At 43.9% G+C, this 68,752-nt stretch overlaps 3 protein-coding genes across 3 annotated transcripts in view; all 3 read left to right on the top strand.

The window, feature by feature from the left end:
• Nucleotides 1-18,107: 18,107 nt before the first annotated feature.
• Nucleotides 18,108-36,125, top strand: RYBP (RING1 and YY1 binding protein). Its single transcript, XM_053469321.1, has 6 exons — nucleotides 18,108-18,301; nucleotides 19,553-19,678; nucleotides 31,364-31,948; nucleotides 34,480-34,578; nucleotides 35,110-35,238; nucleotides 35,830-36,125. Exons 1-6 carry the CDS (start codon nucleotides 18,270-18,272, stop codon nucleotides 36,080-36,082), a joined length of 1,224 nt encoding a protein of 407 aa, XP_053325296.1. The 5' UTR covers nucleotides 18,108-18,269; the 3' UTR covers nucleotides 36,083-36,125.
• Nucleotides 36,126-58,034: 21,909 nt separating this feature from the next.
• PROK2 (prokineticin 2) lies at nucleotides 58,035-63,601 on the top strand. The gene is made up of 3 exons (XM_053470232.1): nucleotides 58,035-58,115; nucleotides 61,439-61,564; nucleotides 63,476-63,601. The coding sequence occupies exons 1-3, from the start codon at nucleotides 58,035-58,037 to the stop codon at nucleotides 63,599-63,601; spliced, it is 333 nt and encodes a 110-aa protein (XP_053326207.1).
• Nucleotides 63,602-66,343: 2,742 nt separating this feature from the next.
• EIF4E3 (eukaryotic translation initiation factor 4E family member 3) overlaps nucleotides 66,344-68,752 on the top strand; it is a 4,054-nt gene continuing 1,645 nt past the window's right edge. The window contains exons 1-2 of the mRNA XM_053469364.1: nucleotides 66,344-66,527; nucleotides 68,674-68,746. Of these exons, the coding sequence (XP_053325339.1) occupies nucleotides 66,373-66,527; nucleotides 68,674-68,746 (228 nt within the window). The 5' untranslated portion in view covers nucleotides 66,344-66,372. The remainder of the gene's footprint in view (nucleotides 66,528-68,673; nucleotides 68,747-68,752) is intronic.

Below are 68,752 nucleotides of genomic sequence, written 5' to 3'. Positions count from 1 at the left end.
CTGCCATACAGGATTTACAGGATTAACCCATCTGCTTCATCTTCTGAGATTAAGTCCCGAAGAACGTCCAACCTGTCGCTCTTTGCCCGGCGTTGTCCAAGGTCGGTGGCCATTAAACCGGAAGCCGCTCTGATGGAATTTGGTTCTTAGCTGTAAGATGAATGAGATGTATAGGGTTTGACAGTCATACAAAAGCCCGAGGACTGACTGGCAGTTTAAGACAATGATTACTCGGATCAGCTGCCGCCGCCGCCACCATCGTGTCGCGTCTCTTTTAACCTCCACGTCGGGTGACAACCTCCCCGGCTCGTACCGAGCTCCCTGCACACACTGGTGGGCAGCTGGGCTGAATAATTGAGTTGAGGGCCGCGTGGTAACCCACCGGGGAGGGGGGCTTTTGGCGGGGTTGTAAGATACTCGAGGAGGAAGAGAAACCTCGAAATGATTGGCAGGTCAAGGCCACTTAAGATGTTCAACTTTGCCCCAGATTTGATGTCGAAATAACCCTCCGCAGCTCGGTGTGTCGGAAAAGCATCTGGCGGCCGCCGCCACGCCTGGGGCATGTTTATTGGAGAAAGGGAAGACCCATTAATCCCCGTCAGCGCTGGAGGGGTCCCTGACACATGAGATGCGCCGGGGAGACGGCGAGGCTCTCTCTCTCTGCGGTGGTTTTCTGCAGGTAGCTGCACGCCGCTCGCCTCTGATCCGTCGCACAATCCAGCCCTTTATTTAGAGAGGTCGTTCCAGGACACACACAGCGCCGGGGATCAGCGTTACTCACTCGTTCGGGATTTTTTTCCGTATCCCGCCGGAGAATATCTCAGCGTTATGGAGGTAAACGTCCGGGAGGCTCCGATCTTCTGCTCCTGATGTCGGCCGCCGCTTCGTTTTGTTTGCTTTTCACCTCATTTTTTAAAAAAGTGACTCAGTCAAGAATCAGCCGGATAACGGGGTTTATAAAGGACCGGATGAACCTCATCCTCAGCCGCCGGCCCGGACTGGGGAGGACTTAGCGCCCCCCGCATTACATTTTCATACTTACGCTGCAAAGATCCACTCGGACCAAGTCTCATATGATACGTAGATAGCGGCAGCAGAAAAGAACGAATGGCTCCATCTATTCTGCCCTTTCTTAATCACCTTTTACTGTGTCTGTTTGTAGTGCTTCCGCTGGAAGGCTACTCCTGGTATCTACTTCCCTTCTGTAGTTACACATTTTCTGCCACGGAGAGGAACCCTCTGTTTGGGACCTGGGTTTATGAGTGAAAGTGTCGTTGATGAAGTTTCCTCTATTTTTCCGCCCCGTGTACAGGTGTCGGCCCGGAGCCGGCTTTTCCTGTTTTGTCAGCCGTCCCGAGACGCATCCTGTCCAGAAAACCCTCTCTGTTGTCTCTAAAACAATTACGGAGACCCCCCTTGGTTACTAAGAGCTTCCACCTCCAAATAAGATGGGCCACCATTATTGCCGATTCTAGTGATGTCACAATGTAACACGACGCGTAATAAATGTGTCGGGGCTCCCAACTCTGTCCATCACCCACCGACAACCACGAGCCGAACAGATGGTGTCCAGATACTAAGGTAGCCGGGGTTTAATGTATAGACCTGGGACGCTGCTATATGAGCCGACCCTGAGAGTCTTAAAATATTAACCCATTAATAGCCCATCGGGAAGATTCTATGTAGTGACTCCTTAAATCTGTTAACTAAATGGCTCTAAAGCCGGTCCTCATACGAACCTTGACTTCTCATTATTTAAAGATATATTTAATTGAGTCACCTGCATTCAAGCAGGGATGTCAGGCATAACATACCGGTAGCGAAAGCCCCACCTGGGAGTCTTCTATATGATCACATGCTCTGTGTTAAACCCACAAGAATCCTGAACGCAGAGACTTTTCAGACAGGCGGAAAAAATAAAGTACGTCGATTGTCCTAATTCCCATGCAAATGGTCATCTGATCCCAATTATAGCCGAGGTCATGCAGGGCTGACGTTAACATCATTTCCAAATACCTGTACTAATGGGCCCCCTAAAACGCATGAAATGAAAACCTTTCTTTTGAATGTTTATTCAGAGATTGCAGGAAAGATTACTAATCTAACGTTTCTAATTACAATGACTTGAGAAGGAGTCCAATTGATTTAAAAGCTGGCGTGCCCTGCAGTGTGTATAAATCAAATTGATCCAACACGCTCCATTCGGCAAAAAGTAAAGATAACAAAATACTTTTGTTTGAAGCATAAAAGCCAGATTGAAATCTCTCAGAAGTTTTAGTGTTTTCTGTTCAGCGGTAACTCGACGTAAAAATATACTTTTTTAAAAATAATATTTAGTTTTCTAAATATAGTAATTGTTTCCATAACTTGCATTTTATTTTTATATTTTTTCTTAGATTACTGGGGGAAGAGATATGCCTTTGCAATTGCTCCAATGAGCACTTCCTGTTCATTCAGGCACAGCAGGGAATAAGGCGTGCAAAGGAAATCTGCTTCCCCCAGGGCACCCAAAAACAGCAGAACCTAAAAACTACAGGTCCTCTTTCATCTGTTTATTTGTTAGGTTGAGGTCGACCAACAATGACAATTAACCTGTTTGCTGCGGTGGAAACCATTCATTTTTGGGAACGGTCCCTTTAATTAAGAGTGTAAACACATCATGCTGGGCGTTAGAGATAACTAAGATAGAGCTCCTGGCAGGGTGCGTTCACCTGTGTATCAGAAGGGGGTGTGAGAGGGAGCGAGCGAGTGAAAAGGGAGAGAGTATGTATAAATGTATGTATGTTAGAATGAGAATGTATGTGTAAGTGTGTGTGTTAACATGAATATGTATGTGTAAGTGTGTGTGAGCATGAATGTGTTTGTGTGTTAGCATAAATTGTGTGTTAGCATGAATGTGTAAGTGGTGTGAGAGGGAGTGTGTGTTCGCATGAGTGTGTTAGTGAGTATGAATAAGTGTATGTTAGTGTAAGTATGTGTATATGTATAAGGATATGTATGTGTGTTAGCGTGAATGTATGTACATGTGTCCCATGATGGGGCTACTTGGCTTTACTTGCCCCCCCGTGCCAGAAGGTGCCATCCCTCCTCTGTATACATGCATGTTCTGTATGATGTCGTCCTATATGCTGATTTCATTCCGTGTAATCGTTTATCGCGGCACCGAATTGCGTTGCAGAAACGAACTTCATTAGCCTCATATTTTATCATAATTGCTCCCGGTGGAATCGAGAATCGCTTTCCAAATGCCCAGATCTGACCTTCCCATCACCAAACGATCGGGTACCTTCATTTTCACATTGCTAACAACTCCCTGGGGGGTATTTTCTGCTCCCTGTTTCCCCCCCTGGGGAATATGCCCCTTTTTTTCGGTTGAGTATAATAGACACGAGCAAACCTTTAACCGCCAGGTGCGGTAAATGAATAACGACTAAAAAAAAAAGCAATTACAAAAAAAAAGAATAGACGGGTCCCCCCCCAACCCCCCCCCGCTAACATGCCCGTTCAACATATTTCTTAATGAATAGCATTGATTTTAAAAAAAAAAAGACTTATCTATAGGGATTCTATCCCATTTTTGCATATAAATTGACAGCATTATAAATCAAAACAGTTTAAAGAACATTTTTTTGATAATATCTATTATTTTATTATCTTTTATTATATCTGTTTTTGTTTTCTAGGAGCTAAAAGGCAACTGCTTGATCTAACTTCATGGGCTTGTTCCGGCAGAGCCTTTACACGGAGGTCTGGGAATGTCTCTGTATCGATATACTGCTCGTCGGGCTTTTTATAAAGATCAGTATAACAGTTTCGAGATTTAAATACAACTTATTTTACATGTCTTTACAATTAGTTTTGTTGGGGGTGTCCCTCAAAATGACCAGGACCAAGTGGCCCTCGTGAACGTCGTGTTGATATACAGAACCTTCCTCTCGGGTGCCATAGGGGTAGCGGAAGCTCTGATCTTATAAAAAGGCTTTGCCCTCTTGGGTGCACCAGGAATCCTGGATGGTGGGGAGAAGAAAGAGGGGCAGAAGTGATTTTGGACCAGGAGAGGGACTGTTCTCCAGAGAAGAAGAGTCATAGCCATTCTTTGTGCATACAGAGGGTTAAGCCGTGGAGAAGACCCAAGCAGGTGTCCTCCAAGGTCAAACCCACGTTTTGAGCAGTCAATCAGTCTTTAAAGTGGGTCCTTAAAATTCCTATGGGCTGCTCTGCCCTCCTTTGTCACGGACTGAATCTCACCAACCAAAGAGGAGAGACGCCTCCTCCCAACAACCAGGCCATCTACTCCCAGATCAATGGAATGGTGGAAAAGACACAATTGCTCCTTAAGCTTTTTCAATACCTTCATGTTGCTGCAGTCTAATTTTTCCATGTGGCCCTTGAAGGACTTGTCTTGGGCGCGTTAGAAGTATCGGTCTGCTTGGCATTATATCTTTGGAATGGTTAGCGCACAAATAACCGTTTTTTGGTGTGATTAATGAAACGCTTGACTTGTAACGATCGTCGTAGAACCCTTTCCTTAGGCTTGATCTACGAGATACTTTCCACCTCGAGGTGCTCCACAAGTAAGGGGGCTTGGTGGGCTCGTGTTAGCGTGTGTTAGCGTGTCGCTTATGCTCGAGATGCTTCTTCCATGGAAGTTTTGGGACAAGCTGCTTAAGATAACATGGTGGTAGTTACTGAGGTCAATGAAGCTTGAGGAGCAACGCTCCAAGTTGGTGAAGTCAGCTTGAGCTCAGCTGTGTCGAAATTTGAACCAAACGTAGTATTTGCTGGTACCCGAGGTCTTCCTAACGCATCACAGAAATGTTCTGGTCGCCCCAACTCAACTCCAACTCAACGCAGCTCCTCGCAGTTCATGTTGAGTGTTTAGTAGATGCTGCCGAGTTGCATTGAGTTCTTTCAGTAGAACTCTCTTCCAAACCTCCAGTGGAAGCGTTTCCATGAATGGCTCCAGATGTGATCTCTTTTGTTCCTCTCTGTAGGAAACTCAATGCCTTGTTATGCAAATTGAGGCTAAAAATACAGAGGGTCACTCCTCGGTGTCTGACTCGGTCTTACTTGTCAACGTCTTGACATGTGATTAACGTTTGAGTCTTTACAGAAGGAAAAACAGGCAGACTAGAAGGGGGCCGAATGGGGCCGATCTGCCGGCAGGGTCTATTCTTCGTTTAAGTAAATTTTTACTACGTTTTGTTTAAAAAAAAAAAAAAAAAAACATGCATAGCAGGCTGGACGTAACCAAAAAGACTCGCTTCCTGTTCTATTTTTAGAGTCAAAGCTCCCGACGGGCAAAATAAAACGACGTTAATCACTAGAAGAACAAAAAAAAACTCTGCACGTGGTGTTACATTTTTTAAAGAAAATGTCTTAAGCCTGCGCTGCAGCATTTGGAACAGAATTCTCAATTCTTGTACGAGTCCTCCACCAGTTATAAAAGAGTTATAAACGCTAAAACAAACATATAAGATGAGGTAAGACGAGGATTTTTTGCTCTATTCGGCCCTTTCAAAAAGAGACGGCAAAGTGTTTGAGTTCCAACATGTTGAACTTTTTTAAAAAAATCGAAACGTAAAGATATTTTTTAAACCTTGTAATAACGTGAGGGTTATTTCAGGTGACGGCTGAAAGTATATTTTAAATAAGGGTTTTGAGTTTGTTCCAGGAAGTAATCTGTATCATTTTCACCCGGAAGTCAAATATTCCCTACGGTTCAAAAGTTTGGGGTCACTTAGCAATTTCCTTGTTTCTGAAAGAAAAGCTAATTTTGTCCATTAAAATAACATGAAATGGATCAGAAATCCAGCGCAGACGGGGTTAATGCCCAATTATCCCTCCCATCACTCCTGTGTTCCAATGGCCCTTTATCACTCCCATCACTCCTGTGTTCCAACGGCCCTTTATCACTCCCATCACTCCTGTGTTCCAATGGCCCTTTATCACTCCCATCACTCCTGTGTCCCAATGGCCCTTTATCACTCCCATCACTCCTGTGTCCCAATGGCCCTTTATCACTCCCATCACTCCTGTGTTCCAATGGCCCTTTATCACTCCCATGACTCCTGGGTTCCAATGGCCCTTCATCACTCCCATCACTCCTGGGTTCCAATGGTCCTTTATCACTCCCATCACTCCTGGGTTCCAATGGCCCTTTATCACTCCCATCACTCCTGGGTTCCAATGGCCCTTTATCACTCCCATCACTCCTGTGTCCCAATGGCCCTTTATCACTCCCATCACTCCTGTGTTCCAATGGCCCTTTATCACTCCCATCACTCCTGTGTTCCAATGGCCCTTTATCACTCCCATCACTCCTGGGTTCCAATGGCCCTTTATCACTCCCATCACTCCTGGGTTCCAATGGCCCTTTATCACTCCCATCACTCCTGGGTTCCAATGGCCCTTTATCACTCTCATCACTCCTGTGTTCCAATGGCCCTTTATCACTCCCATCACTCCTGTGTTCCAATGGCCCTTTATCACTCCCATCACTCCTGGGTTCCAATGGCCCTTTATCACTCCCATCACTCCTGGGTTCCAATGGCCCTTTATCACTCCCATCACTCCTGGGTTCCAATGGCCCTTTATCACTCCCATCACTCCTGTGTTCCAATGGCCCTTTATCACTCTCATCACTCCTGTGTTCCAATGGCCCTTTATCACTCCCATCACTCCTGTGTTCCAATGGCCCTTTATCACTCCCATCACTCCTGTCTTCCAATGGCACGTTGTGTTCACTGATCCAAGTTTAAGTTTAAAAGGATAATTGATGGTTAGAAAACCCTTTTTGTAATTATGTTACAGCCAGAAATTTCCTTGTTTTCCACCAAAACAGCTGCTTGACCCCAAACCTTTTCCGTGGGGTGTATATCCTGTATACGGAGGGTCTCGGGGATAATGGATCGTGTAACGAGGAAATGTTTCCTCTTCAGGGATGGCTGATCTCTCAGATCTGTAGAGAGCGCTTGGATAATTGGTCACAAAGTTACTTAATGTTTCCGTATTCCTGAAAGCGGAGACGGCTTCCTGTGCAGCCATTGGGGTATAAAGTATTTTGGGACAGATCGGGACGATAGATAAGACGGGGAGGAAAAAAAAAAAGGGACACTCTTGTGGCATTTTGCCGACGAGCACAAATTGACGAGACACTTGGGCGGGAGCGGTAATGGGTAAACGTCTCTTCGCGGTTCGATATATTGATAAAAGCATCAATTATTCTCGGGCGCAAATACAATTAACCCATTTATTGCGTAGGATTAGGATCCCTGAAAGAATGTAAGACTCTTTTAACCATATGTTAACCGCAATGCAACCGAGGTCATATTCCGTGGGGCCCCTGAGGATGCTACTGGAAGCAGTAAAATTCCGTGGGTACCTGGGAGCTTTTTTGCCCCTCTAATGGGGTGGGGGGGGGATTGGTCACAAAATATATTTGTGCAGAAAAATAAATCCAGAGCTTCTGGAATTTGTCCAATCTGTGATCAAAATGCTGACTCCGGACGTTCATTAAACCAAAAAAAAAAGAGAAATCAGCTTAGAAATGAGTCACGGTGGGGTGGGGGGGTTAGGAACTGCCACCGTGCAGAGCGGCTCCGATCGGGGGTTGGGGTCCACCAAGAGGTGACCTGCATCTGAACCATTTTAATGTTGGTTAACCAATCGGTGTATTGTTCAGCCCTTTTGGGATTCAAGGGGTTAATTCTTTTTTATTTATATATATATATATATATATATATATATATATATATATATATATATATAAAGGAATATAGCCAATGGCCCTCGCAGAGCGTCGCGGGAAATACGGCCGCTAATAGCCATGATCTGTCATGAGGTCTCATTTGCCTCGGTGAAAGGTTTATTTGTTGGCACCAAACTCCATGGAAAAAACAATATCAAGCGATAAACAATCTGAGAAGGGTCAGGGGTGACATGACAAGGGCTAACAAATATGCGGTGGTAAAGAGCCAGAGAATGTACCCTGGTTTTAGGAAAGAGGAAATAGTTGTCTTTCCATACAGAGTTGTAGATGCATGGCATAGCCTTCCAGCAGAGATGGTATAGAAACTTGCAGTGGAGGGTCTCAGGAATGTCTGGCATTGATATATAATTACATATGGAAGTTTGTCGGAGCTACAAGAACATGACATCCGGAAGAAGGTCGACTGAAAGCTTCATAATAAAAGAAACTGCAACTGGAATCTTCAGCTTCACTGCAAATTCCAGGCTGGGTGGAATACGGAGCTTCCCAGCCCTGCCCAGCAGAGATCCCCAATGGGGAAGACTACGGGGGTCCCGGAGAGAGAACCATTGAGAATGGAGGATTCCCAGCACAGCCCTTGCTGGGGGGAACTGGTTCACTATAATTACAGCTCATAGGAGTGAAGTCATTCGTTCGGAGACATGAAAGCCGCCCAGGAGTCTTCACTCTCCTCCACGGCTGGAGCTGCCGATCAGTAGAGACGGGAGTGATAATTGGCCGCTGAGCTCATGGGACAGATTGTGGAGTGAAATCAGAGGATCTCTATAATCTGCGTTACAAACAGAATACGTGCCGGCGGCTCACGGAACCCATTTACACACGACGGGGCAACAGCTGAGTCCTCCGCGCTCACCGCTAAGTGCTAGGAGGGTCATCGGTGGAAGCGGTTTGTACCGATGGTGCACCGTTTGGTGGGGGATGCTGATCTGAGAAATGGCCATCTGCCCCTAATATAGGTGTTAGATAAGTGGAACAGCCTGCCAGCAGAGGTGGTAGAGGCTAATACAGTGAGTGGATTTAAACTAGGCTTACGGCTCCTGAATCTAAGACGAGACCAACGACTGATTAAGGTTTGAGTCTTTACAGCAGGAGAAACGGGCGACTACACGGGGGCCGAATGGGGCCGATCTGCCGGCAGATTCTATGGGAGAGATTCACTAAGCAGTCCGAAGATTATTGAGTTTCCATAAAATAATATTGACTGTTCAGTGAAGATCTCGTCTCCTCGTCGTGAATCTCCAGCTGCAGCTTCCTCTGGAAGAACCGGTTTGTCCGGACGGCGATCGGTTGGAGAGATCCGAATATTCTTTGTATTTTTTATGTTTGTTTTTTTGTGGGTTTTTTTATGGCCCCATCGTTCAGCTGCATTGTATTTCTGAAGCAGAGGACGTATTCCCAGTAAAGTCCGCTGCCCACCTCGTAAGCGTCTTCGGGGGGCCGCGGCCCTTCATTCCTAAAGCTTTTAAATCCAATTCTACTTCGACTCAAAAAGCGAGGTGAGATTCCCTCCTGCTCCGTAAACGCGATTAGGATCAGTGCAGCCGGATCGTACGGAGCTTTAAATATTTTATATCAGCCGCTCTTAAACCCCCTGAACAAATTGGCTCCAGCTGCACGACCGCAACGCGTATTATCCTCAAATTGGGCATTTTCTTTGTCTTTTTGCTCAATCTGAAAGTTTTTTTCTCCCAGCATTCTCTCCTCTCTTTTTTGAAAGGAAGAGAGATGTAAGAACGTGAGGTCATAATCTAACACCAGAGGGTCGGAAGCTTAGATGGAATGTAAGGAAGTTTAACTTTACTGAGAGGGTGGTAGATAAATGGAACAGCCTCCCAGCGGAAGTGGTAGAGCGTAATACAGTGAGGGGGATTAAACATGCATGGGATAGACATACGGCTCCTGAATCTAAGACGAGACCAACGACTGATTAAGGTTCTCATCTGCCGCCAAGTTCCATATTTCTGTATGTAGAATAAAAGGCGGAAACAAAATCAACAAATTCACCGTTTTTTGGGTTTTTTTGTGAAAAACGCCCAAATGAATCATTTGATCTTTAAAGGGTTAATACACCGCGGAGGCCAGGAGCGATCTACAGAATATTTTTTTCTTTTTACTTTTCGATGAATTAACCCGAAAGATTTTCCAAACTTAAAGTTACGCTTCGGAAAATCCCCGCCGGGTTCCAAGGACAGAGTGTGCGGGCGGAACGTCCGCAAGCGAATTCTACTTCCATAAATTCCCTGACAGTAGCCGCGCAGGATCAGGGCCCAAGGTGCTTGCTTTTTATTCTCGTTTTAATTAAAGGCGCTCTTTATCATTTATGTGATAGCGACGTATTTCACGGCAGAGAGCGGCGCCGGAGACAAAGGACTGGAATTTACATCCCGGGAAGCACGGCAGCAAAATGACTGGCGCTCCATAAATCATCGCTCTAAAGACGGACGGCCACGGGCCCCAGGAATTATTGCATTACAACTCTCATTATTCTTAGCCAAAGAACGGGCTGAAGATTAGGAATGCTAGGCGGTGGCACGCATGCAGACTCCGAGAGGCCTCTGTATTTGTATCAGCGAGAGGATTTGAGTAATGTGTATTACATCATGCGCACGTGTCATCAGCTTTAGGGCTGGCCCGAGACATTGTGCACCACCAAAACCACGCCCTCTGAAACCACACCCACCAAAAACCACGCCCGTATCGACTATGTTTAATGATTAATAAATTCACTCATGCGCTCTCGCACTCTCATTCACACTCTCTCTCAAAGTCTCCCCACCTTATCCTCCGTGTCCCGTCTCCTTTCTCGCAGCTCTGCTTCTTCTCTTGCCTCTTCTTGTTCTTCTGTCTTCTTTCTTCACTCGCTTCTCCGTGAAATCTGGCCTCCTGGTGCACTTCCACAAAAGGGTGGAGCTTCCGGGCACACCCTCTCCCACGATTGGAGGAATGGCCTTAAGACCTTAATGGTGTGGAGAGGGTAGAAGATTTTGCTCCCCATTAAAATGCTCTCAGAAATGATACTAATAAAGTTTTCATGTTTCAGGTTGTTTGCATTGAGGGTGCTGTGGTGGTTCAGTCACATGACCGCTCTAAACATTGCGCAACGGGACGCAGTCAAGCCTACCTTAAGGTCTACTTAGAGCTGCCTAACCCAGGGGTAGCAGCATCATTCTATGTGAGGGGCATTTGCCCCAAAAGCAACAACTTCCACAAGCTGTGTCATGGACCCTGGTGTTTGGGTATGGAGTCTGGACTCCTTCACTACCCCTAAACCAACCCTTCTGATTCCACCAACCTGGACAATATTCGTCTACCATTGCCTCTTCCCTCTGCTATCTGTCCTGAGTACTCCCTGACCTTAAATCATTGTGAAGGTACGTTTTAGAGGAGCTGATGGCACCACCAGTGTTTCCGGCTGAGGACCCATGAGATGTAAGAACATCCCCCCAGTAACACGACGCTCTAGACTTGTAACATTCCGTTATGGGTTGAAACGTTCTTTTAGAACACTCATATTCTTCTGGATTTAATCCCAAACCCTGGAAGAAAAAGAGAAATGGACACAGTTTCTTTGAGGAGCGATGCTGAGTCGTCGGAGATACTGAGACACATTGCGAGGCGGTGGACGTTTATCTGGAGTCCAGGACAGAACGTGTTGCTGACAGATAGCAGATAAGGCTCAGCTACCACCTGATGGGACGACGGCCTCCGGAGAACCCTCATCCCTTTCATTGAAGCCTTGAAGACAATTAAGTGACCCTCTAGATTAATCGGCTTTGCCGAGCCTTCCGATCACACACCGGACCGTATCCTATAATTTATTTCCTTTCATCGAGTTGAAAGGTCAGGGAGGCATTAAATCCCCTTCTCCTTGACGGCTGTCCCTAATGTGTCTCGCATGTTGACATTTCCGACCATACTAACCAAACACTTTTATCTTCGGCATGTTTTACCACCCGGGACAGCCGTAAAATATCTAGACAAACCAGTTTACTCCTCTGCCCCAGCTCTAAAGCTGCAGCTTCTCCTAAAATCCTTTATTTCTCTTTCTTAATGTACTTAAACATGTATTAATAATTGGTGGGGCTGCGCTGGACACTAGACGGTCCATGAAAGGTATTTTTCTAGCTCAACCAGGAACGGGTCTCACCTCTCAGGAAATTGTTGGCTCCGTTCAAGCTGTCGGAGGACACATGTTCCCAAAGCGACCTTTTCAATGAACACGTCTCGGCACCTGTTCAGTATCACGTAGAATATCTCGGAGAAGGCAGAGACATCTGGCCATTCACCGGATTCGGTTACACGCGTTGCCGGCTTGACGAGTTCAGCCTGGCTCGAGAAAACCTCCCCTTGTGTCCGTCGGTGTTTTGATGGCTCTGCCGGCTCACGAAATAACAAACTAGTATCTAGAATCGCTAACGAGTCAGGAATAAGCCACGTCCTTGACTCACGACAGGTGTTCTAAGAGCTAAAAACTACTTTCCATTAATTACCCAACCCAATGGTCACGCCATGTGGCTTTCAAAAACATTTACAATCACAAAGTCTAGCTGCTGATCTCTTGAGTTCTTCCAGAAAAAATATCTTTCATTCAATTAACCTTCCCTCCTTTTTGGTTTGAGCTCCCTATTAAGGGTTAATTGAGCTAGGTATCTAAAGCTTATCTCCCTTCTATCACTTGGTCTGCAAGGAATTCTATTTCTGTCTCACCTCCCATAGGGTGCCTTGGCGCGGCTTTGGCCAACATCCATTACTCCTGGTTATGAAATGTATGTATTTTGGGTGGTCCGGGGGTCTAGGAACAGACACGTCAACCTTCGCATCCAAAGTCGAGGGCAAAAAAGACTTGTCGCTAGTAAACTTTACCCCCCGAAACATCTGGATTGCCAGTGGTTGACCTTCTTTAGAGGATCATGAGGGATCTTCTGGTACGGTAACCATGAAGTGTTGCCCGTGCCGGCCTCGTGGGATTATGCGTCAGGATCGAAAACTCTACAAAAAACACTTCAGTCAGAAAGAAAAAAAGAAACGCGACCATCACTCAGCGCCTGATATTTTAGAAGACGGCGGAATGTTGTGAACAATGAGATGGAAAGACGTCCTGCGGAGACCAGCTTTGGTTTTCACTGAGAGCGACAAAGGAGCAGAAAATACGCACTTAACGAGAGGCTACGCATTTAAACGAGGTGCTCGTCGCCACCGCGAAGGAGGAGAGACGTCCCTTTGGCTTATTTTCCCAGTTTTTTGGTAAAAAAACACCCTTGTTTTTGGTGAACGATCGTCGTAAAAACATGGCGCGTTTCTGTGACCAGGACGCTAAGAAGAACTTTGACCGACAATTCACGGGACAGTTTAATGTCCCAGGCGGCTTCACCAAAGAAGAATACATAGTAAAGTATTTTGGGGCTACACCATAAAAAAATAAACACAAAAAAATACTTACCGTAGAGAGAAGCTGCAGCTCCCCACCTTCTCCATTGTTCGACGATTCTCTTTACTGATTGGCTGCTTGAAACAACCAATTAGTGGCAGGAAGACGCTCCCATGGAAATCTCTCCATTCACACGCATATGAGGGTCTTGTTTGACCCCTCTCAACGTTCGCCAAGCCAGTGCTGGAGCTTACTGGCAGAAGGTACATCACAGGCCAGGTGAAGTGGCATCTCCTGCATGGCAAATAGCGGGGGAGGGGGAAGGGGTAAATGCCTATGCAGACACCTTTGATACATTGTAGCGGGTGCATGATGGGGGTTATAGTCGCTTTTCCACTTAAAACCAGGGTATGAAGAATAGGTGTAGAGATCCGTAATCCACCTTTATGTCTCCCTCTGCCACAAAGCCTCCATGTCACCTCCGAGATTCTACCTGCATTAATTAGCTCATTCACCTAATTATCTAATTAAATGAATTTGCTAACAGCAATCTTAGTAATTAGGCTTAGCCAGGAGTGGGCGACGTAACTTTTTTGTAAAGCTGGCATTTCAGGTAAGAAGTTCTCGAAGCTCCGTGACTGCGAGCGACGGTCGGCGACTGGTCGGGGTTTTACTGGTTAAAATCCCAACTAACATGGAAGCTGTCACATGGCCCGAGTGTTCAACAGTAATAATACGTTCTAGATTGTAAGCTCCTATGAGCAGGGCCCTCCTCAACTTTTGTTTCCTTGAATCCAAGTTGTAACGGGATGCCGGATCTGTCCTGTTTTCTTGTTGTACATCACTATGGTATATAACGGTGCTATAACCCAATAGATGTATCAATCAGACCAATGTGTTTGTGGGAACTCGGCCGTCTCAGGATATCTCCGGATCCGTATCCAATGGTGATTTACGTGATGACGGCATCACGATGGGATGGCAAGGGGGCCAAAATCCAGAAGAAGACCCTTTTACCCAAAGAATTGGAGAAAAGTGGGCATTCATGTCACCTGACATCACTTTTAATGAGTTGCTGTCTCATGACATCACAGACGGCCCTCGATTGTATCAAAATCATCATTGACGAGGTTCCAAGGTGTTCTGATGGTTGCATCACAGCATAGTCCTTTTCGGGGGGCTTCCCTCAGCCCCTCAGCGAGGCTTCCTTGGGAGTTGTCTACTTTGGCCCCACGGATGCGTCAACCCTGGTCTTCAGTACAGCGTAAACCCTTATTATTCCTTTATTCACTAAAAATATCTTTTAGTTTTTTTTTTGGCTCAGAATAATAACCATTTTGCTGATTCTGTATGGTTTATCAGCAAAGTTGGGATTCCTTCTCCACCTCGGCCCCCTTTGTTTCCTCCGCCGGCCGCCCAAGCATGCAAATTGAATTCAGAAACAAGCTGCTTCGGGCTTCACCTTTCACCTTTTCTGTTGTTCGAGAGGCTCGGCTTCTTCATTCCCAAAAATCCTTGACGGAGGAGCCGGGATAAACCTTCTTACAGACAACACGGGGTTAACTTATTTGCCCATCGCAAAAGCAATCTCGCAGCATAAAAACACACGGGGTTCCAGTTCTTTATTTGTTTTGTCAGGGATTTTTGGGGAGAAAGTGGGCAGGCGATAAATGGAAGAGCATCCCAGCAGAAGTGGTAGAGGGTAATACAGTGAGGGAATATAAACATATATGGGATAGACATACGGCTCCTGAATCTAAGACGAGACCAACGACTGATTAAGGTTTGAGTCTTTACAGCAGGAGAACGGGGGCCGAATGGGGCCGATCCTATGATGACTCCGGATGGTTCAGCCCCCTGGATTTTGCGCCAGGATAGGCAACCTCCGCTATTCTAACACCTAAAATCCAGGGTGGGGTTTCATTGCCCCAAATGTTGTATTTTGGGTCACAGTCATACATTTTGTAAAAATATATATATTTAATAGAGAAAAATAAATGAGAGCGCGGATGGCAGGGGGGCCACGAGGGGCTCACAGACCGGCGTGGTGCGGCTTCTATCGGAACGTAGAAAGGGTAACCTCGGCAGGTCCGACCATTCTATTGCCTCATCACGGAACAAAAAAAAGGCGCAGCGGATTAACCCGCTCAATAAAAGCTTTTTTTTCCTCCCCGTCTCCCTTTCAGCCCAGAGGATGGAGAACGCGTCTGACGGGGGCTATGGAAGTCTGTCTGGTTGCCACAGAGACAACGAAGGAGACTGAAATACCTGCTCTGATTCTTGAAGTGGCTCCTAGCTAAAGCAGATTCTTATCCTCTGTAAGTGGCGGTCCTTGACGTGGTCGGCGGCCGTTATACCCCCCCCCCCTTTCTGCTTCCCGAGAAGTGGCTCTGTAAGTAGCACTACTGGAAATCCAAGAACGCCACTTGGCCAGCTTACCAGACGCGTTTAACCAAGATTTTTCACCTTTTATTCAGGATCGTCGCATTGTAGTCGGCGGTTCTAGATCCTCAGCCATGCAGATTCTCTTCCGACGCGGATTCCTAGATCGCTCGGCGTAAGCGGGATGTTGGGAGAAATGTAAGCGATAACAGTTTATGCAAATTCACCAAACACGGTACGAGATTTATCTGTTAAAAGTCAGAGCAGCTACTATTATTATTATTTTTATGACTATTATTCTTTATTATTCTCATTTATATTATATTTTTTTCATTATTTTATTTTAAGTATTTTTTTTTTATTTTTATTACTAGTATTATTCTTTATTATTATCATTTATATTATCATTTTTTCATTATTTTAAGTATTTTGTTATTTTATTTTATTATTAGTATTATTCTTTATTAGCATTTATATTTTTTATTATTTATATTATTATTATTTTTATAAATATTTATAAATATATTTTATTGTTTTATTATTTATATTTTTATTGTGCATTATTCTTATTATAAGTATTATTTGTTTTATTATTTATTTTATTATTATTATTGTTATTTTTATATTTTATTTATATTGCTCCAACAATTTCACAGCATTCTTACACTCCATACATTAAGAGGGTGAGAATGGATGGAAAGTTGAATGGACAGACTAAGGCGACCCGATACATTAGGTAACGAGGGCTTGGCTCGCAAGCTTACAATCTAGAGGTTTATTAGATATAGAAGCCCTTTTAGTGATTTATCTGCTAAGTAATGTGTCAGCGGTTAGAGACGGTTAGACATCAGGAGACTTTTCTATTCTACCGATACTTTTAAAAATGACCAATTAACAGCTCTTCTGCCGTGATTTTGGATTGTACCCGGTCGATCCTCGCAGGGCGATCGCCAACGCTGCCCACTGGTTAAAGGTCAACGTTCTTCACGTTTCTAGGCTCTTCCGGTCTGCTCTGCCAAATGTTACTGTAATATACCCAAAGGGGTAGGCAGCTAAACTTAAATGCCCCAGCAGCTAAACTTAAATGCCCCAGCAGGGGTAAACCAGCAAACGGAGAACCAACAAAGCTTGATGGTTAGCGTTACGTTCTAGCTGGACTCGGTGAGGACCTGAAGCCACCGGCCGGTGATCTGCCTATTTTAATTACCACGTCGAGGGGACAAATACCTCAACTGGTGATTTTAGGTGGTCCAAAATTGTTGACCGATACCCTAGAAATGGTGGAATATTCCATTTTTGCAGGAAAAACACAACCTCTGCCCAAATATTCTTTTTAAAGGAATGGATATGTCCATAGCTGGGAGCCGACTGAATATTAACCCCTTAAAAGCGCATCATGAAAATTCTCTGTACAGACTCACCCAATGTGCTACCCAAATGGCTCTAATACTGGTCGTCATGGAAACCTTGACTTGTCGTTATTTAGAGATACACTTAAGTGAGTCACCTGCATTCAAGCAGGGATATCACCCATAACATACTGGGGCAAAAGCACCAACTGGAAGGAGTAGGAAGGAGTCAGATCCAGATGGTGTGACCCCCGAGAGTCTGTCCTCTGTCTCCCCTTCCGCATCCCTGTAACCCACCGCTGGACCTCATTATACTTCTGATCACCTGTTCCCCTTCGCTCTATTCTCTGTTCCCGAGACCACCTCCTGGTCTCTCGTCACCCTTTATCTCCTCTATTCAGACACAACATGGGCTGGTTGCCAGGGGGCTGATAAGGGCCGATCTCTTTCGTCGGCAAACAGAATGGCTGTCAAAGCCTTAGCCTGCTAATTTGGTAAAATCCGGGCCTTTATTAGCTAAATGAGCCTCGTTGCACTCGCACAGACGGCTACCAACGGCCGGCGTCTCAATCCGTACAATTCCTACAAAAACCTTTCCCGCAGCAGGGAAAGAGTTAATGATGTGACCACCATAAGAACATTGCACTGGCCAAAGATCTTAAGAAACCTCTTGAGTCCCCCGATAAATCATAACTACACCAAGAAGTGCTGCAGCAGCTGGAATCCCTCTGCTATGTAAGGGCATTAGTGGTAAAACCATTCCTGATGGGGCAAAGTGGGACTACCAGGTGGTCTTATATACTGCCCCATTGTGCCCTGCCTACCTCCAGCCTCTTACCCCACCCTGTCTACCCCATACCAGCCTCCGACCCCTAAATAAATTGTCACCTTCTCCTCTGCCTCTAATTACCCCCATGCCAGCCTGCCTCCTGCCCCCATAGCATGCCCCTGCCCCCGTGCCAGCCTGCCTCCTGCCCCCTAGTGGTAGTTGGCAGTCTACCCCTGACCCCCCGCATCTCACCTTCCTTATTTCCCCAAGTCCTGGACTTTTAAAGCCCCATCGGGCTGGGATTGGCTGCCCGGCGCGGTGACATCACAGCGGCCGTGCCCCGCCCCTCCTTCCGTCCCCGGGTGGCTGGTGTGTGCAGTCTGGCAGCGGCTCGGCGGCGGAGCGCACGGCAGGGGCAGCCTCTGCACCTCCACAGGCAGATCTACTGCCCCCCGAGCACCCCGGTGGCACCCCTCCCCCAACAGCACCCCGTTAACCCTCTCCTCCCCCCTCTTCTCTACCGACCTCTTCCAATCCCTATTTATTTATAGGTGTGGAGGAGGAGGAGGGGGGGTCCCTGCAGAAAATTAGGAGGGGGGGAGGGTGAAAGCAGGAGTGGATTTTACATTCATGATTATGGGCGACAAGAAGAGCCCGACCAGGTACAGTGCAGAAGGGGGGGGGTGGCTTGGGTGGGGGAGGGGACAAGGGACTTCGAGGGGGGGGGGTGGTAGGGTTATTTATATGCCCCTATTACATGTAGACAGAGACGTAATCCCCCTCCCTCCCCAGTCATCCTTCTGCCCCTGGCTGCAGTGCCACCCGCTCCCGGCTCCTCTCCCCCCCCCCCACCATGGCCACCCAAGCCCAGCAGCCAGTGCATGTCCAGTGCCCATGGGTGTATGTGCCGGGGAGGGAGCTGCTATGGCGGCTGATCCGCTGTCAGACTCACTCCCTCCACCGAGCCTCAGACAAAGAGAATATTTACCAGAAGAGAGAGAGAACCCGGGCAGGGTGGAGAACGAAACGCCCACTGCCCTTTAAATCGAAATAAATAATCGTATTGACATCACCCCCAATACCCTCAGCCTCCCCACCCCCTGCCCTGCTGGGCTCTATAGATTATTGATGGGTGGCTGGGCAGGCTTCCGGGTGGGCACTGGCTGGCTGTCTGTCTGTCTGGCTTCTTTGTCTTTATTTTTAAGCATGTGATTGTGAGATGTCTTTAAATGTCTGCTTGGATCACCCCCCCCCCCCAATCTCTTATTGGGTAGAGAGGGCCCTGCATCAGTGTGGAGGGGAGGAAAGGGTTAATGCTGCTGGGGGGGTAGTGTGCCTTGGTGGTGGTGGTATGGAGGGTGGCATGGGTATATGTCAGATGGAAGGGGGGGTAGATGAATTGACAAGTGGCACTGATGCCCAGCAGGGCACTGACACAGGAGAGGGTGACCCCAGACCAGGGCAGATGGCATGACCGGGTACTGCACGCTCTCGGAGTAGATACACTGGTTTTTGCTACCTCTTGTTTTGCAGGGGGGGGGGGTTGTTTTGTTGTAAGCATTCATGTTGATTAACCCCTTCCACTCCTGAGATGTCAGTCTCCCACCACGTAGGGTTAAACAGAAGGGCATCTGAATCATCTTACAGGGTATTTATCATTACCCCCCCCCCCAAGTACCTTGCAGACAGAAAAGTGCCGATCTGCACCTAGCGGCATCTTTCCGGGTAGAACCGCGATGGTTTCGAGTGGAATTCGGGATTTCTGCAGACCCTCTGGGTACCGAGGGGAATTAGTATGATTGGCACATCTGGGCTGCTCCAGACGTCCCCGACTTTAAAGGTGGCGGTCCGAACGTTTCATCCTCGAATGGCTCGCTAACGCTGCTTTTTTGTTGTTGTTTATTCCCCCCCAGGCCAAAAAGGCAAGCCAAACCTTCAGCGGACGAGGGTTATTGGGACTGCAGCGTGTGCACCTTCCGGAATACGGCAGAGGCGTTCAAATGCAGCATCTGCGATGTCCGAAAAGGAACCTCTACCAGGTACCGGCGCGTTTTCACCCAGATCCGGATCTCGGACTTGTTGCGCTCGGCGGTGGCGGCGGGGGCTCCGCTCCTTGCTGTGTTTTCTCGTGTTCCCTTTTTGGTTTTCGGTAAAGGTTTGAATGCAAAAAGTTAATATTGGTGTTTTTTTCTTAAAAATATGTTTTTTTGGTGTTGCTTTGTCCCGCCGCGGTGCTGTGACTTCGTTTCCGCTGCTGCGATGTGACCGATGTGTTTGGGTACCGGCTGCGATTGGGACCGGTCACGATTTAATGATAATTCAAGGAATATCGGTGGTTTCTTGAGTTTCTGTGTAATTGGATATCGTGTGTCGAATCTAAAGGGGAGGGAATGTTTTCAGCTAGAGAGCTTGAAAAGTCATTGCTACAGTGTGCGTGGATTTTTAACTGCTTAACAAGAGGGTAGTAGATAAATGGAACAGCCTCCCAGCAGAGGTGGCAGAGGCTAATACAATGAGGGGATTTAAACATGCATGGGATAGACATACGGCTCCTGAATCTAAGACGAGACCAACGACTGATTAAGGTTTGAGTCTTTACAGCAGGAGAAATGAGCGATGGGGGCCGAATGGGGCCGTTCTGCAGGCAGAGTCTATGTTTACGAGTTGGCATTGGAAGAGCTGATTGAGAAGCTCTGATTGGCTGTTAAAATGTGATGACATGACTTTATTTCCCATGGTGCATCTGGGTTTGGCAATGCAGATGTGGTGAGTGGGGTTATGGAATCTGGCAGAACCGGATATGGCCAATCGGAGATTAAAGATCCACATTGCTGGCTTCCCATTGGTTGATCGCTCTGTGAAGCAATGAATACGGAACCGAAGATCGTCGTTTTTTTTTCGGAGGGCTAACTACCCACTCCCATAGGAAAGTGAACTTATCACCATAGCAACGGATGCCACGGTCCTTCTGATGGTACCATTCCCTTTGTTGCTATGGCAATAATATCACTTTCCAAACTCGAACCATAACCTCTTATGGCTGATGCGCCATGGTATATGTATTCGTCATCTTAAGGTTTGATCGTCTTTCTTTAGGGATTGGGCTGTCCAGAGGGGCGAACGACGCGGGTTAAAACGCGTTGGCCATTTGTTGTTGTAAATTTAGCGTTTTTAGTATGGCTGCTCCATTACTGAACTGTCTACGTGAGACATGCAGAGGCCGCCCGGCAGCGTTGGCCCCACGACTTCTGAGTACAACCCCGAGTAAACTCCGTGTACAGAAATAAGTTTCGTTATGAAGAAAATAAAAGATGAGAAATGATGCCATTCGCACCACAAATTAGGACTTTACCTACAAGACCTCAAAACACATGATTCATCTTTTTTTATGTGAAACTTTGTGGAACGAGGCAGGCTTTCCTCGCTGCGATGCCTCTGAGCCGCAGAACGAGCCGCTGCGCGTATATTCTGTGTTATACGGTAATCTTTCATCGCTTAACCCGTTGCTACAATGTTGCAAACTAACAATGAAGTCTAAATATTTGTGCTGTAAACATTCCTTCCGTGTTTTGGGTTGGGGGTTAAACTGTTACAATGTATCGATGTTTCGGACCATGTCTACTTCATCCGATGTGCCCATAAATGAGAAAAATGGTGTTTTAAACACATTTTCAATGTCCGTGTTATCTGCGCCTTGGCTTATACGGGGTTGGGGGGGTTGCGCTGTTCTTGCCCCCAGTGAACCCCCGGGAAATATTTAAGGACTCTGTGGGAAAAGCCCAATTTTCATTGATTGTTTGTTATGTTGTTGGATATCGTGTCTGATGGACGGCTGGCAGAGGATATACCCCGGTGTGCGTCTTCATGGGATGCTGGGTGCTTGAGTCCCTTTAATAGAGCGTGGGGGACGGGGACGTGTGTCGTTGGCCCCCTGGCATCCTGATAACGAGCGCCGGGTATTGCTTGGCAGGATGTGGTATTTATTGTAAATAGAAATGAATGAAATAATGAACAGCCGGAGCGCTTTCTAGGTGTCTGTGAAAGTGTTTGAAACTGCGAGACGGGAAATCAAACCTTCGGATTTCAACAGAAAGAGTCGGGGGGGGGGGGTTGTGAGCTACGACTTCCACCGCTCCATATCGCTTTGAAGCTGGCTGAGATTTGTGAGGGTTGTTGGGCAATACATAGGGTGCCATTGGTTGGCTACCCCTGCCATAGAGACAATGAACTTGATGGACTTGGTAAGAGTCTTAGAAGACGAGTCTCAACATGTCAAAAGTCTCTCAATCAATACAAGAATGGGGGTTTTGACCCGAGTTTGATACTTTTTATTTAATTTCAGCTTCATTTAAAGCCGTAACAATCGTCGCCTTTTATATTATAAGATTTTAAGACCGTGATGTTGGTTGGATCCTAAATTTGACGTTTGAAAGCTAATTAAGTTTCCGGGAAGTCCATTAAAGTTGACCGAGTTCCGTCCCTGGCCGTGGCCGCCATCGACCTTTTTCCAGATATCGATCTTGCGGAGCTCCTGAGAATCGTTCTGTATTTCAGAATTCCTGCTGGGTCATGTGAGGCTGGAATTGCAGATTTACTGAAATCCTCCCCTTTATTATTAAAACTCTAGTCCGTGTATGAATGAATCGTAATTGAGCCGGCGTCACATATGGCTGCTCCCGGAGGGTCATGTTCTGTTTGCAAGCTTAAGATCGGAGACGGGCTCTATTGACTGAAGGTTCTAACACGGCAGACACATAGGGCCACATCAATCATCTTAGGGGTCCATGTCCGTTCCTGGGGAGGTTCTCAGAGTCACACATTCTGAAGCTTGATGGGATACCTGAGCATCCAAATTGGTGCTTTTGCTCCCAGCATGTCATGGTTGATATCCCTTCTTGAATGCAGGTGACTCCATTAAGTCATTTCTTTAAATAATGACAAGTCAAGGTCATTGTTATGAGGAGTTGCTACATAAAGTCTGCATGATGGGCCATTAAAGGGTTAATATCCAGAGAGGCTCGATGTCACCGCATTTAGAAGGTTCCCGGGTATGTCCAACCCCGTGACCTCCAGCTGGGCCGCGGCCAGCGATAATAAATGACTGATACGGCCCAACCTAAGGTGTTTCTTGGCAAGCGCCAGGTAGGTACGGCTGAGGGTTTTATGTGGAATTCCATGCGCCGTTCGCCGGTTCCTAGAACCCTAACCGTAGGCGGCCCACCAGCTTCCGCTCGGACACCGGGGGGTTTAGGAGGAGATGGTGACGCCGGCGCCTGTCATGGCTGACCTTTCGCTCTGTAACAGAAAGCACACGGAATGTTTTTCGACGTCTCTATCGATAGGGTGCTGCTGGGTTCACGCGCTTTTTGGGTGGTCCGGGCGCTTTAATGGGTCCCCCCCCAAAGTCTCCCTTTCTCCGCAGCTTGTCCCGGGGTATTTATTTCCCGCCCTGTAACCTTGTTACCCTTTAGTAAAACAGAATGGGGCAGTGTGCGTTGGAGCCGTGACCTGAGCGCTGACCGCTGGAACACCGGGGCTGACCAGGTGACTGAATTCCGTCTTGCAGGAGGTTCCGTGTAACTAAGACTCAATAAAGCTCTCTCTCCAAACAAAAGCTTGAGGCTGTCTCGCTCCCCTCCCCCCACACACACATACACACTCGTTCCTTCCTCCTTGGCTCTCACCATACAGCCTAAAGCCCCAACCGGCTGCCGGTGATGAGAGTTAGAGTACAGCAACAGGCCTTCATTTCTTATGCCTCCTCAACGGCGGGCATTAAGCCGAAGACTCTTCGTAGTTTAAAGAGACAGTCCCACCAACGTAGAATGTATATTAAAATGCCCTGGAAGTCTTACTGTAGGCGTTCGTTAAACCAATCCTTTCGGAGAAGCTGCAGCTCCAGGGCTTCAGAGCGCTACCCCCCCCTTTGATTTTTGCACCCGTCTTTAGCTGCTTAAAGCGGCCAGCCAATAGCAGGGATGCACATCCTGTTGCTTTCCATGCATGCGCAAAGGGGGTCTCGTTAGCACACTGGGGATTGGTTCGGCCCACTTCTGCAATCTGGGGGCAGGAGGGCAAAAACCTCGGGTAATAGGCCACCTCTGGCTCTCAAAGGGTTAAGGAAGTCTTTTTCCATTTTTCATACTGTCGTTTCCCGCGATTGATGAAACGTATATACACACCGTGTGTATATATATTATATATAATGTGAACTCCGTGATCCGTTTCTATGGATCCACCAATGGTAATAGTGGGAATTGAGTCCCTTCCTGCCATTGGTCGGGATGAGATGAGCTTCGGAGAGACCTGTTCTTTGCTACGGCGTTCGAGTATCTTATCATGCGCAGAACCGATCCAGATTTATAATTTAGTAGGCGGAGCCCTAAGCTTTGCATACCAGCTCCGCTTAACCCTTTCAGGACTGCGATGACTGTGTTCTCCTGCCTCGTGGCCCGGCGCCGTGGCGTTGAGGGTTAAATGATACGAGGATACAGTTGGTGTCAGCCAAGGAGCGTAAATCCAAGCTGTTTACTCACCGCGTAGCTGGAACTCCAGGCTTGGCGTGAATACGGGACGGACGGACGGACGGACGGCAGTGTGAACTTGGCCACCTTGTTTTGGAAATTGTGCTTCTTTAGTACTTTTGAAATTAATTTTTTTATTTTTAGTTTCAGATAAAAATATGTTTGTAGTTTTTGCCCCATAATGTTTTCAGGCAGCTGCGTATCAGCCGTTTGTATGATTCTCGCTCTATTATCTGATCCCCGATCTACTAAACCCCCCAACTCCTTATCATACTGCCTGTGGGGAACAATAGAATTGCTCAGTCTTAATCACACAATGAGACTCTCTGACTAATTAAAGTCTATGGAGGAACGGACTTCATTAACATTGCCATAAAGTATCAGCTCGGTGTGGTTGTTGCTGTATACAGTGCTGGGGGTTATATTACTGTATACAGCGCTGGGGGGTTATATTACTGTATACAGTGCTGGGGGTTATATTACTGTATACAGCGCTGGGGGGTTATATTACTGTATACAGCGCTGGGGGTTATATTACTGTATACAGTGCTGGGGGGTTATTACTGTATACAGCGCTGGGGGGGTTATATTACTGTATACAGCGCTGGGGGGGTTATATTACTGTATACAGCGCTGGGGGGGTTATATTACTGTATACAGCGCTGGGGGGTTATATTACTGTATACAGCGCTGGGGGGTTATATTACTGTATACAGCGCTGGGGGGGTTATATTACTGTATACAGCGCTGGGGGGGTTATATTACTGTATACAGCGCTGGGGGTTATATTACTGTATACAGCGCTGGGGGTTATATTACTGTATACAGCACTGGGGGTTATATTACTGTATACAGTGCTGGGGGGAGGTTATATTACTGTATACAGCGCTGGGGGGGTTATATTACTGTATACAGCGCTGGGGGGGTTATATTACTGTATACAGCGCTGGGGGGTTATATTACTGTATACAGCGCTGGGGGGGTATATTACTGTATACAGCGCTGCGTGGTCTCGTAACGCGGCACACATGCCCCGGGAGCGGGCGATGCGTTTAAGTGGGGCTGCCGCTTTAAGCTTGTAGAGTTCCGTAGAACCTCGTTGTCTCGGCAATAAGTTCTGACCGAGGTTCTGTCTTCTTCCGGAAGAGAAACCGGCCCCTGAGAACCCTAACTGTATCTCACTGGTTGTGAGCGCTGCGCATGCGTCACGCATTTACCTCATACCAGAAACCCTGTGCAGATTAACCCCTTTTATGCCATTGTGCTGAGTGGGAGCCGACATAGACGTTTCCAATCAGAGTGGTACTTAGAGCTTGTGGCACCTGCGGCAGGTTTGGGGGCCGCTGACATCTCCTCTAGCTATAGAAGCGGAAGGAGCTGCTGGGGTGTCTGGGGCAGGTACCCCTCTTACCCCACGTACGTGATAGCTTTGGGACTTTGCGCATGCGCAGAAGACCCGCCAGCTGAGGAAAGAGAGCGAAAGGGTTAATGCCACCGAGTTTTCTTCCTTCTATTCCCGGTGACGAATGTCACGCACCTCGAGACTGCCCCGCAAGAATCCAATCTCCTCCACTTATTGACAGACGTTAAACAGTGCAGGGGAGGACAAAGGCTGCGGGCGCTCCCTGTCCTCCGCGGCGCTCACAGGAGTCTCGGGGAGGCTGACGGATGGCTGGATGATGATGGAGTTAATCTGCCGTCAGAGTCATTTCTCTCCTGAGGACTCCGGCGTGGAGCGCATCATCAGACGCCGGCGATCCGGCTCTTTAGCACGCCGCGTTTTCTGGAGCTCCGGGAATCTGCTTCGCGAGAGAAGATAATTCCATTTGGCTGACGTCGGGGAAAACAGTCCCTCCGCTCTCAAAGCGTTACATCAGGGGCTGCTGGATCCGTTCGGCTTCGATCGCTGGAATTCCGGTACAATCCAGAAGCGGAACGCTGGCCGTCGGCGGAATTCACACCGGACGTTATTGGGGGGCCGAGAAGCACAAATAACCAGCATGTATTAATTATTAATTCTGGTGCGAAAACCCCCAAAAAATAGGTTTTAAAATTCACTTTTTTTTTTTAAGAGAGAGAGACGTCGCGTTTGACATCATCTTTAAATGTCAGGGAGCGTCGCCGATGATGAAAAATCCGCGCGATGCGTTTTCCTCACATTTACCAGCGGGAAAAAAATAAGAAAATGGGGCGAAATTAATGATTTTCTCAACTTCATGTTAAAGGGGCAGCCGGCAAGCCGTACTTTTTATTTATATTTTGAATATTGAAATCCGTATAAACCTTAATGCTCTGCAGGGCGTCTCTGAGCGTCCGGCCGGTGATGGATCACACAAAGGAGCTGCTTGCTTTGTATCCCTCGATGAATCTCGTGCAGGAATTGTCTGATCTCTACCAGAAAGCCCGACCCGTAGCAGGTCATGGAGGGCTCCTTCTGACGGCCGTCTGTCAGTCCCCGCAGCCCGACGCTGTCATATTCCTGAGCCCCTGCTTCGGCGGACGTGCTCTTAATGGAGGGGGGCATCTGTGATCTGCTTTTGTCATGCGAGTAACCGGTGACCTCACGCACGCCTTATTGCATCACGAATCGGGGGAGTAACGGGCCTGTAGGATGCTGGGGGAGGGGGGGGTTGGTTTGGACGCCGGTCGTCCTCTTCACGTGGCGCGTCGTGTTGGTTTAGCGATTCCCCGCGTGTTCCGGGTCAGGCGCGCCGCCAACATTCTGCGTTTTGCCAGCGGGGGAGAATAAGTGCTGGGATTTTCAGTAATCTGCACATCCGCCGGCGCTCGGTCATCGCAGGCTGAGCCGGGGGGGGGGTCATGAAAGGGTAGTTTGGCCCTGACTTGAAATTTAAAGACCCCCAGGGGCCACGGCGTTGCTGGTCGTTCATAGTATGTACTGGGCCGGTGACGTGCATCACTACTGTTTATCATCATACCTATTCTTCATTTCTATTTACATGTCCTCTGTTATACTACTGCTTAGCCAATAGGGAGATCACACCGCCTAAGCGTCCCTCTTTAGGAAGAACAGTCCCTCTTTTCCTCCCCCGATGCCCCTCTTTTCTCGGAGCTCTGATGCGGATGAGGCTGCGCGATTCGCCTCGTTCTGCAAGACCGTCTCCTCCGCCGGCGTCCGAGATGTCGGGTAATTAGCCGGGCCTCTCGTTAGCGCGTCTGCTCGCGTGTGAATGCATGCGCGCGGATCCTGTGAGCGGAAACTCTCCGCCGGGTGAAGGTCGTCCGAGGACAGAGGAGCGGCGAGGAGCTTCGCAGGGGCCGGGAAGATACTTGGTGCTTTGAGCCTTTGTTGTTACCCCCCGGCAACGAGATGGCGATGGGAGGTCTGGTGCGGCTTTGTGAAAGGTGGGCTCCTTTTCAGGATACCCTTTCAGCCGGGCCGGGCCGGCGATGGTCGGGGCTGCCTTTGGCACTTTAGGTCTGGTGGCCGCCCGATGACAGCCGGATATGTATTTGTATCAAGCCGCTGGCCGCAGTGGCCGAATGGGCATTTGCCGGGGGTGCCCGATGGCCAATCCGGGCCTGTCTATGGTCTGATGATTTTTGCCACGTGGGGGTCTGAACTGCCCCCCCCCCCAGCGTTTCTCTAAGCCAGGGCTGGAGGTCGGTAAATCGCTGCATGGAGATGTAATCCGCCAAACTCTTCTCCTGCAGGGCAAGCAATTAGCTCAGGGGGGGGGCAAATGTATGGGGGGCTTCTGTGTTCTGCGAAAGCCCCCTTCAAGGCATTTTCAAGGAGAACACCATGAAAATGTAAGTGTATATGATGGCTGGAGTGCCCCTTACGGTAGCTGTGATGTCATAATTCAGGAAGTGTAATAAATATAATATATAATATATGAAAATGTTAAACATCACTTTAGGTTTTAATAATCAGATCGTCAGAATATTTCAGAACAGCGAGGGCCGTCCTTTCAGGAAAGCGGCGTTTATACGCTTCGTTTTCCTCTTAAAAAAAAAAAAAAGAGAGAAAAAAAAAGCGCGTCATCTGTTTTAAGTTTATTCTTTCGTGTTTTGGTAACAATGTTTCGAAACCTTTTCTGCCTCTTCTGGTTATTAAACTCGCCCCCGACCGCCGTTGGTTTTCCCCCGACATCCGAAATGACACGCTGTGGTTAGCGTGCGTGCGCGTGCGGTGCTGGATGTGTGCGCGGAATGTTAGAACCTCGAGCCTCTGACCGGAATCGTCGTAAACGGGGATTTATGTAAAAAAGAAAAACACAATTAATGATATGGGGGGGGAGATAATAATGTAGGATATTCCTCCAGAAAACAGAACGTTGACGTCATTCTAGATTGTAAGCTCCTTTGAGCAGTGCCCCCCCCCGCTCTTTTATTTCTATAAACCCCATGTTTATACGTTGTACAGCGCTGCGGAATATGATGGCGATATATAAATCGATAGTAAGCGTGATTCTGTGTGTCGGTGCGGCTAGAGACCCCGCGTGAGGCTGCTGGCCGCCCATCACCCCTCCGATCCATCTACGGAGGTTACTTAAGGTGAGGGAGCCCCCCCCCCCGCCGGTACACAGGGGTCCCCCCGCCGTAATTCAATCCAGAACAGGATTTCCCTGGGAACGTGACTTCAAAGAGTCCGACTGAAGCCATCTGTCTCGGGAAACCGGCCGCTGCCTCCGGAATCTCACTTTTTATGTTACCTTTTTTTATGTAAAATAGACTTTTAACTGAAAACATGCAATTTCTCCCCGTCGCTGGCCTCTTCTGTCTTTGCATGGGAGAACCAATCGGCTGCCACGAAAGAGGAGGGACCGTTATATACTAAGTGGCAATTATGCAAGGCATTGGTCGATAAGTTGCCGTGGGTGTGTACGCAACGCTTTTATTCTTCCAATGATAAGAAACCCTTGTGATGAGCAGCAAAAACAAACTGCTCTCGTGGGCCCCTGAACAGTTTTAATCTAAATACATTTTTCGTAAATTGACTGCTTCACATATGTAAGATGGTTATATTTCACTTTACTGAGAGGGTGGTAGATATATGGAAGAGCCTCCCAGCAGACATGGTAGAGGGTAATACAGTGAGGGTATTAAACATGCATGGGATAGACATACGGCTCCTGAATCTAAGACGAGACCAACAACTGATTAAGGTTTGGGTCTTTATAGCAGGAGAAACGGGCGACGGGGGCCGAATGGGGCCGATCTGCCGGCAGAAGCTTTCAGTGGTTCAGTAGTTTTGTGGGTCTTCACATTAACCCCTTCAGTTCCTGACAGCAGTATGTTGCCTTGCGGGACAGTCACCCCCGGCATGTGTAGGGTTAATCAGTTGACGTTGTACTCGGTGCTTTAGGAACGCACTTTGTCCCGGGTTGCAGCCGTGCTTTCGTTTTCTGTGACCTTTGTCCCGGTGCTTATCTGCGGCTGCACTAATTGAAAATGTAGGGTCGAGAACGTTATTCCTCCCCAGACCCCCGCGCAGGCCGTCGCTCGGTACGTCGTCCTGTGCCGGGTTCATCTCGTGGCCGCTGCTGCGGAAGAGACGTTTATTTTTTAGTATTTTTACATGGAAAGGGCTGCGTTTGTGTTGGAGGGGCGGCTTGGCATGTACCATGTACATAATGAAAATGATCCAGTACAGGTGTAAGGCGAGCGTGGCTTGGATGCTCTGTGGCGTTCCGGTGTAACACGTTGTGGTTTTAGGATGTGTTTATTATACGGGCGGAGACAATAAAAATACAAATAATAGTTCATCCTGTAAATAAACGTTTGTGGCGTTGAGCGAATATCAGCGATGCGGTCGATGGAATGTTTTACTTTATTGAGAGGGTTGTTAAGTGGAACAGCCTCCCAGCAGAAGTGGTAGAGGGTAATACAGTGAGGGTAGTAAACATGCATGGGATAGACATATGGCTCCTGAATCTAAGATGAGACCAACGACTGAATAATGCCGAGGTGGGCCGAATGGGGCCGATCTGCCTGCAGGTTCTATGTTTTTTTTATTGTTTTAGTAGTGATCCAACCGAAGAAAGATCTATTCCTTAATAACCCTGTGAGGTGACGGGTCCTGGATCCGCCACCCTGGATCTGCCGCGTTCCGTTCAGTGGAGGTGATCCGAAGTCGGATAATAATTTCCTAAACATTCATGAGTTTTGTTCTCCCAAAATAGTTGTTGGAATTTCTCAAAATCCTCAGAGCCTTAAGAGGGTCCGAATAACTCTATAGAAAGCTTACCGGCCAACCCTAGGGTCACCGGAGACCCCCTTCAGGGTGCTCCTCAAGGGGTGTGAAAGAGAGAACGTTGGGATAAGATGGAAGCGGGAAGGAACTTTGATACATTTTAAACAATTATTCCCCCCGTGTTCCGTTGCTGGTTCCCTGGGTTGGCGGATCTTGGTCTCCAGCACCAGTTGGAGATGTTCCTCAAACCCAAACCCACCGGCCTTGACCTCGTTTTTAGAAGACCCGGCAGGGTCGTGGCGCATGTTGACCCAAAAGCTTATCATCTTTAACAATTTATGGTTTTATTGACATAACTCGTCCTAAACGGCGGCCTCCTCCGTGTAGCCAACCGGCTTCCATCCAGGTTAGGATTATGTTGGCTTTTAAGGAGTTTTAACAAGCGACCCTTTCATGGGTCTCTGCCCCTCCCCCGCATTACGCTACACGCACGGCTTCCCTTTTTCTCTTGGATTTCAGCGTATTTTTGCACTTTCATGGAGTTTTTGTGTCGACGGCCAGCAGGAAGTCGTTCGCAAAATTCTGGCTGTAAAACCACGAAGCCTTTAAACGATAACTAACTTCATTGGAATTAATATGGTTCCCTGAACGGACTACTCCTTAGTATGCGTTGTCACCTGCAAGTTTCATAGCTTGAGACCCCCTGTTCGTAGAGGGCCGTAGGATAAGTGCCTGCTCATTAACCCTTACCTGTCTGGGGAGGGAATCTCGCAACTTAACGCCCGTAAAATATATATTTTTTTAATAAGCTCACTTTCGAGAAAATCTCTCGACGGGGAAAGTCATCTGTGGGTTTCATTTTGTTTTGTTTGTTTTAACCGCAGTGAAATGTTAACCACGTTCAAGAAAACCCATGCGCGGAGTGACTCCGATTTACCGAACGTTATTTACATTTTCTATTAACGTGGTTTTCTCTCTAGATTGTTTTTAAGTCGGTTTACCAATTAATGGCTTCTTGTATCTTTTGTGTGTTTTTTTAGGAAACCAAGGATAAACTCTCAATTAGTGGCACAGCAGGTTGCTCAGCAGTATGCCACCCCACCTCCACCCAAAAAGGAGAAGAAAGAGAAAATGGAAAAGCCCGAGAGAGAAAAAACCGAGAGGGAGAAATACGACAAAGAGAAACCAGAAAAGGACAAGCTGGACCGGGAAAAGCTGGATCGAGAGAAGTTTGACCGCGAGAAGCTGGACCGGGAAAAGTTTGACCGCGAGAAACTCGATCGAGAAAAGTTTGACCGCGAGAAACTCGATCGAGAAAAGTTTGACCGCGAGAAACTCGACCGGGAAAAGATCGATCGAGAGAAGCTGGACAGGGAAAAATTAGACAGGGAGAAACTAGAAAGGGAAAAAATAGAGCGCGACAAACTGGACAGGGAAAAACTGGATCGCGAGAAACTCGATCGAGAAAAGCTGGATAGAGATAAACCGGAGAAAGAGAAAATCGAAAAGGAGAAGCCAGAGAAAGAACAGAAAACGGACAAAGAGAAGCCCGAAAGAGAGAAGGAAAAAAGCGCTCGGGACGTCAGCTCAAGTGTTGTGAAAAAGACTGCTAATAAAAAGACCAGGTATAATAACTGCTGGGGTGGCGAGGGCCTTGGTGCGTTTTGGGTTGGAGGTTTATGTGTAGCGGGGGATGGGTGCAATGGGTCGGGATGAAGGGCCCTTGGTTGGGACGGGTTCCTGGAGCAGATATGGCAGATATGGTCAGAATCACCGACTGCCCCGTGTCAGGGATTTATTCCGTTCCAGGAGCGACTTGGGGTTGTGATGTGACGGACGCTCTAGCTTTTGCGGTTATTTTATGACAGCGTTTTATTTTTTTATTATTATTATTTCTCTTTAAAAAAGAACTAGGTTTGGGGGTTGAGGTCAGGGCTCTGTGCGGCCGGTCAAGTTCTTCCTCCGCAAACTCATCCAGCCGTGTCTTTATGGCGCTTGCTTTGTGCGCCGGGGCTCAGTCACGCTGGATTAGAAAAGAGTCTCCCCCCAAACCGTTCCCACAGAGTTGGAAGCAGAGCGTTGGCCATAATGTCTTGGGATGCCGAAGGGGAAATACTGGTCAGGTGTCCCAATACTTTTGTCCATATAGTGTATGTCACAATGTCATTTTTTTAGTGACGATTAAATGTAGGTTTTTGCCTAAGGTGGCTCCAGAATATATTGGTATAAATATCCCCAGAATGTAGGGCTTTGTCACCTTCGGATCTCAGTGCCGGGGTGGGGGGGGGGACTGTTTGGAAATTGAGTTTATTGGATTTTAATTCTAATCCTGTGGAGGACGGTTTATCGGTTGATTCAGGTTTTTTTTCCCTTTGAATACATTAATCCGGTGTTCTGCTCTCTTGTGGAACTTTTTGAATTTGCCCCCTGGGAATGGTAGGAATTTGCCCCCTGTGTGCCAACATGGTGCAAAACACTTTCTATTTAGAGGCTTCCTATCTCCTAAAAACTGTGACTGGGTCTCCATTTTACAGCAGATAATAAATGAGTTAAAACCGACTATTTTGCAAGGATTTTGCGCAAGGTTAATGTTAAATCGGAGACGGCCGCGTCCCTTTAACATGCGCGTTTTTTGCGAGGGAGTGTTTTTTAAATCCCATTACTGCTCCGGAGCTCTGGGAAGCTTCAGCCAACAATTTATTGAAGCTCCCATTTAAAGTGACGGGTTTACGTGGCATGAAAAATGAGAGATATGTAAAAATGGAGGGGAGTGTAACAGAAAAAAAGATTACTGGAAAATTAAATCGTTTTTAATGCAAATTAAATCATAATTGGTAAACTTTCACCTATAAGCACACACGGGCACACTGCGGCTCAAAAGTTTGGGGTGACTTACAAATGTTTTTGAGAGAAAAGCATATTTTGTCCATTAAAATAACATGAAATGGGTCAGAAATCCAGCGCAGACGGGGTTAATGTTGTAAATGACTATTGTAGCTGGAAACGGCTGGAATCGCTTCATAGGCGCACAGAGGCCCTTTATCACTCCCATCACTCCTGTGTTCCAATGGCTCTTTATCACTCCCATCACTCCTGTGTTCCAATGGCCCTTTATCACTCCCATCACTCCCGTGTCCCAATGGCCCTTTATCACTCCCATCACTCCTGTGTTCCAATGGCCCTTTATCACTCCCATCACTCCTGTGTTCCAATGGCCCTTTATCACTCCCATCACTCCTGTGTTCCAATGACCCTTTATCACTCCCATCACTCCTGTCTTCCAATGGCACGTTGTGTTCGCTGATCCAAGTTTAGGTTAAAAAGGCTAATTGATGGTTTGAAACCCTTTTGCAATTACGTTACAGCCAGGAATGTCCTTGTTTTCCATGTAAACAGCTGAGTGACCCCAAACTTTTGATCAGTATTGTATATTTACATATATATAGATTTTTCACGTTATTTTGGGGTATAAGGATGTCTTATGAACACCTCACATCTCCCTTAAAAATGTAACAGCTTTGTGGCGGCGTCTGCCGGTGGTGACCCATAGCAAGCATCCAGGCATATTCTGCAGTTGCCCGCTGTGCCAGGTGGCCAGTCCAAAAAAACGGTAGTCTTGGAAACCTCACAATAAATCGAACTTAACCACAAGTAGGGAATACAACAGATAAAAAGAGCGACTAATTTATAGAAGGAACATGAAATAACAGCCCAGTATTCTTCATTCTGCCTGCGATGGGATGCGGAGGTCGCCCCCAATTGCATCTCCAAAATGGCACCAATCCACGGTATTCATGACGCAGCCAGAACTGGTAGAGAAGTGACCCGAGTCCCAGTCGTTGGATGGGAACCATTTCTCCATTGGTTTTATTGTTGAATTTCACCTCAAAGTGAAACCGGCTGAGACCCTCAAGCCATTGGCCAACGTGAAACCCTTGAGGCTTGGAATGGGAACCATGTTGACTTCTTATGGGTGGGATTATAGTGGAATCGCTGAACCTTGCGTTCCTCTTGTTGAAGCTCTGGGTTCCATTGCCTTTATATAAAGATAGTCGGTTATTTCAGGCCCCTGAGACTATAGAGAGGGGGCCACGTTTCCAATAATTGTCCGTTTTACGTGTTACACTCTTACCATATCTTTTGGGTTTTCTTTCAGGCCAAAGTCAGACATATTACGAGATCCACCCAATGAAGCCAATAGTCTTCAGTCTGGAAACACCACGACGAAGATCACCAACTTTAATCACAGCTCTCGGTACGTATAGAGGAGTCGTGTGGTTTGGTGGCTCCATTGTTGATCCTAAAGCTTGCAATTCATCAGACATTTAACAACGGAGCCCTTAAGCAGCGCGTCAGACAAAAATTGCTCCGAGTGTCCCGCTGTAGACCCAAAAAAAGTTTTTATTTCTTTATTTACAAAACAGCTCAGCAGTTTTATAAGAGGTTCTAATGCTATAATATTATAATAACACGTTTCTATACATAAATTCTATTAATTAATAGTAATAATAATATAAATATATAAATTATATAAATATAGAATTAAATTATAATATAGTTCTTGGCCATTTTTTTTTTACTTTTTGTGCTCTTGGTTGAACGTCTGTTTTTTACTAAACTTAACCCCTTAAGGACAATGGGCGGTCCCTAAACCCTTTCTACCTTTTTAACCTACAAGCTGCTCGATAAAATCACTTTTTTAGGGCTGTTTTTAGTGGTAATTATATACAGTGTATGCTCTTGGTTTTTTTATTAACGTTTATTTTTTTATTTTATTTTTTTAAAGACCCGGCAAGATAGAAAGATCTAATAATACCCAAATAAACAGTCAATCAGGAAGAGCTCATGTGCACGCTGATAAATATTACGGAATGGGACGAGTTTTAAGCACAAGAGCACAGAGCCTCCACGGCAGGTAAGTAAAAAAACAACATTTTTAACAATATTTTAAACGCCGTGGATTAATTTTGAAATGATTATTATAAAAAAAAAAACAAAAAAAACACAAAACTAAAAACTTTATGTTAAGGAATCGACACGTTTTGTTTCCTAGGCGACGATGCGCAGATCTGCCTTCCATATTTGTGGGCAAGGGGCATCCTTTTGATGTCATACAGAGCCTGCATTGTCTGTGATGTCATAGGATGTCCTTTCATTGTGTCTATTATGATCGTTACCCCTTTAAGCAAAAAAAATATATATTTTAGAAAAAGCAATGTTTAGATTTGTTTATAATAGACTTTTTAATATGTACGACAAAAAGGCACGTAAAGGGGTTTAGTAGACGACAAAGGGGGGGTTATGCATAAAAAAATGAAATGTTCCATTGGTTGCTATGGCAATAGCATGACAACATTGTGTATTATGGCTTCGGGGGGGTTCTATGGCTTCTCAAGTGGTTGAGAAATGTTACTTTCTTCAGAAATGTTATATTGGGATATTTTATAAATGGAAACTAATATTAAAGTTTTGTTTTGTCCCCCCCCCCCAAATAAAATGTTTGCAGACCCCGGCTGAAAAACGTGGACCGGAGCACCGCGCAGCAGCTGGCGGTAACGGTGGGAAACGTGACCGTAATAATCACAGACTTTAAAGAAAAGACTCGTTCGTCCTCCACGTCTTCGTCCACCGTGACGTCCAGCGCGGGCTCAGAACAGCAGCATCAGAGCAGCTCCGGCTCGGAAAGCACAGACAAGGGGTCTTCCCGCTCCTCGACCCCGAAGGGTGACATGTCTGTGGTGAACGACGAGTCTTTCTGAGGAGGAAAAAAAAATGCAAAACAACAACAACAAAAATCAATAATATTGCACACGAATTTGGTGGAAACTCTGAAAGCGGGTCAGGAATTCCCAGACGCCCCCCCCCCGCCTGTTTCTTCTCCTCCTCCGTCACTTAAATATTATTATTTCCCGCGGACAAACAAAAACGCCTCCTTTCCCTGCCAGGAGAGGATCTTCTTTACACGGGCGAAGGAATTCCGCACCCTCGACGACGACCTTTGACACTTTGCTTATTCCATTATATATTATGATTTTCCTACCCATCATTTATCATTGGATGTGTTCCTAAATCTTCTTTTTTTATACAGATCTGCTGTGCACAATATCCCATGTACATTATTATCCTATTTTTTTTTGTTCTACATTTAATTTTTTTTTATTTATTGCATCGAAATCCCTTTTTCTCGTCATCTTACCTATTTTTTTTTTCCCCTCCGGTCTTTTTTTTTTTCTTTTCCCTGTTATACAGCATACTATCAATTTTTATACATCTATATATAAATATATATAAATATATATAAATAAATGGTTATTTGAAAACCAATACATAGAAAAAACACTGGTGCTTGATACACTGTGAAGCGAAAGCATTGAACACGGATCGAAGACAGCCCCACGATTGGCCGCCGCGGCTCCTCCCGGTTAGTCTCGCAGCGAAGCAGTTACAAAAAAAAAAACACAAAAAAAACTGTGAAACCTCTAAAAAGACGTCATCTATTTCAGCTCCAATATCTTCCTCTCCTGCCTTTTTTTTTTCTTTTTAAATATTATTTATATATTTAACAAAATTAAAAAAAACTAAACAAAACAACAAAAAACACAACTTTGGCTAGAATAATTGGGATTTCTCAATGCCGGCCGGAAACGTCTTGCTTTGGTTAAATTGCATGCTTGCCTTTATTAATTTGCAAAATTGTCTAATTTTTTATTCTTTTTTTTTTTCCCCGACCTTACAACAAGAAAAAAAACCACACAAAAAACAAGGTGCTTGGAATATTTGGAAGATCTTTTTTGTTTCTAAACATTGAGGGTTATGTGCAAACTTCATCCTTGTTTCTTGTCGATAAGCAAAAAAAAAAAAAAGAAAAAGTGTCTGTTCTGCTGCCTAATTTGAAATTATTAAAAGAATGTTATCCTTTATGTGGTTATACTTGTCGGCTTAGCGTCAGCTCAAAATACCTCAGCGATAATGATCCGGAGGGCGTGCAACAATATATATATCTGTAACCGTGTTTGATCATTTCAAAGTCATGGTGCTTTTCACTTTAGTGAATATTCTAATTATTATTATTTTTTTTAAATTAAGCGCAATATTTAATTTTGAAATTTTAGTTATTTTGCAAGCTGGCGATTTTCCGTTTACCGCGCTGTTATAATACGACTCGGTAAGCGGGTGGGATCAATATATAGAAGGCTGTGGATTTGCCTTTAATATCGGCTTTTTGATGTATAGATCAAATTGTGTTATACCGGATTATTAGCTACCCCCCCCCCCGCTCTCTTTCTAAGGAAGGGGTATTGTGTTCAGTTTGTCGTTTCCCTTCCCGTGATCTGTTGGCTTTAAGTGAGAACGTAACATTCTGTCCGTGCGTTCTGTTATAATATTCGCTTCCAAATGTATAGGTCAAGGCTGGGCCAAGTTAGAGCCAGACACATCATTTTAGAAAGTTAATACTTTTTTTTTTGTAAATCACAGATACTAAGGGCGAATTTATACGTTGAATCGTGGAAAAGAAAGAAAATGGCCCATATCGGAAGAGCCTTTTGACCAAGTATACAGTTTATATAGGTGTACACGTTATGGCTCTTGTCGTATGTCCATCTCCGAGAGGGGAGATTGTCTAAAATTTGCAAAAAAAATGTACATTGTAGGGGAAGCTGAAATATACCGGCTGTTATTCTGGGCGGCGATACCACCGGAGATCATCGTCACTGTGCTTTTTGATCTAAAGCTAAATTTGTCATTAAAATGTAGGCGCAACTTTATGTCTGTTGGATATAAATGTCTACGTTCACCAAAGTGGCTCAATTTCTATGGTTTTTTACACTCTATTAAGAAGGTTAAGCCAACAGGATCTCACCGGTTTGGTGGCTTTGTTGCCCGTGAGGACATTGGCTTGTCCTACATCAATTATTTTAGAGCTCATTGAGAATTGCGGGGGCCGTAGCGGCCAACGATCTCTGAAACAGTTTTTTTTTTATGAAAACCAAGATGACTTGGTTTTCTCTTTGAGCAAACTGAAGGATACATTAAAAGCTGGAGGGGGTTCTACAAGAAATAACGATGTATCTGTGATGTCTCCTCAATGAAGAGGCGGTGAGCTTCGGTCCTACGTAATCATTACACAGATAATGCTTTGCTTCTCTGCGTTTTCTGATAACTTTAAGGTGAACTTGCCGTATTCTACGATCGAGTGAGGAAAGAAGAAATCTCTAATCAAAAGTTTCAGAGGCGGCATGCTGGGGTACGCAGTTACTGTTCTGTTCTATTATCATTTTTAATAAATGATATAAATGGGCGATTAAAGGGTTTCATTAAACAAAGTTGTAATTGTTCTCGAGGATTCTGAAAGGAGATTTCTTTACATTCCTAAGTGCTACATCTTTCTTCTCTCCTTTCTTCCTCTTCTTTCTTTTTCTCGTTTCTTCTCTCTTTTTTCTCTATTCCCTCTTTTTTCTTCTCTATTCCCTCTTTTTTCTTCTCTCACTCAGGCTCTTTTTCTCTTTCCTCTATTTTTCTTTCTTCCCTCTTTTTCTTCTATTTTCCCTCTTTCTTCTTTCTTCCCTCTCCTTTTCTTCTCTCTTCCCTCTCTTTTTCTCCTCTCCTTGTCTTTTTTCCCTCTCTTGTTCTTCCTCTCATTTCTCTTCTTTCTCTCTCCTGTCTCCTTGTCTTTCTTCTCTCTCTTTCCCTTTTCAGAGAGCGACATTAAGACACCAGTGTAGCTAATTTGCGGAAAGAAAAGCTCTGTTTTCATTGTCAAGCGTAAAAAGAGCACGGTGTTTTCGAGTTTCACAGATAAACATCTTTTGCTTGACTTTGTGCAATTTGAAACGGTCGCACCACGCGGAGAGATAGAATTCAGTCCTGGCAACTTAACCGAATCCTCGGGACTGCGGTCCTTTAAAAATCCAGCAGAAACTCCTCGGAAGTATTCTTTCCGCTGAACCTCGTCAGCTGCTTCACTTTATCAATCGTTCGCGATCTGCTTGTCAGAAGCTTGTTGTATCGTAAATTATTGGAGAAAAATAATAATTGCTTACTCTATAAAGGAAAAACCTTTGCTTGTATGGGACTGATGGTTTAACGCTTTGCGCTCCGAAAGGGCCGGCAGCACGTAGCGTTTTAAATCTGTTGCCAACTCCTACGGCACCCAAAAAATAGTAAAAAAATAAATAAATAAAAAATAAAGAAAAAATATTGTATAGAATTTGAGCTGAACAGTTTTAATGCACAAGCAGTTCTGTTCGTACATATGATTGTAACCTTATTTTACTGTGTAAAGATGGTTACATTTATTTTTTTTTTTAAGCTCCTATAGAATGCTCGTTTGTTAATGTCCAAACATAATCTCCTTAAAATTTTTTCGTGAAATTCTTATTCTTTTGTTATTGTAATATACAAATCCTGTTTCTTTTTCCCTTGAAAAACATTTGCTTGTATTATGCTTTTTTGAAAGCTTTTCCTGTAAAAGTCTCCAACGCTAACAGTCTGTTTCAGTTCGTTTTGGGGTTTTTTTTGTTTTTTTTTTACGTATTCTCGTTTTATTTTTTGTTTTTTTTCTCGTCGATTTTGGTGGTTTTTTTGTGAACCGGTCAGAAATTCACAGGTCTTTTAAATGTTTTGGGGGAAATTTTTATTGGACACTTGCTTCTTTTGTCTAGCAGATTTAAAGATGTTAATATATTCCTTACTGGCATGTGCACGGCTGTCATAGAAGCCACTTTATCATTTTCTTCTGCTTTAATTAGAAAATGTCTATTTATGAATCCTGCTTGTAGTTTTTTTTCCACAAATAAAATATTAAAATTTAAATTCTATCTCTGAATGTGTATTTTTTTTCATAATTAAATTTTATTTTTTTTAAAAAAAACCTTGAATGTTTATTTTAATTAAATATTCCACATATATGACATCAGCATAATAGGAAGTGGGTTAAAAAATTTTTTTTTAGAGTAAATGGATATTTTTTAAATGTGAAAACATTCCTGGTTTGTGATATTGAACCAGTAGGCTATGTAATGCCCATCTAACGGCCATACTGTAGGAATTGCCCCCTGGCTTTGGGTATGCAGATGATTGACAGCCTTCTGGGTGGGGTATTGCACCTCTTGTTCTGGTTTTTACCCCGTTACATATACGTGGGGGGGGTTGAGGAGCTCAGCCTTTGGTGGGATGACCTTCTGGTTATTTATGGTCCTGCTGGCTCTTCCTTAAGCCCCTTGCTCTGGATGTAAGGGGATCCCCCCCCCAGCTTCGGTAAAACCAGGACGCCATATGGTGTTAACGAACCGATGCTGTGGATTAAAAAAGCCGACATAAGTACTTTTTAGGAGATGCGCATGGGGGGTGGGGGCTTGATAAATAAAGATGTGATAGACATACCTGGGATTTCTCAGGGGGTCTCTGAGTTTTTGCTCCAAATGCAGGGTCTCGGGGTGAAGAGGCAGATTCTCAGGGTCACACAGCGTTTGGAGCACTTTGAGCCCATATACTTTCCAAAATCTACTGGTTACGCTGATTAATTGTGGTATTCTCGTAGTCCTCGGGCTTAACTCTTTAGCTGCCAGCTGGACCTTCACTAAAATTGATATACCTTGTAATCCCGATTTGTACAGTACCGGGTATGTCAAAGGACTTCATGGTTGAAATAATATAACGGGTCGTACATCGTTCCTCTACAAACTTCATTGCAGGTTCCACGATTCAGTCTGACACCCAATCTTAATGACTCTGTTAAGTTAATTAATTAGAAGGATCAAGTAAAGCGCATTCACACATCTAATAACAAGGTCCCAAAACATACGAGATGTGTCATTTTAACTAAAGAAAGTGTTTTTATTCAGCAAAAGCAATGTGGATGAGTTTGGAGGGCTTACCGGCAGCGCTGCCGCTTGGAATTCTCAAACACTTGTCTTAAAATGTATCTCTGAAGTTGATCGTAAGTTTATCAGAAAATCATAAATAGGGGTTTTCAGAAATTCTTATTATTTGGTCAATGGGACATAAATCACCATCTACAGAAAGAAATGGTAAGGAGGTCCCACTCAACCGGTCTTACAGTCCAGAAGTGCGGTTGAAATTTACGAACTTGTAGTTGTTACGTTTCGAAGACACCGTAAGGAGGTTCGCCGTAGTAAAGCCTTGTAATGAACGTTGGGGGAGGAATCGGCGCTTAGATAATAATTTGTTTATGGCGGATTTTCTCAGCCGTGGTTCTCGAGTACCCCCAGCCGTGCAGTTGTCTTCAAACGAGGAGAATCATCCATCAGGTGAGTAACATTCTTATATAATGCCGCTTGTGAGACGTTCGCATTTTGATCTGTGCAAACTTTAATTTTATCCAAATTTGACAAATTTGTTAATTTGTACGAATCTCCGAAATCGAGGAGGGACCCCCAACGAAACAAATTAAAACAAAGCACAGAGCGCTAACATTTCTCTTGCATTTTGTTGCTTCCTCACTAACTCTTACTCATACTTTCTCACACTCCGTCTCGCACTCCCACTCACTCTCACACTCTCATTGACTCTCTGATGCTTTCTATCAATGTCTCCCTACCTTCTCCGCTGTCCGCTTCCGTGTCCCGTCTCCTTTTCCGCAGCTCTGCTTCATCTCTTGCATCTTCTTGTTCTTCTGTCTTTGTTCACTTCTCCCCAGTAACATCTTTGAAAGGGCGGAGCCTCCGCATACACCGTCTCCCACAATTGGAGGAACGGTGAGAGGTTGCCCCAGTGTCTCTGCCTTTTTGCGAAAGTACTCCGAGGGTCCATTGCAGAAGTTCTCTGAGGATCCGTCTCCATTATTCTGGCCTCTTGGAGTGCTTCCGCAAAAGGGCGGAGCCACAATGTCCACCGCGGGGACCGCTTCTCCCCCGTTCCTCCAATCAGAGGAGAGGGTGTATGCGCAGAGGCTCCGCCTGTTCTCAGTATCTGCATGACTATTCCTCCCATTAAGTTATCTCTCCCCTTAGGCTAAGTTGCTGCTGGTTGTTGATTGGTTCAGGAAGTCGTCGTAAAGTTAGAGCGAGAAGGGATAGAACTTCAGGACAGGAAACTGATTAGATAATGCTGGCTCTGCCACGGGCTGCCACCAACTTCAGCTTCCTAGAAGATAATTTCATATATAAGTAGGGTTATACGATGATTGGCTGCCATGATCGCATCATGCTTGGAATCTACCATCATTTTTGTTGCTTGTTTGAGAAACCTGTCACTTTATTGTGCTAACAATTTTCATACAACAATGAGACAAAGTCTTCATTGTGTTCTGCCAAGATACCCATCCATCTCCTTTTGGCACAGTCTCCGCATCCTTGTCAAAATCTTTTGTACGGCGTCCAAGAAAGACTAATTAATGCCGTCTCCGCGCGGATTCAGTGGGGAAATTGTCCTTGTAACTAAAACTTAAACTATTTGCAAACATCGCACCCAAAAAAGAGATTAAACACAACAGCGCCGCGTATTCCCGCAACCAAGAAACGACCATTTTACAAACTGCATTTAATATTCAATGACAAAAATGAGGTAATTAAGAAAAAAATGTTAAGGAATGGGGAGGACGGAGGCCGTTAGTGCAAACTGCCTTTTTATTGTTTTATTGTTATTTCGGTAATTGCTCCGTAATCATGAATATTGCTTTTTTTGTATGTTCTGAAAGCGTTGCTGAGCTGATCTGTGTGATGCACAAATATATAAGAGCCACGTATCTCAACATCATGATTACATCATGGAGACGGGAAAATTTTCTTCTACTCACGGATCGGTAAAGAGAACCCTGTTTAGTTATCTGCCCCTACCTTCCGATGAGAACCGGTCTGGAACCGATCGGCACCCACTCATCAAGGTGGAGTCCTCCGGAACAGGTTAGGATGCTCAATTAGCAAAGTTGGGGCGGCGTAGGCTCCTGGCCAAGGGTTTCTGATGGGAACGCCATGCTATGAATGGTGGGGTTGGACGACAACTCAAAAATTAGACCCACGTGACTGTTCCTTTGGGGCAAATTCAGAACTGTGGGAAGAAAGAAGAAGGACATCCGTAAGACTCAAAAGAACCTGCGCAGGACCAGTGATGGTCATAAAAATCTGACCATAAATGACGTCCACCTAGAAATGTTTCAGTAAGAACGGAACTTCTGTTCTAGAACGTTGTGGACGGATATTAGAGGTTTGTTTTTCTGGTGGTCCCTACATTACGTGACCTTAAAAATAAAGTGGTGGATCACTTTGGTCTCTAATTAGAGAAGGTCGAAGGTCCCTGGATCCGTCTATTTCCTCCCCGGATTCTATGCTTTTGGCTGGCATGGGGAATAAGTTTACTCATTTGCATAATGTTGCCATATCTTTACCATAAAGGTTTGTAATGAACCCGGCGGTAGATGCCGTCACCAAACGAGAGGCGGTGGGGATGTGGAGGAAACGGCTTCCGATACAATGTGTTCCTGGTGTTACCAAATCATATCCTCGCGGATGGAAGCGAAGCCCCCGGTGAGAAAAAGGTAATTTACGGAATTTGGAAATCCAGTTCTGAAGGTAAAGATAGGTCGTCATGGAGACAGCTTGGGGTTCTCGGCCAGGAAGCGTTTTCATCATCATTCGATTACCAAATAATGTCTTATTATGTAACCTTCTTCTAACGCTAATCAAGTTTCATTCTATAGAGAATTCGGATGACAAGCTTTGGGCGCGTTCTGCTGACACTCAACACAGATTAGACACTTAAAAACTGCCGGCAGATCGGCCCCATTCGGCCCCCATCTAGTCGCCCGTTTCTCCTGCTGTAAAGACTACAACCTTAATCAGTCGTTGGTCTCGTCTTAGATTCAGGAGCGGTATGTCTATCCCATGTATGTTTAATACCCTCACTGTATTACCCTCTACCACTTCTGCTGGGAGGCTGTTCCACTTATCTACCACCCTGTCAATAAAGTAAATCTTCCTTACATGACATCTAAACCTCTAGTTTTAGATAATGGCCTCTTGTTCTAGTATTTCTCATCCTATGAATGGGGTCGATCCACCGGCAGATTCTACTAATTTAGGTTTTAGTCCCACTGAGTTATCGGTTTTCAGCGTGTGGAAAGATAAAAATGAAATGTTTACTAAAAGGACAATGTAAGTAAACGATAATAGTATTAATAGTTCCATCTTTGAGAATTAGTAGAATGGCCCTAAATATCCTAATTTGTGATGCAATTTATACATTTTTTTTAAAAAATAGATATCTTTAAAAAATGATTTTTTATTGAATAAAAGGACTCGGAGGTATCTGTGGGGAGGGCTTCCCGAGAACAGCCGATGACATGAGTTCCCCGGAGAGATTCCCTTAAAAAACCTTCCTTATCCCAAAAAACCACAAACAGGAGAAATCGAGATCTTATCTCCGGCGTTTGTTCCTCCTAATGGAGACAGAATTCTGAGCTGAAACGTCGTTTGTCATCCGATCCATTCAGGGGGGGAAAAAATTTGCGTTCTTCAAACTAAATATTTGAGGGTAATACAGTGAGGGTATTAAACATGCATGGGATAGGTATACGGCTCCTGAATCTAAGACGAGACCGACGACTGATTAAGGTTTGAGTCTTTACGGCAGAAACATTCTGTTTTAAGGGGATCAGTGGTCCGGCAGCCATCGGCGCAGCGACTGTCTGTGTCGTGCATGCGCCGGCCACACTGCTTGCTGTTGAAAGCTGAACGAGCAGAGCTGCCAGACGCGGATTTGGATGCCCGGAGGCCGGCAATCGCTTCGCTCCGTGTTACTGCAGCAAAGGAATTCAGCTTGGCCGCGCATCAAGACCCAAAGAACCGCAGGCTCTGGCGCTCGTTCAATGTTTGGCTGTTATTATTACGTCAGTATATTTTGTACTCGTTACTGTCGTGTGTTCAGCTGACGCCGCTGCAGAAACCACCGCTGTGTTTAAGCTCCCGGTCCCGCTGTGCGCCCCAGACATCGAACGCGTCCTCCTTCCCAGGCAAAGAACTGAAACGTTTGATAATCTCATTTCAGGCTATATCTAGTTCTGGAAGACTGTTCTAAAGAGCTAGCAATCTATTTTATGGAAGGAAAGGAGTTTATCGGCTTTAGGGTAAACACACCAGCCATTTTTTCTTTTTACGGGACACATATATGTTTCATGTTGCTGACCAGACCCATGATAAGTGCTGCCCCCTGCAGTGCAGCGGGTGTATGATGTCACACGTATGACAGCGCTTTACAAACGCTGGTCTGCATCACGGGAATGAATGTGTGTCCCGGACAATTGGTTCAGGTGGTCGTTTCTGACAGGCCAGCAGAGGAGACTGTGGAAGCTTTAGCTTTGGGTGACATCCAGGTTGCTATGGTGATAAGACCACTTTTCTAATGTTACACTAGAATCACTTTAGAAGTCACAGTCAAGGTCCTACGGCCACAAGACCACAGTGACGTCCAGGCTCGGACTGGCCATTCGGCACGTTGGCAATGGCCCGGTGGCCGATAAAATGCCAAGGCTACCTGGTCATCCTCAGTCCGGCCCTGGTGGTCATACCTGGGAGCTCTCTGGCTACCCGGACCCCCCCCTCCGGGATGTGGTAGGAGGTCCTGCTGACGTCGCTGTTTCTTTTAGTTTTTATACAAAAACAAAACATTTTATGCAAACAAAATTATTACTGAAATATTAACAGAATAAATAAAATATTAAATAAATTACAATAATGATAAAAAATTATAATAAATTAATTAATAAATTAATATTCTCAGATTTTAGCTTGAAACGTCTCACAAAGGCCCCCTCCGGGAGTCAGACAGCATTATGTCGAGTTTGCTGTTTGAAGTCCTGTTTTAATGTTTAATTTTAGATGATTTTTTTGAGGTCTGCATTCATTTTATTTACAATCGGCTTTTCCACGTTTTATATCGCACATTCCTCAGATATTTGCGTCTTTGGCAATTCCCCCCCAAATCTTTACATGACAACAAGAGACGGGGAAACGTTTAACTCCGAAGCAAACGGCCTTGATGGTCCACAATTACCATCAACGCATGGTGGTCTTCGTATTGCTTTTGCTTGTGTCTTAGAGTTTTGGGGGTACTCTGTCTCTTAGAGACCCCATTATCGGCAGCTTTTCCGAAACCTGGCAACAGATCATGAGTATTATATCCAAAACAGGACAGGCTGACAGACGAAGACTCATCTGGTCCACGCTAAGTTGAAGAATAAGTATAGCTCGTTGACCACATTTAAAAAAGTAGGATTTTGAGTCCACTTTCTACAAATCAGCTGTAACTAAAGTGGGTGAAATGGAGCTTAAAAGACCAAAACCCCCGAAGATCATCCCCGCCAAAAATGACAGCGGCACTTTAAGGCCAGCGGCCAGCGGATGACGCAATCCGTTGGATATGCGCGGCTTCTGCTTTCCTGCATGTGCAGCCGCACGCTGCAGCACTCGATCTGCCGTGTGGTGCTGTCGGCCGGCAGCCCACCGGGTATTCATTTCTTTCGTGTCCCTTTAAATAACGTTTTATTGAGGCTTCTTTGGGAGCCGAAGGATTCATTTAGTTCTCCCCGAGCACCGAAGAAAAGAAGATTAGCGACATGTCTAATTGGCAGCATATGGAAACTCTCAATCGCAGAGATCTATTCCGCCCGCTGAAATATCCACGGCCGCTTGTAACGTTGGAATTAAATTGTCCAAACAATCGTATTCCGAAACACTGAACACACCATAGGAAAAAAAAAAGCCCAAAGTTGGATACTTTGTGTTTGTGTTTTTAGAGCTGCCAACAGCCAAGCGTGCGATGTTAAAGGAGGTGGAAATTGGCCCCGATCCACCCGTGTCTGATCCGCGGAGCGCTTGCCAAGAAGGGAAGAAAAGCACATATTTAAAAGAAACACACACCAGCTATTGACAGGGTCGGGGACGCGGACGTTTCAAAACATCTGAAAGAATTATACGGTTTGGGTTTTTTTTTTTACTTGCTTTGGAAAGAAAACGAGGAAATAAATGATCGGCCCACAAATTCGATAGAGGATTCAAGAGGGGAAACGATCTGTCTTCTTTCTTCGTGATCAGATCTCAGAAAGTCCGCTTCATTCATTTTGATTGTTTTAGGGGTGAAAGTTTCAAATATTTCATTAAAGCCGACAAAATTACAAAATGAGAAGTCTAACAAAAAAAAAGAAGGTAAAAGAACAACGGAGGTTCCTTTCACGGCAAGTATTTCATTCCCTCTACGAATGTCAGACCACAAACTTACATCGCAGCCATCTAATACTTTGGGGTAAGGAGGATCATGTGGTTTGCTCTCGGTCAGGACAAATAAAATCTTCCACTAATAACATAAAAACAGCTTTCCACCTTGAAACGTGGTGGATGATGTCCACACTGCCTATTTAATTACCCCCCCCATCCCTTCTTGCCTTGACTTTTATGTACTTGTCACCCATGGCTCGCCTGCTAACGTCTTCTACTTCTACAAACACAGCCTCCAAGTGCTTTGGTAGACATCAATCAAAGTCAGATTCTCCACAAACCCAAATAAAAATATGCAGAAAACCAATTTATGTTACGTAAAGAAGTTTTACTTTACTATGAGAGTGGTAGATAAGTGGAGCAGCCTCTCAGTAGAGGTTAATATAGTAAAGGAAGTTAGGCATATGGCAAGTATTATGTCCATCTGAAAAGAAATTCTTTTTTTTATGTTTGGGGGGGTGAGATAGTAATAAAATGTCTGCATGTAGGAGTGTTCGGGAATCTGATATGTTATTGTCTTCTTATAACTCTACGGGGTCAGAGTTCATTTTCTCTGCATGCTTTTTACGCCCTTATAAAGATTTATTCCTGAAACTATAAAATGAGGCATTGGGTTTCACCCCCGTATCCTATAACGCCCCGAAAATCCTGCAACAAGATGCATTTTATGGTGTAACTGAAGCAAAAGAGGAAAATTATTGGTGAAAAGGTTTTTTTTTTGTTTTTTTTTTTAAACGGCAGACGTTTTCCTGGCCGGCTATATTACTGGGGAATCCCACGGCTGCGAACCGACAATATAAACAAGTACTGAGTCCGATTCATTAATTAACGTGGACAGAGTGGACCAGAAATCTAATAAGTATTTGCTAAAAAGCTATTGGTGTTCGTGCCTTTAACTCAGATCTGGAGGATTTCCTTGTTGGGTTTCTGACATCAGTCTAATTGAAATTTACAAAATGTTAGAGGACAAATGCTAGAACACGAGGCCATGATCTAAAACTAGAAGGGCAGAGGCTTGGATGTAATGTGAGAATGTTCTATTTTAATGAGAGGGTGTTAGATAAGTGAAACAGCCTCCCAGCAGAGCTGGTAGAGGGTAATACAGCAAGGTGATTTAAACATGCATGGGATAGACATACAGCTTCTGAATCTAAGACGAGACCAACGATTCTATAGTTCTATCTTCGTCGGACTGGTACACGGCTGCATGGGGGCTAATTGCAAACGGCCAGAATAAAATGAGGTTTGGTTATCAAAATCACATGTAAGGCCCCTAACTCTAAAGAAATTACAGGATTATATATCCCTACAGAATACAATAATAATAATAATAGTAATAATAGTAATAATAATAAAAATAACCATACTATTATTAATAATAAAAATAGAAATAGTAATAATAGCAATAATAGTAATAATAATAACCATATTAATAATAATAATAATAGTAATAATAGCAATAATAGTAGTAATAATAACCATATCAATAATAATAATAATAATAATAGAAATAATAATAATAGCAATAATAGTAGTAATAATAACCATATCAATAATAATAGAAATAATAATAGTAATCATAATAGTAATAATAGCAATAATAGTAATAATAATAACCATATTAATAATAATGATAATAGCAATAATATTAATAATAACCATATCAATAGTAATAATAATAGAAATAATAATAATAGTAATAATAATAGTAATATGCAGTGTGTCTCTAATACATGGTGAGCTTAGTGTTTTTGTTGAAAGATTCCATTATAATATTCATTGCAACATTCCAAAAACAGGTGTGTAACCCGAAACGAAACCGGATCCGGCGGCTGCCAAATATCCTGCAGTCTGCTTAATATTCTGGCAATTTTTTTATTCAGGTAGAAATATATAACATATTTTTACAATAAAAAAGATATCTTTAATGACTTCCCGCCAGCCAAGAATAAGATACATTACTGTTAACCTTCCCGACATAAGTTTCCTGACTTTGGTGAGAAAAAGCGCTTTTCCAATTCTTTTTTTCTGTATTTTTTTTTTCTGATTACCTGCATTGAGACGTTCTTACGTTTCCGTAATACAACAAAAAAAATGGAATAACAAATTTATTGTCCCACAAAATAATTCTTTATTTAATGCCAATAAATAAATTCTATCTTAATAAAGGAATCTAAACTGCTTAAAAATGTTAAACCCTAGAGATAAAAAGTATTTTCCTGCCCCCCCCCAATATAAAAATAAATGGAAATTTAGGAAAAAATAAATATGTGACGTCTTAAATATTGTGTAGGGCAAGAAATACACATAAATGTATATAATATAATTTTCCAGATTAAAAGATAAATAAATAAAAACAGTTTTTGAGCCCGAAATCTCTCCTTTGGACGGAGACTGCAACTTATTGTAACATTTGCCCAGTGAGTATTTAATAAAAGTTGGATATTTATGAACCTTTACTCAAGAAGTCTCCGTTTTGTGGGATTTCTCCCTTTTAGAGCGAATACATCGGCCAAAAAATGTAATTGGAATGTTTTGATTTGCGATAATAGATTTCCAAAACGTCGACATAAATTTGTTTCACACCGTTATTGGCTCGGAGGGACGGAACACAGCCAAGAATTTCTCCCAACAGGAAGCGGATCTCGGCTTTATTTTATGGCGGTGATTCCCCCGAATAGTCCCGGTACTTATGTCTGAGGGCGTAAAATCGTTAAAAGGGTGTTGGTTGGTGCAAAATATTCCATTGAGAGAGATCCGGGTATTTTATGGTTCTAGACCTTGTTTGAAGATAGAGAGTTCTAGATTATGATGGCAGAAACACGATGATGAATAAGCCCGAGCTTTAAGAGTCCACACATTAAGGTGGCTCTGGAAACCCAGACTGGGGGGGGAACGAGGTGGCGCTGGCACTTTAAGGCCGGTGGCTGCCTGATGTGGATATGACAGTCCATAAAGGCTGAGTCTGATTTTTGCACAGAGTATATAAAGAGGGTTCTGGTTTTCATGGCTTAAAATGAATATTTTTGTGAGACTGTCCATAAGAAGACATTTTGGTAAAACTGCCCCAGGGTAATCTTGGGACTAGGTCTAGAAAGGTGGCATGATGTAATAGCAAATCGCTAACAGACATGTCAGTAGAGGTTAGGATGATGATTATAATGACATCATCAGAAATGTTTAACATTAAATGACCTTGAGCTTGCGAGTGAATTGTTAAAATAAACAAGTTTTATATAAAAATTGCTTCCATGGCGCCCTCTTGTGGAACAAAACTATGGAAGCCTAATAAGCATTTAACAATGTGAAGTGCAGTAACTTTAATCACGGTTTGGTTTAAATTAAAGTTATGATTGGTTTTGGAATTATAATAAGCAGTGGAAATACAATGAGATTTGCTTTTTCTCTGCACTCTTAATTCTGATCTTTAAAATAGTCGTCATGGCCTCACATCGATTCATAGATTTATCTATCATCCTGAAAACCTTGTGTGTTTCTGGTTCTAGAGTTGGACATCACTAAAGTAATTGATTACTATTTTCCCCTAGAATTATCCCTAAAGTACACAATAAGGGGCACCGGACACAAGAGCCAACGCATTACTAGCCTTGCAGACAGGGCACATCGAGTGAACGGACCACCCACTGTGTTCTTTACTTGTGTTACTTGTTCTTGGTTTAATGAGGTCCATTTAAGGCCCATGATGGTTGTGGGTTCTCGTTAAGTTTTCATGGTGTTAAATTCATGGGGTGATTCTGCAAAATACCCCCATATGTATTTGGAACTCCCCCCCTCCCCCCCCCTGTTATTGTGCATACAGGAGATGTGTTTGCCATTCGGTCTGGGTAGAGCCAACAGAAGGACTTCCCTACTGATTGCATAGCATCCGGACCCGTGTCCAGAGAATCCATCACTGCTGCCGCCGTGCACGTGTAATCCACTTTGTGTGGTTAAGCAGACATTTATCATTAGTAATGCGGACGCTGCCTTCCTGTAATTGTAGTGGAGCGTGACGTTACGTCTTCGATCGTTCATAAAGTCACTTTAACATTCTTTCAGGTTAATCAGAACAGGTTATTGGCCAGAATGCAAACACCCGCAGAGATAGGTCGGTGTTACTAGGCTTTTGGGCACTTTAGCAATTTTTTTTCCCCCCACGCGTCAGAAGTTTACTTTTTCAGTCTCGCTGTACGGTAAATCGGTTGGAGCGAACCTGCACGTGCAACAAAGTGAAACTACCACACAGGAGCCGACGTCATCAGCGGTATGGAATCTTCTCCTTGTGCCGTTTGTGATGCCTGACAGTCGCTGGTTTGACTCACTTCCTCCCGTGTGACAGACAGGAGACGTAACGTGTTAAATTAGAATGCGATTTCTTTGATGTCCTGTGTGCGGAGCGTGACCGTACCTGGGGACCTTCTACATGAGCTGCCCCTGAGACTCAAGGAATATTAACCCTTTAATAGCCCATCGTGAAGACTCTCTGGTGACCCACCAAATGTGTTAACCAAATGGTTCTATCAGCGGCCCTGATGGGAACCTTGACCCGACTAAGGGAAAATTGAGTCACCTGCATATTAACCATAACATACGTGTAGCACAAGCACCAGTTGGGAGTTTTATAAATGATCACAGCCGTGTAGAGTAGGAAGGAGTCAGCTTCAGAACCCAAGAATCTGCCTCTTGACCCTAAGATTGGGGCAAAACCCTTAAAATTCAGGGTCAGACCCTAAGCGTTCCCAGGTGTGAGCATGACTGTTCCTAAACTGAAAATCACTTTATACGTTTGTTGTGCACAAGGACCTCTAGTGGCAAATAAACAAATGGATAAATCCATTCGACTTGCTAATTGGATCATCGGTATATCTCCACGGGTGCAGTAAGGTTTGGGAAATATTCCCACGCTCAGTGATTCCCAGAGAGCTTTCTAGCAGTAATGACCCGTAACACTTCTACAAAAAGAATACAGTAGTGTGCGACACAGCTAGAATTCTAACTTCTGAAGTAATTAAACAGTTAAATCATTAGTTCAAGAATGAACATAATTCCTATTTCCCCAAAATTAAACTTCTGTCACAATTCTGAATAAAGGAACGCTGCAATGTGAGTTTTTTTTAATTTGCTGTATTATAAAAAGAGGGTTTCTAGCGAAAACGTAGATGAGATGGCCTTACTTTATCTACCAGGATCAGCAGATAATGCTTATTTCCATAAACCGGTTTAAGGAAACGGACCCTTGAATAGGTCTTTAGTTTTAAGACACGGTAAATGTTATTTTTCACACTTAAGAAAAAGAATAAAAACAAACATTACTTTTATGGAATTCATTCTCTGTCCATAACACGCCGTTGGCTCCTCATACTCCATAGTGTCGGAGATAGAAGGCAGGCGTCAGTAAGTGATCTACTGTATGCTGAGTAAGTAATTCAGCTTTTTTTAACCAAATTGTTAAGATAATGATCGTGCAAAGCGTACTTTTCATATAATTAAGGCTTGCATAACTGCTTTCTATATGTTTAAAAGACAAAGTTCAACTCCATTCACCAACAAACCAGATCCAGTTGGTTTTCAGGTTGGAAAGCACCAGCACGGTTGCAGACCTCTTGTCATAATGACATCATTAATCATGGCCAAATGATTCAAATTCCACTGAAAATGAAGTTATGTTTCATTTAAATGAACTTTATTGTAAATCATTAGCCAATACCATGGTGACCACAAGGTGGCACGACATTCTTGCCTTCTTACTCAGTAGTCATCATGTGGAGCCTACACAGAACCAAAACCGATCACCGGTCCATGCATGTGAACTCCGTTGAACGCTGTTCTTCTTAAGAAAAATAATTGCAGAATCAGCCTGGGGTCTTTTTTTAACCCGGCCGGTGTCGGTAACCTGCGGCCAGGATTATATTAGATTTCTGGGATTCTATCACACATTATATTAGTGCTAGTCCAAACCATTTGTGTAGCCCACATGATAACGAAATGGCCTAAAGAGCTGCGGCGTCCGTTTACTCGATATGGCCTGTCGACAGGACGATTACTGAAGATATTGATGAATACAAACAGTGAGCAGGAACCACAATCCGACACATGCCCATGAACCTTACATTCCCACGTTCTTCTGATGCATTTATTGAGGCAGGAAGCGTAAGAAATACTAACTGCAAAGGAATTTTTACAAAGCAGCCTTGAGGAACATCTTTTGAATGAGCAGAAATGTATAAACACAACAAGCTAATGTAATTATCACAATGCAGGACAAAACGAACTCGATTTGTTCCGACACATTATGTATTAGAATCGTTTTGCCATCATTCATTCGCAGTGAATTCATGCGCAGTAATGCAAACCAATTGTTTTATATGGGGGCTGATTCTCAATGACCTCCATACCCAGGTATCTACATATCGACTGCCTCCACGAGTCTATGGTGCGCAGGGCATGAAGATTTACCTGTTGCTGCGTCTAGGTGTACACGACTTAACCACCAACTACAAACCCTGTATTATCATTATCTTTCATGTATACAGCGCCAACAATCTCAGCAGCGTTTCTGACAGTCCCTACGTTCAAAGTGTCTGACAAAACTAGAACCGACAGACTAAGGCGCACCAATACATTAGGTAAAGTGTACCTGGCTCAGAAGCTTACAACGCAAATGTGTTCTCTCCTCGTGTGATACTGTTGAAACATTCTTAAAGTGGGCATATAAAATATGGTAGGTGTATTTTTTTTACCACCATTTTACCAATATTAAGGCAATTAAGACGAAACAATTCTATTTGTACTATGAAAATCGTTCGGTAAACACTACTGCTAATAAAAGTTAGATTTTTCTCACCTATTTTAATTATTTTAATCACCATTGCCTAAAAAGTGTACAACTGGTGAATGGTGTTCGGATGATGTACCGCCTGCATAAATTGGTTGTTAGACATTTGTTTCTAGGAATTTCTCAATGTGCCTGATCAAGGACAAAATCCAAGCTTCCACGTCCTTTAGACAGATTTATTTCTAGTGCATACAGCACTTATTGATAACAGATGGTATAACAGAAGGATGGAACCTGTGTAATGTCGGGGAGGTTTCTTGGGTGGAATAGATATATATTTGCACCCCTTTTACATCATTATTTAGGGTAACATTTATAGGGGGATATCTAGATACCCCTTGTAGCATTTCAAAGAGCTCTGTCGCGTGATTAAAACCCATGATCCTCGCACTCATGCTTCACCATTACATAAAACAACGAAAATATGGATTTCTTCCAATCTTAAGTATTCAGCTACTTTCTGGCAGGTGCATTACCTGATCAATAAATACCAGATTAAGTTTGAAAAGCATAATCTATATCTTCAGGAATGCCTGAAATTGAATCAAACTGTAAGCTTGCGAGCCGAGCCCTCGTTACCCCATATACCGGCTCGTCTCAGTCTGTCCGTTCTTCTTTCGTCAGATCCTTTGAATGTAGGGAATTTGTTGCCGCTATATAAATGAAAAAATAATAATAACGATCAAAAGTTCCGGAAGGCTAGCTGGCAGCTCACGGACTCATGGCGTCTCTCTATGTAATAATGTATATTTGTTACGTATGTGTTAACCACCCCGTTTAAATTGTAAAGCGCTGCGTAATATGTTGACGCTTAATAAATAAAAGTTAATAAGGCGCAGGCTTTACAGATGCATTTGATGCCCCCCACAATTATAATGGCTGGTCTGTAAATCATTAAATTACACTATGTCCGGAAAAAATACATAAAAGAACAAACTGCTGAAGATTAGAGGGAATAGGTTCTCGTTGGATGTAAAATTTCAATTAAGAAAACAACAGAGCTGCACATTTCAATAAGAACAAAGCAAACGTATCGAATTCAGACGCACTGCGTGAACATTTCAAAGTAAGGTTTGAGAGCTCTGCGCATGTTCTGGGCCAAGGACAGGGTCAGGTATTTCTTTTCTGTTGCCTTCCCTCATTATTCTGACTATCCTGTTCTCTTCGATCTTATCTGTACGCCGTGTTTGGAAGGACGTATAATACCAAGGCCGTGAAGGATAAATGCCTGTCCGTTTCAGCTCAAACAATAAGTTAACATGCGTAAGTAATCCACAAACCTAAAGAAGACGCTGACACGTGACGAATATTTCATCAGCACAATGTCACAATTTAAGTGGAGTTTCGGAAAAAGAAAAAATTAAAAGTAATCATCAGGAAATAATGTTTAAATTTTTGGACTTTTCAGAATACTTCAAATGCTATGGACTTTCAAAAACGTATTTACTAAAACTTATATTGTTTGAAACAAATTATCTAAATAATTCATGAATGAGGTGCCTGACGCCAATAAATAAATTCAAACAGAAGGCTGCTTGATTGGATTCGTATAAAAAAGCCCTTACAAAATGCCTTGAGCCCATAAGACTGTATTCATGAAAATATAAAAAAGTTTGGGGTCGCATATTGTGTCCATTAAAATAACATGAAATGGATCCAAAACCCAGCACAGATGAGGTTAATGTTGTAAATGATTATTGTAGCTGGAAACGGCTGATTTTTACTGAGCATTTATCACTCCTGCGTTCCAATGACCCTTTATCACTCCCATCACTCCCGTGTTCCAATGGCCCTTTATCACTCCCATCACTCCTGTGTTCCAATGGCCCTTTATCACTCCCATCACTCCTGTGTTCCAATGACCCTTTATCACTCCCATCACTCCCGTGTTCCAATGGCCCTTTATCACTCCCATCACTCCTGTGTTCCAATGGCCCTTTATCACTCCCATCACTCCTGTGTTCCAATGGCCCTTTATCACTCCCGTGTTCCAATGGCCCTTTATCACTCCCATCACTCCTGTGTCCCAATGGCCCTTTATCACTCCCATCACTCCTGTGTTCCAATGGCCCTTTATCACTCCCATCACTCCTGCGTTCCAATGACCCTTTATCACTCCCATCACTCCCGTGTTCCAATGGCCCTTTATCACTCCCATCACTCCTGTGTTCCAATGGCCCTTTATCACTCCCATCACTCCTGTGTTCTGATGGCCCTTTATCACTCCCATCACTCCTGTGTTCCGATGGCCCTTTATCACTCCCATTACTCCTGTGTTCTGATGGCCCTTTATCACTCCCATCACTCCTGTGTTCCGATGGCCCTTTATCACTCCCATTACTCCTGTGTTCTGATGGCACATTGCGTTCGCTGATCTAAGTTTTAGGTTAAGAGGCTGATGGTTAGAAAACCCTTTTGTAATTATGTTACAGCCACAAATTTCCTTGTTTTCCATGAAAACAGCTCAGTGACCCCAAACGTTTGAACGGTAGTATATTGTGCTACTTTGATACATAAAGCCAGGGTGGTTTTAAAGTGGATTCCTTCCCAAAACCGCAAATTCCTTTTAAACAAACTGAAGCGGCCGCTGACCCTGCGGTGCTGAGGACAGCGTCCTGGCTGCCGGTGATTACAGCCGACTCTGATATCTTTCTCTACCTGCTTTGCATTCTCGGGGTATAACATGCTTTTAGTGTTCATTCACTAACAATAGTTGAATTTGATGTAAGCCGATTAGCCGAGTCTTTCTGACCAACTGGACCGGTCTGCCTTTAATGAAGCAACCTGACATTATTTCAACCTTATTAATGTTATCTTAACGATAGATTGTAAGCTCCCAAGAGCAGGACCCTCTTCTCCTTCTATACCAGTAAATTTAACGTCTGTTAATGTTATTGTCATTTTAAATCATCTTTGTTAAATATTGTCACTGTCCGCTGTAGCGGCAGCGCTGCGGAATCTGCCGGCGCTATATAAAGATATCATTTTCAGGGAAATACATAGGCTACAAAAATAAACCAGGAAATTGTATTTTTCTATGGGAAAGCTGGTTGCTTTCTTCTCTTCTACAAGAAAAAAATAATGGATAGAACTATTTAGTGATTTATTCCTTTTTCCTTATGACCCTGCCCGGTGGGAGTATAGAGTGTTGTCATTAATTGTTGTGTTACAATGTATACTCCCAATAGCCTAATGTATGCAAATGAGTTTCATAACCAAGCTAAGCATTGAGTCACTGCCAACAGGTGCCTCAAAGGGTTAAATGATGGCAGCAGCCGGTGTGTTGCGGTATCACGGGCTTTACTGTTTCTTTGAAGGATGACAGTAGGAGGTTTTACTTTCTCTCCGTCTCGCTGGCATCATCTCCCAGGGTCCGTGATGAAGCGGAGACTGCAGTGACCTCGTCATGTTGCTCTCCTCCTGTGCTGGGCGTGGGTGCGGCAATCCCCGGCACCGCATACCGTGATTGGCACCTGTATACCCGCTATGTGTGAGTCACGGTGCCAGCCCTCCCCTCTTATGGGTTTATAACGGCTCTCGGGGGAGCCCGGAGCTCACTTCTTCCCGCACACCCAGGGACCTTCTGCTTTCCCCCCTCCGCCGTCTCACGTCCCACGCGGAGCCGCTTGTGTCTCGCCAGCCTTTATTATGAGGAACGTGCCGTGTGTGTGGCTTCTCCTGGGCGCCCTCCTGCTCCCGGCGGTCGCGGAGTCCGCGGTCATCACTGGGGTGAGTGAGCTCTCTGAGGTACTCGGCTGGCGCGGCGCGGCGCGGCCACTGGCTCTTTCCCTCATCACGTGACACTGAGAGGGGCGCGAGGGCACTGACATTGGCTGACCCGTGTGGTCTGGCGGGAGCATTTCCCGCTTTCTTATTACAGCAATTCAAGATGTCCTCTTCCTCCAAAATGTGTGTTTTATAGTCGGGAGGTATGTGATGTAATTATTATAAAAAAGAGTACAATAATCCCAATACACAGCGAAAAATGCGCTAATAAATAGGAGACAGTTTATACCGTATATACTGATATTAATTGTATCCATTAATTAATTATATAGTAACGATCCTTAACGTGATTTAAATATAAACGCCATTTGGTGTGAGGCAGGGCTTTGTGGGGGTTTATATGGGGACCTTGGGCTGTAATGTGGGCTTGTTGAAGCTTTATATCTGGGGCAGTTGGTGTCAAAATGTTCCATGACCTGGACTAGGACAGTTGAAGTCAAAAGTCAAGCCATTCCATTCTTGGTTTTTTTTATTAATCTGTTACTCTGATAATATAATAAATATACATCATTAAAATGGTGACCCTGAGCCTCTTCGGGGTATTAATCCTGTAAAAGCCCCTCACAAGGATGCAGACGTAGTTGCCCGCAAATAGTTCTAATAGCCGTCCTTATGAAACGTGTCAGGAGGTAAATATATTCTGTATAAAGTCACCTGTATTCAAGCAGGGATTTAAACCGTGGTACAGCAGTGAGAAAAGCACCAGTCAGGATGCTCATATATCATTAAATCAGAGGAGAATATAAAGAGACCCTGGAAATCTATGCATTCACCCTAATACCCCGACATGGGGCAATAACTGACAGGGTTTGATGATCAGCGTCCACGGGCTTCGCCTCTGGTATGAGGTCTAGAACTTGGTCAGTTTGCCGGCAGAATTTTGGATCGTCGGCTTGCTTCGTCTTGGTTCTTCCTCCTCTCCTTTCTGTTGATGAGGTTATAACTAGACCCATCGGCTGCAAGTCACATATATTTTTGGGGTGTTTTCATAAACTTTTTAATGTTATTTCCCAAATCTTTGGGGTTTTCCTGGTTTATGGATAGTGGGCAGCGTTCCCGTTTGGGAGGTCGTGGGACTAAAGTTCCGTGTCTTCACGGTTTCTGGTCCCAGGATATAAATAACAAATCTCACCGTAAATACACTGATAATAACCACTTCTTCTGCTCGTCACCTTGTTCCAGACAACATCATGAACACATTTTGAATGATACTTTGACTGTCTAATATTATTGCTTGTAAATAATACTTTTACAAGGTGGGTAGTAAGTGGAACAGCCTCCCAGCAGAAGTGTTAGAGGCTACCACAGTGAGGGTATTTATTTTTAAACAAAGCTTATTCCAAAAACAACAAAGGCAACATTCTGTATAATTACAGCAGCAAACAGAAAAAAAATACATCCTTCACATAAATACAAGATATTTACAGAATTACAGGAGGGACGTTTATTTCAAAGGAGGAAAAATAAAGAGGCCAGAATCTAACACTAGAGGGTCAGGCGGAATGGAAGGAAGTTTTACTTTATGTAGAGGGTGGTAGATAAATGGACCAGCTTCCCAGCAGAAGTGGTAAAGGGTAATACAGTGAGGGTATTAAACATGCATGGGATAGGCATACGGCTCCTGAATCTAAGACGAGACCAGCGACTGCCGGCAGGTTCTATGTTTCTAATAAGCTGCTTTTTTTAACCAACATAAACTTTTTGGAATTAGATTATTTTCAGAAGATTTCAGTCGTTCTCAGAACTTTTAGAATAATTTTAAATGGCGATTTGGGTTCTGTTCTTTCCGGATTTAGGATTTTTTTTTAGGTTTTCCCTGTATTTTCTAAGAACAGAAATGATGTAATTAACAGATACTACGGGCTCCGATTTGACAAGAAGCCTCATGTCTTATAGATTACACAATATGCAGTAAATATTGGCAACTTTCAAAAGTCTGGAGATTGTTTATGTAACATCCCAGTTCTAGTAGAAATCGTCTTCCAAAATTCCCTTTTCCTGCCAGTCATTCCGTGTATTAAACATATACTCGGTATACAGCCACTAGCGTGTCAGCGGACATTTGACCCCAAACTTTTGAACGTTACTGTAGGTCTTAATGGTTAAAGAAGACTTTGAAGAGGTCACTCTTATAAAAAATCCTCAGTTTCTAAGAAGTCGTTCTAGCCTGTATTACGTTTTTCAGACGAACCATCTTAATAATATTTCAAAGTGTTGATTATGTAAATAAATATATTAACCATATGTTCTAATTCATTGTTTTGCAAATATTAAAATAAAAAACATTTATTTAAAAAAAAAAAATCCAATGCTTGTAATTTACCCAATCTGGTTTTCCTGTCACAAATTATTAGTTTTTTTTGTGGCCATATGGATATCAGCCAAAAGTCTGTAATTTTAAAAACTGCGTGTTTTTTAAACTTATGAAAGAAAAAGATAAGACTTCTGGGAACTTCATAGGGGGGAAAAATAGTTAACCCTTCATATTACATTCTGTGGGAAAGGTGAAAGTTGCTGGCCGGGGTTGAGTCACTGATTTGTAATGCAACTTTTTTTTCACGTATGCAAAGCAATTCTTTTACATAACAGGAAATCAGATCGGGAAATCGGTGCATTAATATACTAAACCGGATAATGAACATTGCAGAAAAGCGGTGTGTGCGTTAGCCGCTTTACTCAATGCCATTGCTGAGATCCAAATGTAGCGCTGTGGTTATTGGGGATGTAATTTAAAGTCTTATCATATCTTTAACCATTATAGGACTTTAAAAGGTAAGACATATTTATAGAGAGTGACAGAAATGTATATTATATATACAGTATATATATATATATATATATAGACTTTTTCTCATTTATCTGCGATAAATGAATGGTCAAAACTTGTATAAAAATAGATGAAAAATAAATATTTATTATGGTCCCTCATATCACATGAGCATTTCATTTGACTTTATTATCTTTGAACATTGAAGAAATTATATGTTTTCTTATTTTAATAATAATATACCTAAAAAGTCAAAGCAGCAATCTTTTATTAAAATATTTAACCCCTGCATTTATTTCTTTGAAATTGTAAGGATATATCACAGAAAGTGTTATTAAAAACAATAAAATAATAAAAAGGTGTTGGAACACATCATTTTTGGTCACATGATACTTTGAGAATTATTAATCGCATCTGGGCCTCACCAAATAGCATTGAATGAGAAGTTTCTCATCGCTCTAGCATTCTGGTATTGATGCTTGTTCTTGTTCGTTGACAGGCTTGCGAGAAGGACCAGCAATGTGGAGGAGGGATGTGCTGCGCTATTAGCATTTGGATAAGAAGCTTACGGATGTGCACCCCTCTGGGACATGAAGGCGAGGACTGTCATCCATTAAGCCACAAAGTGAGTATTCCGCAGTATCTTCGTGTCCTTACTGTTGCTGTATATATAGTAGATACAGAGCAGCCATGAGGGTTTTAGGGTCCTAGGCCAATATTAATATGCACAAGTATTTAAAAACTGTACTATTTTTCAAAAGTTTGGGGTCACTGAGCGTTTTTCTTGGGAAACCAGGACCTTTCTCGCTGTAACATAATTGCAAAATGGTTTTCTAACCATCCATTAGCCTTTTAAACTTAAACTTGGATCAGCGAACACAACGTGCCATTGGAACACAGGAGTGATGGGAGTGATAAAGGGCCATTGGAACACAGAAGTGATGGGAGTGATAAAGGGCCATTGGAACACAGAAGTGATGGGAGTGATAAAGGGCCATTGGAACACAGGAGTGATTGGAGTGATAAAGGGCCATTGGCACAAAGGAGCGATAAAGGGCCATTGGAACACAGGAGTGATGGGAGTGATAAAGGGCCATTGGCACAAAGGAGTGATAAAGGGCCATTGGAACACAGGAGTGATGGGAGTGATAAAGGGCCTCTGTACACCTATGAATATATTCCATTAAAAATCAGCCGTTTCCAGCTACAATAGTCATTTACAACATTAACCCCATCTGCACTGGATTTCTGATCCATTTCATGTTATTTTAATGGACCAAACTTACTTTATCCAGCACAAGATCTTTTGGATAATAGATTTCATTTACATGTCAATATCATTGTGACCAAGCTGGGGTATTTCCAGCATTTTTCTTATGCTCACATTGATTTGCTAATGTAAATGGTACACTGAACAAGTAAAAATAAATATCATCGTTACTATTAAAGCATAAATGTGTAAAATGCAATATTTATCTAAATTAACAAAAAATGTTTTACGTTATTTTGGTGGCAGAGTTTATGATAATAATTGTAAATGATAATATCTATCTTGTGATCTATTGATTAATAAGTAATGGAGTTGACAATATATGCTAATAATAAAAGAAAATCCCCTAAAAGTACTTCAGAGGCCGTCTCCTGCTGTGAAATCAATCAAATGATTTAAAAGGGGATGTGAATAATCAGAAATGTTATTGTTTGCTATAATACAGGCTTGCAGTCAAGATAACAAATTGATCTTTTATTCTAATAAGTAAAAATGCATACAATTATCACTCATGGGGAATCGTTATTCTTTGATGTCCCTGATGGAAGCTCGCCAACATAGGTTACATAAGATTATGTGAGATCTAATATGTATCAGTTGTGAGGGGGTCAAGAAAGGGGGATTTCAGGCCCTAAGGTAGCCCAGTACCAGCGACTTCCTACAATTCATTCAATCGATTTAGAAACTACTAGAGCGGCCTCTGTATCTGGACCGCATGTTTTTGGAACTCACCCTCTGTACTTACAATATAAAATGTAATAAAATACTTCTTAAAAAAAAAAAAGAAACTACTAGAGCGAGCACTACATTGTCGTCTTATTCCAGAAAAGGTTGGCCCCCTGGTGGCAACATTAGGTGTTGCTGCCCTCTCTTTTGCTGCTTACCAGTCTTGATGAACCCCAAATATGTAGAGACTTTGTTAGGTTGCCCCTTTTGCCCCGTCATTAGTCCACCCCAGAAAACATTGGGCCGGAATCTACTTCTGGATGTATAATGAATGGAGGTGACAAGAAAGATGCAACTACTTGGATTGTGAGTTGGGGCACCAATGGAGTATCGGCTTGTGAGCCCGGCGCACTTCACATAATACGGCAGCTCGTCTTAGTCTTTCAGTTCTACTTTTGTCAGACCCTTTAAGCTTCTAGACTGTAAGAAGCGCTGCGGGAACTCTTGGCGCTATACTGTCTAAATAAAAGAATAATAATACTTGGTTACAAGAACTATATTATTTGACAATATGTAACAGGTTTTTTTTTTCCCTATCAGGTGCCGTTTTTTGGGAAGCGGATGCACCATACCTGCCCGTGTCTTCCAAATCTCACCTGTACAAAACTGGACGAAACCAGATACAAGTGCCTACCGTATCTAAAGAACAAAGACTTTTATTTCTAACGATGCATGACGATAACCCCAATTCTGGGAGGTGTAACTGTGAAGGATGTGTTTAATGTCACAGCCGAATATTTAGAAAGAATTCTCTTTGCTTAATAGACATCCAGTTTCAAACATTTTAGAGAGCGTAAGTATTTTACAACGTGTCAGGTAATAAAACTGACGCAGCACGACGCGTTCTGGTACTATTGGTATCGATTGACACGTCCCAACGTATATCTTTATTTAATTTGCTTGGCTCTGGTGCCCAGAACTTCTCCCATCCAACCATCTAGAAGAGGGAAAGCTTTCAGACATGAGGAGGATCATTTACTATTATTATCTCTGATTAACGTAGCAAAGAGTTTCCTCAGCTCTTTCAGAATTATGTAACCATTCTGGAAAATGTTTCTACAGAATCATTCAATCAATAAATAATCATATATATAATATATATTTAAAAAAAATATTTATATATAAATAAAAATATTTGTTTAAAATTATTTATATATATTTATACAGAGACATGTTTAATTGCGTAATCAACATACTGCTCGGTCAAAAACTGCCCCGTACCATGTAGAATTCATAGATCTCTCCATTCAAACGGCTGATTCGATATCTAATTTAAGAGCCATTTCTTCTGGCGTTTCAGAGCACTTCACAGTAAATCATTCTCCGGTCTTTGAGTGCGTTTTTGGAAACCAAGTGCGATTGCTACGTTGTATTAAGTGTTATAAAGTAGCTATAGAGTAAAAATGTTACAGAGTTGTCGTGACTCTTATCTTTTTTTCCTTTCTGAAAAGATTCCTAAGTTTTAAAGTAGCGGAAAACCTCTTCTGCAATCACCATAGATTGGAAACCACATAGATTATTCTGTAATCTGTTACATTTTAAATTATTGTACCATTAAATAAGTATTTATTTTATTTATACGGCAAATAACTCCATGTCAGTTTACTAAATTATAATGAATTCATGTATTTTTGTTAAGAAAAAAGTTGTCTGTACTGCTCTGTATTATGTCTGTATTTATATGACGTGTAATAATTCTGTATCAGAATAACGACATCGTCACTTGATTTGTTTGTGTTCTAGATACCTATTTTGTCATAGAAGCGAACCCTGGTTATTTTGTAATAAAGCTGATTTAATAAGCAATAGCCTTCTGGCATAGGTGGTAGAAGGGGACTCATTAAATATTGTCTAATGTGGCTACCTGTGGCCGTGGCCCTAAACTACTCTGTGTTACACAAAATGCACTAAAGCATAAAATATATGTCCTTCTGCGCTGAAAATTGCCTTTTTTGGATGGAGGCTGCTGTACATGGCGAGGAGGAGCCTTCTGTGCCCTTAGTTCCATACATTTACAGATCTTATTGTGTGGAACGCATTACTATGAAGAAATGTGACCTTGATGAGTTCTCTGGGTTCTTGCTGTCGGAAGACAGGATTTCTTCTGAGTTCTTTCCTATTAACCTTCGATCCATCCATTTAGTTAAACGCTCACTATTTGCAAGCTCAAGGTTTTCCTATACAGGAGTCAGAGACAGAATCACACATACCGTACGCGTTCGTCACGGCAGAACAATCTACCGACTGGCGTTCCCGGTAATATTAAAACGGTTACATAATGACTTAGAATACGGATTCTTGGAAGCATTAACCCTTTTGATGACTTCCTTAATATTAATATATATTCGTAAAGAGGGCCTCCTACCCCAACTAAAGACAAAGAACGAAGATGGATTGATTTATCTCAAAGAATATTAGTCACTTCAGTTACTCTCCTAACCTAATACACTTTATCAGGTCCGTAGATACAGCGCTATATGCCGATAGGTTCAGGATCTACCAAAGACTTATAGGCATGGACTGATGAGAAGTGATGCCGATACCTACCTTAGACTTTACCTATAAGCATGGACTGATGAGTGCACCTAATCAATACATAGAGACCAGGGCTGTAGATTCAATGGGGCAAGAGGGCGAGCTTCCGAGTCACCCATCACACTGCCGTACCCGGGAACGTTATCAGATGCGGGCAGGAAGCCCAGGGAATGGGCGGGGAGAGGGGCGTGTCCCAGAGTCTCTGGGGCGGGTATGCACACAGAGGTACTCACTTATTTAGTTACCCAAGTCTGTCTTATTATAGATATATATCATCCCAGGCTATAGATACCCGGTGGAGGTTCCATAGAGGCCTTGGTATCATTCCAAATTATGGAAGTGTCCGCATATGATAATTACATTTAGGATGACACTGTTTTTATTAGATTTGCAGCATTTTTGTACTGTAATACACCACGTCATTTTTGGAAGGTTTACATTTTAAAGATATATAACGCCTGCTGAATTAATCAGATAATTGAAAGAAGGGAAGTGGAACAGCCTCCCAGCAGAAGTGGTAGAGGTTAGTACAGTGAGGGGATTTAAACACGCATGGGATAGACATACTGCTCCTGAATCTTGACGGATTGTAAAGTAAAAATAGTTTATGAAATATAATGAATTTAAGAGTTTCTATGGAGCGCTGGGAGCAATGGCTACCACAGATGGCCAGTTCATTTGAGGTTAATCTGGACCAGAGTCCTAACGGGACAAAAGGAATGGGGAAATGAGTGACGTCAGAAGCTCCGTCCAATAAGAAGGAGTTATCTGAAGGCCAGAGATGGAGCGTGCGTGGTTGCCATAGCAGCGGTCGACGTGTCGTGCGGCAGGTGAGTGAGTCAGCGAGGGCGGCAGTGACGATGCTCGCGGAGGCGGAGCCTAAGCGGCGCGTCCACAGGAAGATGGCGCTCCCCGCGGGTCCGGACCGGCGGCCGAAAAGCGACCCTGAGGACCAGCTCCACCTCAACCACCGGGAGCTGGACGAGCTCGGCCTGCCCCCGGACACCGGCTCGGACGGAATACCGCTTCACTCGCCCTGGACCTTCTGGCTGGACAGGTAATCAATGGAGCCGGGCGGGAAGGAGCCCCCGGTATGGCGGCCGCTGTCACTGTGTAATTCCCGGTGCCCCTCATACCCCCACCTAGTGCCCTTTGAGTGCATTGTTGTCATTAATCCCGTGTTAGCCGGCTGTGTGGGGTTCTTACCCCTCCACTGACACATCTCTGCCATGGCTGTATATTGCCCGTTCTCCCTGACCCAGGCTTTGTGTATATACTCCATATATACCGCCCCCTGGTAATACCCCCAGCCCCTTCTACCCCGCGATGTCCAGATGTCTCTACTCCCCCCTCGCTGTTCATTCTCTTACCCCATCCCCCAAATGGCTGTATGTTTCCTATTCTTCCCATCTATTGCCCCTCGCCTGTGTCTTGCTCTTCAGCCCCTCCATGCCTGTGTATGCCCCACAGAATACAATAAGTAGGATTATCTGATGGGGTATCTATACAATAACCCTGCATAAGCTCCTTGCCTGTGGTTTTTCAATGTAGCACTTGGAGGAGAGATGTGATGAAAATACTTTCAGGGATTTAATAGACAGCCTAGAACGAGAGGGTCAGAGTTTTAGCTGATAGGGAGGTAGATAAGTGGAACTGCCTCACAGCAGAGGTGTTGGAGAGTAATACAGGGAGTTGATTTAAACATGCATGGGGTATGACTCCTGAATCTAAAACGAGACCAGCGACTGATTAATCAAAAGCAAGAAGACTGATCTGCCGGCAAGTCTTATGTTTAGGTTTCTGTGAATAGATCTCGGTGGAATGTTCCGGATGCAGTGATCTGTGCTGGACGGTTCCCAGTCAGTTTGTGTTCCCGCTGGTACGTAGATGAGAGCAGAATTGATTAATGGCCTCCATCGGATAGCAGACGCCGACGTGAAATGTCAATGAAGAGAACCTGTGATTCCACGAGCCTGATGTGCGGCTGAACGACCTGGAGAAAGAGAGAACCATTGATCAGGACCTGCGTGAGACACAAATACATCACTCGTCCGTCTGTCACTCTAGGACAGAGGTGTCCAACCTGTGGCCCTCCAGCTGCTGCAGGACTACATCTCCTATAATGCTCTTTCAGTAAGTGGCTGGCTGAGAAGGATGGGAGATGTAGTCCTGCGGCAGGTTGGACGCCCCTGTTCTAGGAGAACCATGAAAGGTGTAGAAGGCTATGAGGAGCGCGTGGATCATTTAGTTAAATCCGTGAATCAGAATTCCGGCGGCTAATGATTTCTCTCTAATCGCATGAAGTGCTGAGACAACGAGTCGCGTTACCGGAATAACGTGATGTATTAAGGGCTCCGATGACTCTGTATTTAGCCATTCGTGCCCCGAGCGTCTTCTGCGATTGATATAACCAGCCGTGGCCATCCTGTCTGTAACACTGCTTGCGTGTTACATGTATGTTTATTGCTGTCTCTTCCGCTGGGGTGAAGCCCTGGTTTTTTTTTATGTGCCGTCTGGTTCTCGTTTCACTCGTTCTTCTACTTTGCATGGCAATTAAGTTAATTTAGGCCTCATAATTAGTGTTTTAACCATTGGAATTCCACTGATGTGGAACTCTACCGGATTAAGAACTCCAGTGACTGGCGGCCAGCAATTGGTTCATGATGGACAAGGACGCTCCCCCCCCCCCCCCAGTTATTTATTCCCAAATCGGACCATTTCAGAACCTGTTGCTTTACGATGTAAATTTGTTTCATAGATATCATAATAGTTTGGAACGTCTGCAAATCGATGTTTTTATAGCGATATATTCCACCATTGACCCATTTTGCTTTATTGCTTCTCGAAAATCCAGTTTATGAAACTCCAGCTTCTTCTGTAAACTTCTAAGGAATGTTTCTCGTCACGAGCAGGCAGTGAAAAAGCTTAAGCTTTGCGTTTGAGCGTTCTGTTTGGTTTCACCCTAAAGAGCTGAGTGGGGCGGCAGCTTTAACGACTCTCCACTGGCTTACAATCACCTGACCGCATCTAAGAATTAACTGGTTCAGGAGACTGCGATTTCACCCTTTGCCCCGCTACGGTGGTGGAAATAAATCGCTCCATGCGGTTAGTGACCCCCCCCCCCCGGGGTTTTATTGCCCAATGTTTTGCCTCTGGGTCCGAGCAGGTGACTCGCGTGTGATCGCTTTTATCTTTGTTTACAGATCACTTCCAGGAACAACAGCAGCAGAATGTGAATCTAACCTGAAGAAAATCTACACGGTGCATACAGTACAGGTGAGA

The sequence above is a fragment of the Spea bombifrons genome, chromosome 6 (genome assembly GCF_027358695.1).
Source record: "Spea bombifrons isolate aSpeBom1 chromosome 6, aSpeBom1.2.pri, whole genome shotgun sequence".
Lineage (NCBI taxonomy): Eukaryota > Metazoa > Chordata > Amphibia > Anura > Pelobatidae > Spea > Spea bombifrons.
Note: the sequence above shows the minus strand (reverse complement) of the source record. Positions and strands in the feature narration are given on the sequence as shown.

What these genes read in the sequence shown, in the direction of transcription:
- PROK2 (XM_053470232.1), top strand. Translation starts at nt 58,035, where the DNA reads ATGAGGAACGTGCCGTGTGTGTGGCTTCTCCTGGGCGCCCTCCTGCTC. An exon ending in AGTCCGCGGTCATCACTGGG is followed by an intron (nt 58,116 to 61,438) that starts GTGAGTGAGCTC and finishes GTTCGTTGACAG; the next exon opens with GCTTGCGAGAAGGACCAGCA. An exon ending in GTCATCCATTAAGCCACAAA is followed by an intron (nt 61,565 to 63,475) that starts GTGAGTATTCCG and finishes TTTCCCTATCAG; the next exon opens with GTGCCGTTTTTTGGGAAGCG.
- RYBP (XM_053469321.1), top strand. Translation starts at nt 18,270, where the DNA reads ATGATTATGGGCGACAAGAAGAGCCCGACCAG. An exon ending in GACAAGAAGAGCCCGACCAG is followed by an intron (nt 18,302 to 19,552) that starts GTACAGTGCAGA and finishes ATTCCCCCCCAG; the next exon opens with GCCAAAAAGGCAAGCCAAAC. An exon ending in ACTGCTAATAAAAAGACCAG is followed by an intron (nt 31,949 to 34,479) that starts GTATAATAACTG and finishes GTTTTCTTTCAG; the next exon opens with GCCAAAGTCAGACATATTAC.